The sequence below is a fragment of the Panicum virgatum genome, chromosome 9N (genome assembly GCF_016808335.1).
Source record: "Panicum virgatum strain AP13 chromosome 9N, P.virgatum_v5, whole genome shotgun sequence".
Taxonomy (NCBI): Eukaryota; Viridiplantae; Streptophyta; class Magnoliopsida; order Poales; family Poaceae; genus Panicum; species Panicum virgatum.
Genome location: NC_053153.1, coordinates 14,887,257 through 14,946,648, shown reverse-complemented (window position 1 = coordinate 14,946,648; position 59,392 = coordinate 14,887,257). Strand labels below are relative to the sequence as shown.

Below are 59,392 nucleotides of genomic sequence, written 5' to 3'. Positions count from 1 at the left end.
CGGTGCAGAGGGGTCGACGGCGATGTCCGGCGGTGAGGGCGGTGCGGTGTTCGTGGACGGGGCTGCAGGAGTACACCTCCGGGCTCCTGGACTCCACGGGTCAACGCACGAGGCTCCTGCGAAGCTGAGGGGGGGTCAGCGTGGCCGGAGTGGCACCGGCGGCAACAATGCGAGGGTGCGCGGCGGCGATCGATTGGAGGAGGCGATGAGCTGTGGAGAATTGGGAGGAAGAAGCAGAGGAGACGGATTTATACCCCAGGCCAAAGGTATCAGGTAAAAAACACAACCGGTACCTATGTAATCCTTAGGTACCGGTTGTTGACCCACCCGGTACCCTTGGCAAGCCTAAGGTACCGGTTCTTGGCACACCCGGTGCCTTAGGCCCCAACGGGCGGGAAATGAAAATCACCTATGGTACCGGGTGGACTTCTGGAACCGGTACCTTAGGCCTTTTGAAGTTAATTTTTTTGTCTACTTTGACTGGATTTTAATGGAATTCTTCAGTATCTCAATGGTAACGCGATGTAATTTGGGCTCCGCGGCCACAGTTCGACTCCCGCGCGACGCCCTACTTTTTTTTACCCAAATAGGCCGCTAAGGTACCAGTTGGATTTTCCAACCGGTACCACTGGTTCTCTTTTCTTTTCGTCTTTTTTTTTCTTTTATAATTGACTAACAAATTATTTAGGTGCATAACTAATTATTTTAATTGCATAATAGATCATAATAAATCAAATAATTGCATAATAAATCATTTAAATGCACAATAATTTTAATTACTACATAATAAATCATTTAGGTGCATAACTAATTATTTTAATTGTATAATAAATCAAATAATTGCATAATAAATCATTTAAATGCACAATAATTCTAATTACTACATGATAAATCATTTAGGTGCATAACTAATCATTTTAATTGCATAATAAATCATAATAAATCAAATAATTGCATAATAAATCATTTAATTGACCAATAAATCAATTCATTGCATAAGAAATCTGATAATGTTTACAGAAAATATTACAAGACATAATCATTCAACTAAGGGAATATTAACGATGGTTCGCTTTACAATCGTCCCTTCATTATGATCATGACGTGCGTACGGAGCCTCCTCTTCGGCTAAAAGAATACTTGTGTCAACCTCCACTGCGAACGGAGTCATATCTTCAACCTTATTGTATTCTTCTTCATCTGTGACATCGTCGACTCCCACAATTTTCCTTTTTCTTGCCAGAACAATATGACGCTTTGGCTCATCTCCGGCACCTACAAAACTTGATTTATTCCTGGACTTGTCCTTTCTCGGTTTGCTAGACATGTCCTGCACATAGAAAACTTGAGTGACATATTTAGCTAGGACGAATGGTTCGTCTCGATAGCCAAGCTCTTTGAGGTCTACCGTTGTCATTCCGTACTCGTCGATATCGACACCTTTTCCTTTGAGTTTAACCCATTGACAACGAAATAGAGGTATCTTCAACGGCCCATAGTCGAGTTCCCAGATCTCTTCAATGTAACCAAAATATGAGTTCGTTTGGCCACTAGAGTCGGTGACATCTATACGGACACCACTATTTTGATTGGTGCTCTTGTTATCTTGGGCTCTTGTATAAAACTAGGTGGACCGCGCGCTACGCCGCGCTGGCCAGGATTGAGGATGAAGAGCTCCGCCCCGCGAGACCGAGGAGAGCAGGGGCGCCTCTGCCCCGCAGGCCTGCCCCACGTTCGCCGCGCCTTCACCCCGCGTCCACTGTGCCTCCACCCCGTCGGCCCGCCGCGCATTCACCGCGACCAGCTCCGCGCGTCCGTCTCCACCCCGCCGCGCAGCCGTGGCGGGAGGTGGCGGCCGTGGGCGGAGGCGCTGTGAGGAGGACGGAAGAGGGAGGAGGGAGGTAGGGGAAGCTCACTGTCACTGTCGAGCCGCCGCGGAGCTAGAGCTCCCGATCCGCCGCCGGAGAGGGATAGCCAGCACGAACGCCAAGCCGCGCCGCCGCCGCGTGCTCAGCCGCCACCATGGCCGCCTCCCCGCCGGAGAGAGGAGGGGCTCACGCCGGGGTCCTCCGCCACGCCATGGCCGCCAACCCGCCGGAGAAGCCAAGGTCGAGATCGCCGGAGTGGAGGAGGAGGAGGGAGCCGGGGGCGCCACGCGGGGGCTCCTCCGCCGCGCCGGATCCGGCCGGCGGGGCAGACCATCCGGCGGTAGCCCCGCCACGCACGGATCTCACAACGGCCGCCGAAACGCGCAGGGACAGCCCCCACCGGCGCCCCCACTGGCCGCCACGCCGCCTGCCGCCGTGCACGCGACGGTTGAAGACTCCTGCACCGACCCTCTCCTGCTGCGGCGACGAGATCCCGTCGCCCCCAAACCCTAGGCCACCGCAAAGAGGAAAAGGAAAGCGCAAAAGGGGGAGAGGGGGAACGGAGACAGAGGCAGTGGACGCGAGTCGGAGGCGGCGCGGCACCAAGCAGGCCCACACGCAGACCGACGACCCGCGGCAGTGGAGGCGGTGCGACAGCAGAGTCTGCGTGGCAGCAGGACCGAATGATGATTCCACAGCCCGCGTCGCGCGGCCTCTCCCAGGCACGTGTCGCACAGGGAATAGACGACCGCTCTCGTCGCCCTCCCTCCACGGTGCATAGTAATAAAAGTATGTGTAACCATTAATTTCATATCCTTGGTACATCAGGATTGAATTTGCCGGACCCCTGGCCAGCCAAGCTAGCTGCTCATAAATTTGATCGTTGGCCATGACTTCCTTCTGCAACCAGGTGGCGAATATATCGTTATGATGTTTTGTAATCCATGTCTCAGACTTCAAAGGGTATATGCTTCGCACAATTTGCATGTGCTCCTCCATGTATGCAGCCACCAAGGCTGATTGTTGCAGAACTGTGAGATGTGCTTTGCTCAACGTGGCATGATCTGTGGCATTTACTGATTTTCTTCCAAGTGTGCCCTTTCCAATCAGTCGCCCCTCATGACGTGATACTGGAATCCCAATTGGGCAGAGTTCTTCCACATAGTCAACACAAAACTCAATGACCTCCTCTGTGACGTAACCCTTCGCAATGCTTCCGTCTAGATGAGCCCGATTACGAACGTATTTCTTTAGGACTGCAAAATATTGTTCAAAAGAGAACATATTATGAAGGAAAACAGGACCGAGAATACCAATCTCTTTGACCAGGTGAACTATAAGTGCGTCATAATATTGAAGAATGATGGAGGAAATATCATTTCAAGACTGACTAAACTTTGGACAACATCCTCTTGTAGCCTGCTTAAACTCGATGGATCGATTGCCTTCTGAGAAATTATGTTGAAAAAGACGCATAGCTTTATAATTGTTGCTCGAACATTAGCTGGTAGAATACCTCTAAGTGCAACTGGAATCAATTGTGTCATCAATACGTGACAGTCATGGGACTTTACGTGTGCGAATTTCTTCTCTTTCAAGTTCAGTAGCCTCTTTATATTCGAAGAGTAGCCTGATGGGACCTTGATACTATTCAAACAGTCGAGCATACTTTGCTTCTCTTCCTTACTAAGAGTGTAGCACGCAGGACCTAGATAATGACGTCCTTTATCCCTTTTTTCTGGATGTAGGGCGGCCCGTTGTTTCATACGTTGAAGATCTTGCCGCGCTTCCAATGTATCCTTTGGCTTACCGTAGACACCAAGGAAGCCTAGAAGGTTCACACAAAGATTTTTTGTTAGGTGCACCACATCAATTGCGTGGCGGACGTCTAAGACTTCCCAATAAGGTAACTCCCAAAAAATACTCTTCTTCTTCCACATAGGTGCACGTCCGTTATCACTCTGCACTGATCTGCTGCCGGGTCCTTTTCCAAATACTACTTTTATATCTTTGACCATTTCAAACACTATTTTCCCACAACGGTGCCTAGGCTTGGTACGATGATCTGCCTTTCCATCGTAGTGAGCATGACTCCTCCTTAATGGGTGCTTGATCGGAAGAAATCGACGATGACCCATATACACGATCTTCCTATAGTGCTTGAGGTACGTGGTGTCGGTTTCTTCTAAACAATGGGTGCATGCCCTATAACCCTTATTGGATTGTCCGGAGAGGTTACTTAGTGCTGGCCAATCGTTGGTGGTTACGAAAAGCAATGCACGAAGGTTAAAATGATCCTCTGCGTGCGCATCCCACATATGAACACCCTCCTCTTTCCACAACAATAGAAGATCCTCAATCAGTGATTTCAGATACACATCTATATCGTTATCGGGTTGCTTCGGGCCGGGGATAAGCACCAGCATCATAATGAATTTCCGCTTCATACACAACCAGGGAGGAAGGTTGTATATACAGAGTGTCACAGGCCAGGTACTATGGCCATTGCTCTGCTCTAGACCTGGGCATGGGCTGCCCGACCCGACTGACCCGACCCGACCCGCCCGAAAATAGCCCGACCCGACCCGACCCGAAGAGTTTGATGGGCGGGCTCGGGTCAAAATTTTTGACCCGGTATGACTGACGGGCCGGGCACGGGCTAAAAATTTTGACCCGAAACCCAAAAAACCCGAAGGAACCCGACATTTTACATAGGCCCGGCCCGACCCGACCCGAACCCGACCCGACCCGACTGGCTGTCGGGTCGGGTGCGGGCTCAATTTTACGGCCCGGCCACCGGGTCGGGTCGGGCACGGGCCGCTAGAAAAAACACCGGGCTTTTTTTGGCCCGACCCGAACCCGACCCGGCCCGGAGGATGCCCAAGTCTACTCTGCTCACCGAAAGGATTCATGTCATCCGTACTTAAGCCGAACCTTATATTCCTCGCATCATTTGCAAATGTTGGGAATGTTCTGTCCACTTTTCTCCACTGCGACCCATCAGCGGGGTGTCTCAATATATTGTCTTACTTACGTTCTTCTTTGTGCCATCGCATCAATTTCGCATTCGTTTTGTTCATGAACAAACGTTTCAGACGTGGTATTAGAGGGAAATACCACATCACCTTGGCAGGCACCTTCTTCTTTACACGCATCCCCTCAACATTGCCTGGATCATATCTAGAGATCTTATTCCGGCATGCGTTGCATACAGGGCATGAATCCAAATTTTCATACTCACCTCGATATAGGATGTAGTCATTAGAACAAGCATGTATCTTCTGTGCCTCTAATCCTAAAGGACAAATAACTTTTTTGCCTCGTATGTTGTCGCCAGCAAGGTGTTACCCTCAGGGAGTAAGTTTTTTATAAGTTTCAGCAACTCCTCGAATCCCTTGTCAGACAAACCATTTGATGTCTTCCATTGCAATAATTCAAATGTCGTACCCAACTTCTTTTGGTCTTGTTTGCAATCAAGGTACAACAATGTTCTGTAGTCCTCCAACATACGCTTCAGATCTCTCGATTCCTTTTCTGTTTCACAACCTTCCTCAGTTTCGCGCAGCATCTGACCAAGATCATCTTCTACAACGTATCCTTCAGTATCTTCTTCAGGCTCACTCATTGCAGTGTCATTGAAAAAGGCATTATAATTGGCTGCAAAGTCAGGAATCCTGTCCTCTTCTTCTACATTATTATCCAGCATAATTTCTCTTTCACCATGCTTGGTCCAAACATAGTAGTTCGGCATGAAACCACTATTGAACAAGTGATTGTGGATGGTTCTTGATGATGAGTAATCCTTCTCATTTTTACAGAATTTGCATGGACAACGAACGAAACCGCCATACTTGTGTTTCTCGGCCACTTCTATGAATTCATGCACGCCATCAATGAACTCCTTTGAACGCCGGTCGGCCATGTACATCCATTGCCGACTCATCTAGGTCCACAATACATTTATATACATCATTGTAGTGTACAAATAGTTCATTCATACTAGCAATTTATAACTAATATTGAATACGCTATTAATAAAACTAAACTACAAAATTATAACGATGCATATGGCCTTCTGACTGCATGACTATGTAAAAACTTTGTTTTCTATATGGAACTTTATATTTTTGTACAAGAAACGACGCATGTGGCCTTCTGGCCTAGCTGAGCTGCGGGTCTCGAATTGGCGCAGCATGCATCTCGAATGTGGAATCTTGTAAAGTTTTGGAATTTTGAAGGGAACTAAATAAAGCACCCTTGCATATGTAATTGATAATATTTCTATACAAAATTTGAATTCAAATATATAATTGATAATGCATATAACTATAATAAATAGATACTATTCACTTATCAAATAAATTGATAAAACATATAAATACAATAATTTGATAGTATTCACATATCAAATAAATTGATAACACATATAACTACAATAAAATGCTACAACTAAAAATAATTATCACATGTATAAACTAAATTAAGTAATAACTGCTTCTAAAAACCAATTGCTAAGTTATGGAGAAAAATAACTAACCTTTTTTGAAAAAAAAACAAAAATTTGTCTCCCCTCCCCTCACTCAGCTGCCATGAACAGTGAGTTCACGGCAGCTTGGAGGGGGGAGGGGTGGGGTATTTATAGGCGTGGCTCAAAGGCACCGGTTGGTGCTCAACAACCGGTGCCAAACAATAGGCATAGGCACCGGTTGAAGTTACCAACTAGTGCTTTTGTTGTGGGCACGTGGCGGCACCGGGTCATGGCAAAATCCGGTGCCATTGTCCGCTCTTTAGGCATCGGTTGGTGCCACCAACCGGTACCTATTCCCCTATTCCTCCTTGTTCTTTTGGTACCGGTTGGTGGCACTAACCGGTGCCTATACTGGGGTTTTGGTACCGGGTAATGCTTTAACCCGGTACCAAACCCCATATTTTTGATCGCCGCTGGCCAAAGGTACCGTGTCATCAGTACCGGTTGCAAAAACAGCTGGTACCTTTGGTCAGGACCTTTGGCGTGTTTTCTATTAGTGTAGGGTGGATTATTGTGTCGACCCGTGATCCTCCCTATCTAGTTTCGACCCGGCAATACCGCACAGCCTACGGACTGTATATGATCTTTATTTGCACCCATGATGCTCACTCATAACACCGACTCTGCATATGCAAGCGTATAGCACTGTGTAGAGCATCAGATTTTGGGCAGGGTACAGGAAGAAGAAGGCAGGAGGACGCCCATATAGCCTTAGCCAAGCATCAAATCTCCGAGCCATGTGCTCGCCCACGTACGCACACCGCTTTTGCTGGATCGGTCACAGATCGTGGAGCTACACTTGCGACATGTAATGGCCACTACACTCCGGATCGAGCGTCCAGCTCCTACAGGGCGTGGCCGCATTCACCAGGGATGAGGCATTCGGGCAAGCTTTTCAGCAGACGGGTTGGAGGCATTCCAGATACGGAAGATTCTGAAAGCATGCAGCAGCTTCAGTGCCAGCGGCATCTGCATGTTCAGTTCAGGTATAGCTGCAGTATAGCTAGGGCTTGCATAGAAAATAGCATGAGCAGATCATATTCTCCACTCCAACAAGCGCGGCATGTATTAATGACGTTAGTTATTCAATTATTAGTTATACTAGCATGGTGCTCATGCGTTTCTAGGGATAATATAATAAATCTGCATAATTTTATCAATAAAATAATATCACCAACTTTGTACTTGTTCTCCGTGTACGGATCATATTGTGATCATGCGAGATATTGATTGTTCGGGATCCGATTGGGATTCCGATTGATTTATCCGGGGTCCGATTATGATTATGATTGATTTGTCTAGATTCTAATTAGGATTCCGATTGACGAAAGGCTAGTTCGCCTTGCATATGGGATGGACTAAGGTCCACATGTCAATGACACAAGGACCAAACCAGCTGGAAACCATACTCGCTTTAGTAATAGGAATAGATATAGATTAGATTTTTGCAGTACCGGTTTATATATTAAAAACTTTATATATGTTACAACTAATACACATTTTTTTTAAAAAAAATATGCTCGTAATAAGAGTAATTAAGTCCACTTATTATATATCAACTAGGTAATTATGCCCGCGTGTTGCTATGGATAAAATTGGTATAATAATCAGATACGTGTAATTATGCCCGTGCGTTGCTACGGATAAAGTCGGTATAAGAATCGGATATGTATAGTTGCTCGTGCATTATAATTTGTAGTGATTTTATATGATCGAGTTGTGGACGAAGGGCTGGTCCGACTCGCATACAGGATGAACTAAGTGTCAACGGCACAAGACGAATCAAACCAAAAATTTTGGTGGAAATCTTACTCGCTTTAGATATAGGTATATATTAGAGTATGCTTCCACCATTCCTTTCACCTGCTTAAAGGGTGTACTATTCCACTATATTTCCACTATATGAATATATATATATATATATATATATATATATATATATATATATATATATATATATATATATATATATATCCTAACGAGACGGCATGGACGACATCATGATTGCACTGCTAAGATCTAGCACGTGTACATGTACGCAGCTCTTGTATGCGTACCATGATGCAAACAGGCCGGGATTGATGGATGACCGTCGTAACAATACGTACATGTGTATTAAAGCCCGCGCCGGCCAGGTGACAGCAGCTGATGATAGATCGATCAGAGGATGGAGGAAATTAAAGGGTTAATTGACAAGACTAGTGCCCTAGCTAGCTAGCATGCTTATATATATGCAGCTGGCCGGATGCCTCTGCCGCTGCCTGCCTGGTTTGGATGATCGAGCTGATCTCGATCGACGCTCCGATCCTCTTCCCCGTCGCGTCGCCGGCCGGTTCCCGCCGCCACCGCGCTTCCTCCGGCGACAGGCGGTGTACCCCCTAGAATTGATTGCGAGCTGCGTCCCGTCCGCTCGATCGTATCGTGGTCTGAAGGAGATAGATAGATGCGCGCAAGTCCTAGAGCTACCTACAGTGCGGCGCCCCTGTGCGCCTGTCCGGATCGATCGGACCAAAGGTGTATGATCTGTCGGTAGGGTGCAGTGAAAATAATGGGCAGCAATGGCGGGGGCATTATCTTTGTAAAAGTACATCCACGCGCATGATTTTATTGTGCGTGAAAACAGTCATTGACTCCTCATATCGTTTGCACCAAATTAAATAATAGTAATAATAATCCAAAGCAGAACACACGCGACAAACATTTCCGTCACCTCTGCCGCTGCCATTAGTTCATTTGATATATATATGATTTCCTTAATAATTCACATAATACCATCTATTCTCGTCTAATACATGAATGGTATATTATGAAATGAATATGATCTTGGAAGTGGCCTCTGTTTTAAATAGGGAAAATTCGATTCGTGTCACCACAACTCCGTGAAATTGGGTGTCACGTTCAAAATCATGCCACTCAATGGCATGGATTTCAACATGAAATCCAACTTCAAGAAATTGTAGTGGCATGGATCAAAATGACCCTTTTAAATACTACTACTACATATGCGCTATATACGTCTATATGCATGCCCTCCCTCGATCTGGAACAAAATCTTTATACAAAATAAAATATTTTGTATTGCAATACACACATTATTGTTTAATATTGCGTATTGTACTATTATTACACATGGTAGAGAGATATCTCCAACAACGCTAAATAGACTGATTCAATCAACACTGGCAAGCTCTGGCAATAAGCAAATTATGGGCTATAATGTCCAAACCAAAGGGAGAGATATAATTGCTTAAAACCATGGAACATCTGCATTATGGAAGAAGTTCATAGTGAATCTAGTAACATCTACTCTCAAGATGACCAAATAAACTTTTTGGCCTTATGTGCAAACACGAGTTAAATTTATACATGTACTAGTGCCACCATTTTTTTATAGAAATAAAATCTAGTGTACTGCACATTAGTTTGTTTTCTCATTGAGAGGAAGACAAAATAGGAGCTACAAAGCTTCATTAGCAAGCATAGTTTTGCCCAAGCACCAAGTCACAGATTATTACATAAGACCTATTTTACCATAACCAATTTGCGACCAAACAACAAACAACCACACAATCACTGGCGGAGCGTATTTATGGCCATAGAGCCCCCCCTATGCAAAATTTCCATTAGTTAAACAATAATTTTGATACTATTCATTGCTTTAGCAACTCAATTAACAAAGGCTGGCTCTCGTCATTCTTTGGTCAGGCTTCGCCACTGACACGATGACTACTCACTGATGAAAATCAACCCAACACCATTGGAGCTCATGAACTCTTGGACAGTCATATATACAAGCATGCTTAAGGACTTCCCTCATGCTGGGAAGGATCAACTATGACTGGACAATCCAACCGTCTCAAACCCATGCCATCAAAGTTGGAGGTAGAGCTAGTGTTATGGGAAGAACCTTCTCGGCAATGGTAGAGGCATGGTTAATTACCAGCGACCAAATTAAGGTTATATGAAGCACGTCCAATCCTACAAGAACTCGATGAGACCGAGCTCATCGAGTGAAAGAGACCTATGATCCTAACTATGTGCTTCATCATTCCTTCCAATTCTTATTGCTAGGGTAAGGAGGCCTAACTAAGTGAAAGTTAACGATGAAATTGGCCATTACTTCCAATCTATTCTAAGAAAGACTTACAGCAAGGAGATCCTCTTTTGCCATTCCTTCTTGCAATTCTTATTGCTAGCGCAAAAGAAGATGGACAATTTCATGGAGTTGTACCTCACTTAGTAGATGGGTGTCTTTCGATCCTTCAATATGTGGATGACACTCCATTTTATGGAACATGATTTAGAGGAGGCAAAGGACTTGAAGTTAGTACTATGTGATTTTGAACAGTTATCAGGCCTCAAAATCAATTTCCACAAAAGCGAATTGTTCCTATATGGTGAGGCACAATCTTTATACAAGAGTATGTTGAGATTTTCAGGTGTAAAGAGGGGTCACTGCCTTCTAGATATTGGGGGATTCCTATGCATCACTGTAAGATCTTGAATAAGGATTGGTTTTCTGTTGAGGACAGGTTTCAAAAGAAGCTTGCTAGTTGGAAAGGAAAACTTTTGTCTATGGTAGGTAGGCTGGTTTTAATTAACTCTATCCTCTCTAGCCTACCTATGTTTATGTTTTCTTTCTTCGAAGCTCCTAAAAGCTTTCCTAAGAAGTTAGATTACTAGATCTAGTTTTTTGGCAATGTGATGAGCATAGGAAAAGGTACATATTAGCTAGATGGAGTATTCTTAATAGACCCAAAAAAATAGGAGGGTTGGGTATTTTTAATTTGGAGATTCAAAATAAGTGTTTTTTAAGCAAATGGCTTCTCAAGTTCACTACTACAAAACAGACCTTTGTTCCAGGCCATTTGTCCCAGCAGCCTTTGGGCCCGGGACAATAGGTGCTTTTGTCCCGGGTCCAACGGCTAGCCGGGCCAGCGGGGGAGGGGGGGACAGGGGCCTTTTGTCCCGGTTGGAGACACCAACTGGGACAAAATGGGGGCCTTTTGTCCCGGTTGGTGGTTCCAACCGGGACTAAAGGCCCGCGTAGCCTTTTGTCCCGGTTGGAACCACCAACCGGGACAAAACTCCCCCCTTTTGTCCCGGTTGGTGCCTCCAACCGGGACAAAAGGCCTTGGGCCCCTTATCCCCTTCCCTCTCCCCCCGCCCGAGCCATAGCTCACTTGTTTTCTTGCTGTTCTTGGCTCGGGATAGAGGAGTTCTTGCTCATTTCTTCACCACATTTGTAAAGATCTTTGATTCCCCGTCCATCCATCGGCGCTAAAGGTTTGGGGCTTGTTTTTCTCTTCTTCCTTAGCTTGTATAGCTCATTTCATGCTTTAGAAATAGAGAAAACGTGTAGCTAGCTCATTTCTTGGACATTTAGCTAGCTAGATTGCATATGTAGGTGTGATTTTATTTTAGATTTAGATGAGTATGTGGATAGTAGAAATTTTTAGAATGAGTGTAGACACTTCATGTGATGTACTTGTATATATGACCATATTGTGGATAGTTGATTTTTTTATTCATGAATGAATTAATGAAATGAGTATATTATAGAATTTTTTGTATTATGAATGGATTATTTTGACACTCTAGTGATGTATTTAATCTGGCTCACATTGAAACCATCTAGAAGCTAAAAAAATCTTTATTTCGAAACAAGTATACGTCGTTAATCTCCATCCAACGGTGATGGCACTACCTTTCAGGGATACACGATGCGCTATAAGGACGTCGCAAATCAGTTGGTCGCATCACCAGCACTTCCGATTGATAAGAAGACAGCATTTGACGCAGTCAGCATGCCCGTTGTTGTACTGAGAGTATATCAACGAGCATGCTGCCTGTGCCAAATGTTGTGCCTATTAATCGTAAATGTTGGTGCTGCGACTGGCCGATTGGTGACATCCTTGTACCGCACCGTGTCCCCCCGAAAGGCAGTGTCATCACCGCAGGGTTGAGGTTACTGACATATACATTTTCAGAAATAAAGGTTTATTTTTCTTCTAGAGGGTTTCTGGATATTGAAAAGAGTATACTCCTGGAACTGAAGGGTGTCAAAGTAATTAGAAGTTATAGAGATTTCTTTCAATTAATTAGAGATTTCTTGAGGATTAATGATACATTTCGTCTTTTTATATGATTTCATTGTTATTTGCAAGAGTTATTAATCTGATCATTGTAATTGTAATATTAAATAATTTTTGCATTGTAATGGTAAGAATTTATAATTTTGTGGAAAATAAAGGTATTTTTCAGTAAAATATGGCTTCAGCAGCTGGAGGGAGTGGCGCCGGTGGGGGTGATCGTTGTCCTTCTGGAGAGAAGGGCACAACTCGAGTAGGTCGTCGGTCCAAAAAAACCTAGTGCTTTTCATAGGGCAGCGCCCCGTTATTTGGAAAAAGAATATAGAGAATGCATGGCAAGGGGCGAGGAACCTCCGTTTGATCTTGAGGATTTATTGCGGCGTTACGGTTCATCACCACCAAACTCGGAGGTTTCAGCTCCGCCATCTTCTTCTGCGCCAGTAAGAAATCCGTCAGAGCATTCTGCGTTCCAACGCAAGGACGGTTGAAAACCTATGTGTTGTTGACCGAATTTTTAAGTTTCATGTATAGTACTCCTTTGTTAAGTTCTGTAATGGATTAAGTACTCCTTTTAATTAATCAAGATGTATGATGGATATTGCATATCTTTTAATTATTCATGTTATGTTACATTTAGTTTAATTTAGGATTGTTATATTTTATTTATTCAATACGTGTAAAGAATTCAAATCGATTTATTTAAAATGCAGATGGACCGGCAATGGATGTACAATGCTGACCGACGTTCGAAAGAATTCATTGATGGCCTGCATTATTTTTTGTCTGTGGCTGAGGCAAACAAGCAGAATGGTTTTATGTGCTGCCCGTGTGTTCATTGCAACAATAACAAGGATTACTCATCTTCAAGAATCCTACACAGCCACATTTTCGCAAATGGTTTCATGGAGAAGTATGTTTGTTGGACGAAGCACGGAGAACAGGGGGTTACCATGGAAGACAATGAAGAAGAAGATTTTGACGACCACTTTCCCGGGAATGCTGGAATCGGTGCATTCGAGGACGATATTCCCATGGAAGAGCCCGAAGTAGATGTAGCAGAAAATGATCCCAGCGACGATCTGGGGCAGGCATTGCACAATGTGCAGGCAAACTGTGAGAGTAAAACGGAGAGGTTGAAGTTCCAGAAGTTGTTAGAGGACCACCATAAGTTGTTGTACCCAGATTGTCAAAATGGATTGAAGAAACTTGACACCACCTTGGAGTTGCTGCAATGGAAGGCGACAAATGGTGTATCCGACAAGGGATTTGGTGAATTACTCAAACTTGTTAAAAAATGCTTCCTAAGGACAACGAATTGCCTGCCACAACGTATGAAGCCAAAAAACTTGTTTGCCCTTTAGGACTGGAAGTGCAAAAGATAAATGCATGCCCCAACGACTGCATCCTCTACCGAGGCGAGTACGAGAATTTGGATGCATGTCCCGTATGCAGTGCATTGCGTTACAAGATTAGAAAAGATGATCCTGGAGATGTCGAGAGGGAGCCTCCCTGGAAGAGAGTTCCTGCGAAGGTCATGTGGTATTCGCCTATAATACCACGTTTGAAGCGTCTGTTTAGAAATAAAGATAATGCTAAGTTGATGCGATGGCACAAAGAGGAACGCAAGAAAGACTCGATGTTGAGACACCCCGCCGATGGGTCGCAGTGGATAAAAATAGATAGAACGTACCCTGAATTTGATTTGGATGCGAGAAACATAAGGTTCGGTTTGAGTATGGATGGCATGAATTCTTTTGGTGAGATGAGCAGTGGTCATAGCACTTGGCCTGTGACTCTTTGTCTGTACAATCTTCCACCATGGCTCTGCATGAAACGAAAGTTCATCATGATGCCAGTGCTTATCCAGGGTCCAAAACAGCCCGGAAATGACATTGATGTGTACCTAAGACCATCGGTCGAAGAACTCTTATTGCTCTGGGGCGATGAAGGTGTACGAATGTGGGATGAATACAAACAGGAAAACTTCAACCTACGAGCATTGCTGTTCGTAACGATCAATGACTGGCCTGCTCTTAGTAACTTGTCAGGACATTCGAACAAGGGTACAAAGCATGCACACACTGTTTAGATGATACCGATAATATATTGTTGACTCACTATAAGAAAGTTGTATACATGGGTCATCGTCGGTTTCTTCCCATCAGGCATGCGGTACGAAAGAAGGGCAAGCATTTCAAAGGCCAAGCAGACCACCGAACAAAACCGATGCACCGTAGTGGTAAAGACGTCTTCAACATGGTAAAAGATCTAGAAGTTATTTTTGGAAAGGGATCTGGTAGCCAACCTATTCCAAACGAAAACGGAATGGCGCCCATGTGGAAGAAGAAATCTATATTTTGGGAGCTACCATATTGGGAAGTCTTAGATGTTCGTCATGCAATTGATGTGATGCACCTCACGAAGAATTTTTGCGTCAACCTGATAGCATTCTTGGGAGTGTACGGAAAGACAAAAGATACAGTAGAAGCACGTCAAGAATTGCAACGTATGGAAGAACGAGATGCCTTACATCCACAACAGCGAGATAATGGACGACAATACTTAAGTCCTGCTAGCTATACTCTTAGCAAGGAAGAGAAAGAAACCATGTTTGACTGCTTGAGCAGTATAAAGGTTCCATCTGGATACTCATCCAATATAAAAGGAATCTTAAATTTGGCAGAGAAGAAATTTACAAATCTCAAGTCCCATGACTGCCATGTGCTTATGACCGAACTTCTTCCGGTTGTGCTGCAGGGGATTCTGCCTCATAATGTCCGGTTAACCATCGTGAAGATATGTGCCTTCCTCAACGCAGTTTCTCAGAAGATAATTGACCCGGAGAATTTGATAAAGCTGCAAAACGATGTGGTGCAATGTCTTGTTGGCTTTGAGCTGATATTTCCACCATCTTTCTTCAACATCATGACACATCTTCTAGTGCACCTTGTCAAAGAGATTGATATCCTCGGACCAGTATTTCTACACAACATGTTCCCATTCGAAAGGTTCATGGGGGGTACTCAAGAAATGTGTTCGTAATAGAGCTCGTCCAGAAGGAAGCATCGCCAGTGCCTACGGAACTGAGGAGGTCATTGACTTTTGTGTTGACTTTATTGATGACCTTAAACCGATTGGAGTCCCTGAATCGCGATATGAGGGGAGACTAACTGGAAAGGGTATATTAGGAAAGAAATCTTATGTCTGCACAGATGATTTCTCATTCAAGAAAGCACATTATACGGTTCTTCAACAATCATCCTTGGTTGACCCATATATCGTGGAACACAAGAAAATTCTGCTCTCCAATTTCCCGGAAAAGTCTGAGGCATGGATTACACGTGAGCACATGAACACTTTCTGCAGCTGGTTGAGGAAGCATCTAATGCATAACATGGATATAAGTGAACAACTGTTCTTATTGGCTAGGGGACCATCTTGGAATATCTTAACATACCAAGGGTACGAGATAAATGGAAACACATTTCATACGATAACCCAAGATAACAAGAGTACCAACCAAAACAGCGGTGTTCGTATGGATGCCACGGAAAATAATGGAAAAAAAGACACATATTACGGCTACATTGAAGAGATATGAGAGCTGGATTACGGTCCCAATTTCAAGGTGCCTCTATTTCGTTGCCAATGGGTTAAGCTATCTGGAGGAGGGGTAACAAAAGATGAGTATGGGATGACAATAGTTGATCTCAACAATCTTGGGTATAGAGACGAGCCATTTGTCTTGGCCCAGGATGTCGCTCAGGTTTTCTACATTAAGGACATGTCCAGCAAGCCAAAGAAGGGGATAAACAAGCAAAAGGATGAGCCTAAGCGACACATAGTTCTATCAGGAAAGAGAAACATCGTTGGAGTGGAGGGCAAGACAGACTTGTCAGAAGAATATAATAATTTTGTTGCCATTCCACCTTTCGAAGTAAATGCTGATCCATGCATCCTGCTAGCCAATGATGATGCTCCATACTTGCGCCGTGATCATAATCAAGGGACATTTGTGAAGAGAAAGTCTGTTACCGCTAATCCTTCATGTACTTGAATCATTTTATATTATTGTATAAAAACATAATCGTAATTCGAATACTTTTATTATATATGTACTGTACAATTATACTTTATGTGTTATATATATTATTTTATATATTTTTCACTTAATTACCAGACTCAATTATAATTTTCATTCAATAATGGATTAATCAACTAATTTTATTTATTTCATGAAATTACATTCACATTAACACACTATACTCTCTCACTAACACACACAATCTCACTAACACAAACTATCTCTCAAACTCACACTACTCATTAATATCATGAAATTGCTTAATTTTATCTAAAATTCACTTTTTAAACATTAATATCGTGATAGAATCCACTTTCTGTCGAAAATAACAGTTTGAAAAAATTTGTTCACCTAATATATTTTTGCATGGTCAAAATAACAAATATGATTTCAAAAAAGTTAGATATTTCATTGACCCAATCACTTGAATGAAAATTAATTATTTTTGTTGCGTGTATCAAGTTTATATAGAGATAAGAAATTTTGTTCCATAATTTTTTGAATCATAATTTTATTAACTGAATTAACAAATGAAAGCCAATTTTGAAAGAGAAGTAAAAAGAAACAAAAACAAACATAAGATTAGGCGGGAAACGAGGGAAAACGGGCCCCTTTTGTCCCGGGTGGTAGATCCACCCGGGACTAAAGGTGGGCCGCGGGCTGGGAATTTTCCCGGCCCGCCCAAAAACCCCTTTTGTCCAGGGTGAAGCCACGACCCGGGACAAAAGGGCCTTTTATCCCGGGTGGTGGCTTCACCCGGGACAAAAGGGGGGCCTCCTATATATTCGCTCAACCTCCGCCTTCCTCCAACACGCATTTTCCTGATCTGCGCCGCGCCGCCGTCGTCTCGCCCATCGCGCCTCCTGCTCCGCCACCGTCCCCGAGCGCCGCTCGAGCTCCGCCGGCTCCATGCCCCGGCTGCCTTGGACGACGACCCCGCCAGGCCACTCACCGGTAAGCCGCCGCCGGCCGAGCTGTTCGCCGCCGCCGCACGCTGCGTGTCCTGCTCACGCCGCCCCCCGCCATGCTAGCGCGAGCACCGGAGCCGCACGCCCGTACTGGTGCTCGCACCGCTTCGCGCCGCCGCCGCCTGGCCCCACTGCCGTCGGGACAGCCGCGCCGCGCCTCCCCTGCTTTGCGCCGCCGCTAGGGCACGCCGTCGCCGTCCACCCCGCCGCCTCGGGCTAGGAAATAAATTTTGTTAGATTTGTTAGAGTAAGATCTATGGAGGAAAAATATCCATGATGGCGAAATGACCTCTTTACCCCTGTAAAAATTTAGATTGTGTTTAGTCTTGATTAATTAGTTTCTATAGATCTGTTAATCTAAAATTTTTGAAATTTTTGCAGTAGCTTACTTTAAGTATGAGTGGTTCACTGTAAAATTTTCATGATCATAATACATAGTTTAGTACATGTTTATAAAATGTACCTAGGTAGTATATTGCATAGGGGTAAATAATATCTTTATATATAAGATTCTTTAGAAATCATGAGAAGTAATTTAATAAATGTCTTTGCAAGTCATGTTCTGTTGATATTAAGTGGTACTCTAGTTTGATACTTAGGTAGATTAGTTGTTTCTAGCACTAGGGTTTCAATCATAATTTCTGTGCTAGGAAAAATTCCTTATTTTTACCGGAGCCTATAAACAACTAGTTATGATTGCTAGAAAAATGTGAACACTTGAAGTGCAGTATAACTGTTTTTAAAAATCAGTTATGCTTTATGCCTTAATAACTTGTGTTATTTTTCATACCCTGTAAAGTTATCCATTAAATCTGAAAAATTTGCAGAGAACTCCTAACGTCCGCCATCCCGGCCCGGACCCCGCCGCGCGAGCCCAACGTCCCCGAGCGCCGCCGACCTCACGCCGCCGCCCAGAGCCCCGCATCCTCCGGCTCGCCCCGCCTTCGCCTGTGCGAGCCCAATTATTTGTTTAAATTTGTTTAGAAATTAGTTTAAATATGGATTATTTGTTTAAATTTGAAAATATGGATTATTTGTTTAGAAATTATGTTGTAAAATATATATTATTTGTTAATTTGTTTAATTTTGATGACAAATAGGGTGTTAATTACTTTTGAAATTATATTATTTAGAGTTCATGTTATTTAGAGTGAAATCATAATTTGTTGTTTAGAGTGAAATCATAATTTGTTGTGTAAATAAAGGTATATTTACAAATTCTCGAAATGTATGAATGTATGTATGTATGTATGTATGTATGTATGTATGTATGTATGTATGTATGTATGTATGTATGTATGTATGTATGTATGTATGTATTGTATGTATGTATGTATGTATGTATGTATGTATGTATGTATGTATGTATGTATGTATGTATGTATGTATGTATGTATGTATGTATGTATGTATGTATGTATGTATGTATGTATGTATGTATGTATGTATGTATGTATGTATGTATGTATGTATGTATGTATGTATGTATGTATGTATGTATGTGTAAAGTGAGTTTAAATTTCTTTTAAATATTTCATGTATATTTCTTGAATTACTTAGAGAATATTTCTTGACTTCATCCATCGATCGTTACTTAGTGAAAAAACCGTCTAGAATATTTCATATATAGATGATTTCAAGTTTATTTCTTGAATTGCTTAGAGAATATTACTTGACCTCGTCCATCGATCGGTACTTAGTGAAAAAACCATCTAGAATATTTCACAGTCGATACTTAGTGAAATTATAGATAGAATATTTCGTGTATATTTTTTGAATTACTTAGAGAATATTTCTCGACCTCATCCATCGATCGGTACTTAGTGAAATTATCGATAGAATATTTCAAGTTTATTTCTTGAATTACTTAGAGAATATTACTCGACCTCATCCATCGATCGGTACTTAGTCAAATGCTCGCAAATATGTGGATTATTTAGAGAATTTTTTAAGGGTTTTATTTGTATTCATATTTTAGTTACGATGGACCCGCGACACACAGACGCGGAAGACGAACAGTTCCTGTTGAATATGATTGGCGAAGGTCAAGGAGATGTCCCTAAACAACCTGATGATGGCAGCAATACCGACATATATTTGAATATGTCCGGTGATGGAATTGAGGCACCATCTATTCAGGATGACGCTGCTGCTGAACAAAGTGCTAATTTACATATCACAACTATACTTATTTGTAGTGATAATCATATTTTCATCTGAATCTATATGAATACTATGAATGTTTTTGTATAGCCGTCTGGATCATCGTCGCAACAGAAAAAGACGAAGCGAGGCCCAACAAAAAAACTGGAAGGGCGGTTCATTATAACGGAAGTTGGTCCAGATGGCGAACCGATCGCTCCAGAAGCTGCCGCCAAAAAATTCATAAGACAATCCGGATGTATTGTCAGGGACCACATCCCGATCAGCTTCAGACTCTGGAAAGCTTACAATACAAGCGAGGAACGGGATGCGGTACCCGAAAGAGAAAAAGAATGGTGCTGGCGGGAGCTTATGAAAAACTTCACGGTTCCAGCTGAATCCGAAGAGATATGCAAGCGCTGGACCCTGAGTAAGATGGCCGAACAGCTGCAATCATTCAAGAAAATTTTGACGAAGAAATATATCAAGACCGGGACCACACCCGTATTTACCGGCAAGCTCGAAAAGCTCAGGGGTCACTCGGATGCATTTATGGAATACAAGTCTTCAGAGCTTGGGCTTAAGAAGGTGCAGAAGGCCAAAGACAACGCCTCGAAGAAAGTGTACCATCACACTCTAGGCCAAGGAGGCTACAAGCTTGGAATACCCAAATAGGAGAAGATGGAGCAGGATTTGCTTGACAGAGGCATCTAACCTGCGACCTTGAACTGGCCTGAAAGGTCAAGGACCTGGTTTTATGGTCACGGGGTAAGCTTGGACCCATTGACTGGTGACTGCATATATGGGCCAAACATCCAGCGAGCAGCCCAGAGACTACAGGAGGCCATGCAAGCAGCGGCCGAGGGAACATTCCAGCCGGATAGAGAGAGGGACGAGCTGACTTACGCCCTTGGGAATCCAGAGCATCCGGGCCGCACAAGAGGCAAAGGCGTGGTTCCGTGGAAGTATGGGTTCAGGGATTACATTGAATCATATAGAAGCCGGCAAAGAAGAAAGAATGATGAGCGGGAGCACATGCGAAGGCTAGAGGAACGGCTCATGTCACACGATCAAAGACTGGAGGAAGAGGTTCAACGCCAAGTGGCCATAGCAATGAGCCAGCAACAACAAGCGCAAACGGTGCCTCCAGAGCCTAATGTCGCAGCCGATCACCTGTCTCAGCGGAAAAGCAGCTGCGCTTCCACAGACGTCGCCGTCGCCGAGCCAACGGGGATCCAGGCCGCAGTTGAAGCGTCGGCCCCGCAGCGATTTCCAGTGGATGAGATCACCCAGCGGACACCTTGTGACCTGCAGACTACCGTTAAGAACTTAATGTTCACTGTTGCGTACGGTACCGCCATGCCAACCCAACCAGGCGACGTGTACCACGGCAGCAAATTCCGCCTAGATACACACGAGTTGGCGTGGAGCAGGTGTGCCAGGGTTGGGAGACGCTCGAGCTTGATATTCCTGGAGGCGATGGGGAGAGGACACTGGCAGAAGCCATTCATGGCTACATCCTATGGGATAAGCGCTACATTGTCCTAAAGTCGGATGATCAAACACCAAGACCGGCATCTCAGCATGCCTCTCCAAGGCCGGCATCTCCGCAAAACTCCATAAGGGCAGCACTGTCTCGGCAAGGATCACCGGCACATTCTCCATCACCATCATCTCATGCGCCGATGAACACTCAAGCGTCACCGTCGCCTCCATGGTCACCCCCTCTGCCGCCGGCAAAGAAGCAGAAACGGCCACCGGCAAAGAAGGTAGCTGCACCGGCTAAGGAGCCTCCAAAGAAGAAGGAAAAGGAGAAGAAAAACAAGGAGGCTCCTATTAAACCCTGGGACATGAGCCTCGAAGAATGCGATCGGATAACTCAAGAAAGAGTTAAAGAGCACTTCAAGCCAAAGCCGAAGCCGGAGCCCGAGAAAGTCATAAATCCGATAGATTTGAAATTTTTTAAGGGAATGTGCGAAGCAAATAAGAGAAAATTCATTCCGAGAGACCCCCCTTCAGACTACGAACGCACAATTATCAAAACTACTGAGAAAAAGAAAAGACAATCAAAGTCGTCGTCGTCCGACGTTCCACAGCTCGGAGCCCAAAAGAAACAATCAATAGAGCCTCTCGTAGTGGGACAGACGACGCAAGAACAAGACTTTGTTACATTTTTGAAAGAATCAAACCTGACGGCGGCACAGATTGCAGGGGGAGAAGATATTCCAAAGGCCGATGTGTCGTCAAATGGACGTTTGAGATCAGCAAAACTCTTGTACCCCCCGAAGTAGTGTCTGTGCTTCCAACGCAAATGTATAAGCTGCACCAGCACTACATGCGTGCGATGGCCGATTGCATCTTCATGCAGGGCGCAAAGATTAAAGATGACGATTTCTTACGGGGGGAGGCCATTATATGGATAAACTGGGAAGAAATTTACCAACTATTCCATCAGGAGGCCCTCGACATCTCTATGGTCGGCTTGTGGGTTCTGTAAGTATTTTACTCTCCTTACGTATTGTTTTGCATGATCTCAACATACTAATCTCTTGATTTATTCGGTATCATGTAGAATGGAGATACATACTTGCAGAAGAAAGGGATACTCTCACCTCGGCTTCATCGACCCAATTACTTGTAATTGGAGGCTTCTACGTGACAATTCCGATGAGATATTCCAAAACTTGTTCAAGTACATAAGCGTTCATCACAACAAGCAAATGATATTGTTTCCTTACAACTTTGCGTGAGTGATTCCTTCCGTCTAACTCTTTCTATTCTGTAATTGAATTGTCTAAACCTTAACTACCAAGAACTGCCTCCATATAATCTTGCAGTGAACACTGGGTCCTAATTGTCATAATTCCCGAGAAGAGCCTACTCGTGGTTATGGACTCATTGAGGAGACCTCCAGAACAATACGAAAATCTTCTTAACATTATGAAAAAGTAATTCTACCACTACTCAGTCGATGACCGATAATTTGAATCACTTTGTTACTTGACTATAATTGTTCTAATCATGCACAGGATTTGGAAAGAATTCGCTAAAAATCATCCAGGCAAATTTGACAAGGAATTGAAGATCAAGACAGATTTTCCGGTACGCACTTGGATGATTTGTTGCACGATTCATTAGTTTTATTATATATTCATGTAAATACCTGATAATTTCTTCTCTCTTAAAGTGTATGAGGCAGAAACAAGGCACTGTATTGTGCGTATACTATGTATGCGAGAACATCCATGGTCTGGTAGGTCCTCCAAAGGGCTGGACAGATTGGGAGGAGGAAGTAAGTAAAAAACTTGTTAATATTTGAACTCATATTTTAATTAGTCGAAATTAATTATCCCCTTTTTCCATAGGTCAGGGAGATGCGCGATAAACTAATACCGGAGGAAAAGATTATGGCGATTCAAGAACAATTCTCCGGATTTATTGTTGAGCAAGTCCTCGATTCAAAAGGTGAATTCTACTATGATGGAATATCTAATATTGACAATCACAGCAAATATGACAATATATGCGTATATATGTAATTAAGAACGAATATACCTATGTAAATATATATATGTGTGTCTATGTATTAAATTTCTATTTATGAGTATGTATGTATTAAATTTCCAAAAGGCGAATTCTACTATGTAATTAAGAACGAATATACCTATGTAATTAAGAACGAATATACCTATGCAAATATGATGGAGTATGTATGTATTATATATATAAGCACTCCAATAATATATATGTGTATATATATATATATTTATATAATATTGGTCCTAGACATTTTCATATGTAAAGGAATTCACATGTATAGATATGTGTATACATATATATATAAGTGAATTAATTTATATATGAAAACTATCTAGGACAAATATTATATAAGTAACTATATATATGTATATATTAGTGGAGATCATACACACTGAATTCCTATACATAAGTTTAATTGAAATGCAAAACTATAATTGAAATAGAAAAAGAATTGAGAAAAGGAAAACATGAAAAAAAGGGACCTTTTGTCCCGGTTGGTAACACCAACCGGGACAAAAGGGTGCGCCAGCCACGTGGGACAAAAGTGCACCCCCTTTTGTCCCGGACTGGCGTTCCCGGTTGGGAAACCGGGACAACAGGGGTTTCCCAACCGGGACAAATCAACGTTTTTGTAGTAGTGGTTTGGACTTCAACCACCTTCTAGTGTATCTAATATGTTTGGTTATTGGCTCAACAGTTTTCCTTCTAAGCTTAGAATCCAAATTTTAGTAGATGCAGTAGCTCTTTGTTGAGCAATTTGGTTGAGAAGAAATGATGTGGTGTTCAATAGAACTACTACTAATTCTTTCATGCAGGTTATTTTCAGGGGGATCTATTGGATAAGGAGTTGGTCGCTGCTATTTAAAGAAAGTGGATACTACCGTCATGAATCTCTTTAATCGTTTTGGTTGGAAGCTTAGTAACAGGATCAGAGCTTAGCTATCCCCCCTTTTGTTATGTGTCTTCAACATACCCACCATATGTTGTCCGATGACCTAATAAGTGCCTTATGTTCTGTATTGTTTGGCTATATACACTCACGTGTGAGTGCATAGGTTGGAACATTTTACTCCTTTATCTAAAAAATTAGATATGCTTCGTCAGAGAACGACCACACACCTTGGTGAGATTGCCGTTTGGGGCAACACCACTTTTGGGAGGGCATAGTACAGTTCTGGGAGATGGAAAGGCGTGCAAGCAAGGAGGACGAGCTGAGGGTCGTGGCAGACGGACTGACGGAGCTAGATGTGGCGGCTAAGGGCCTGTTTGGCACTGCGTCTACGACGCGTTTCAGTGAAACAATCAGAAAAAACCCGCCAAACGCTCTGCGGCGGACGCGCGTTCGGCAGCCGCGCTCAACGTGATAAGCGAGCAAATGAACTACGAGCGGCCAAAACACGAGAAGCGAGGAGTGGGCGGCGTTTCTCTTATTTGCAACCCGCTTCTACATACCACGGTCCCAAACAGGCCCTAAGCTAGGCCAATGGTGACAGAGTTGAAGGTGCGTGGCCGCGTGGATCTTGGAGGGCAAAGTCGAGGGGAGATCAGGACGACAGCGCAGGGAAACCTGCTGTACGCCCCACTCATCTCAGAGTCCACTTCCGCTTTCCCTCCTCTACCATCTTTGCAATTGTTGGAGGGGCCCTCATCACGCTAGCTTTATTACTCAAACCAAAATATATTCGTACCAATCTGAAACGTCCAAATTAATTAATTAATGGCAATATATATGCAACCACACGCATGCAAATATGAAATGCAAAGACGTGGGAGCTGGACCCCTCTGCGTCCTGCGATGCATGCATGCAGCGTGCATGGCAGTTGTACAGTCACCATGTATGCTGCAGTGATATGATTTTGCAGGACCGACTGCGCCGTCGGATTCAAAGCGAATGACCAGGATTCGCTCGCTGCACTGTAGATAGTGGTACTGCATGCAGCATGCATGCGCCGCTGCATCGACGAATTCTGATCGTTGGATCTGGAACTGGCACTACTGGAAAATAGAGTTATTGTACCGGTTGTTGAGGCTTTGGGTACCAGTACTCCGTAGCCGAGACCAAAAGTCTGGCCCTTAGGCATCGGGTAAAACAGCCGGTGCCTAAGGCTCTCGTCAAACAAAAATATTAACACGGTGTAGCTAGGATTCAAACCAGCGATCTCTTGCCTCGTACGTACCTCTCTTACCATCTCATCTACACAACACATGTGATAGAAAGAGAGATATTTTCCTTTTGAAATAGCATGTGAAGAACCCTAAGGTACCGGTTGGTAACACCCGGTACCTAAGGCTCATCCATAGGCACCGGTTGGTGGTACCACCCGGTACTAATGGAAAAGTTATCACCCGATACCTATGGAGAGTCTTACCGACCGGTACCTAAGGCTCATCTATAGGTTCCATCGATTCCAAAACTAGCATAAGTACCGGTTCATTTTCATTCCGGTATTTTTGGGTGGACCTTTGACGTGTTTTTAGTAGTGTGGCGGTAGTGCGTGGCCGCGCGCGATTAATCCAAATTACTGTTGCTTCCCTGCATCATTTACTGCCCTTTTTTGAACGCAGATCAACCTACTACAGTGTCTCGGGAGACGCGCGCACGCAGAGCAGTAGGCGGCCACGCTACTAGTACTAGCTCGCATCTCCATCATGCATTACGATGGATATAGAGTGGGCGAGCGACACGGCACATGGCGCGCGCCGCGGCCGGCCGGCAGGACGCCCCCACCGCCGGCCCCGCGCTTCATCCACCACCCATCCATTTTGGCGACTTGCAATTGCATGCGGCCACCAGCGGCTCATGCAGCATGCCAATCTGCCATCAAATTCAAAATATAATGTGTGTATGCAATTAATGTGCGTGCTCTGCGCTAGCTGCACCAAGATTCACAGGGGAGAGAGAGAGGATCAAAAGTGTCCTGTCGAAATGACAGAACATGGGTCTTCTCTTGTAGTACGTACACCGCGCCCGGCCGGCCGGAGGACCCTGACCCTGCTCTGCTGCAAATGCTTGGACTGTCGACTGCCCAGGGTGTGGGCCTATGGGACCTACCACCATGCACGCCTCTCTGTCTTTATCCCTCTCTCTTTTTTTTTCTCATGTGTTGAAACATCTAGTATCAAATTATTGACATGCCTGTGCGGCTGTGCCAAGGGATAAGTGATGAAAAGCTATTCACATACTTTGGTCCGGTTCGAAGGCAAACGTCTCATCACCATCTGTTTTAACTAAATTGGTGGTGATAGTAAGCATCACTGTTGGCGATATAGATTGGACGAGCATCACCGCCAGCTTATAACACGAGCAGATGGTGATGTTGTTACAAGCCACAGTGCCACACCGCACCAAATATTTTTCCCTTATCGGTACTTATCTCATATTCATTCATTTCCTTTTCTTATCCTCTCACATCTCTCCCCCATCCTCCTCACCTCCCGGTCCTCTCCTCCCCTGGCGTCTCTTTCCCTTCGTCCTAACAGGATGTCCCTCCTCTCCTTGCCGCCCCCACCGCGCGGCAGCTCGGCGTGAGGAGGCATGGCTTCTCGCGGGGCGTGGCAGCGGCCGGAGGAGGCGAGCAGCAGGGTAGAGGCTGAGCTGAGGGCCGGTAGCGTGAGGATGCTGGAGGCGGTGGTAGGAGGAGGTGAAGATAGAGCTGGTCAATAGCTAGAGAAGGCAAGAAGCATCAGGGCAACGGGCGAGCTGAGGGGGCGGCTGCGTTATGAGGCGGGGAGCGGGGTGGCAGCTGTAATCTTTTTTTTACATTTTGAGAAGGGTACTACCGCCGGGTGATAAGCTGTTGGTGATAAGCCGGGTCGACTTAAATCAAACCGTACTCAAAATCAGCGGTGATGTACTTTTAGAATCGGCAGTATAGGGGTAGATGTAGTAGTGCATCTTAATTATTTCCATCGTGTAAGTAGTCTGGTGTGAAGAATCACCTTGGTTAGAATGAATGGTTCGAAATGATTTTGGTGGGATAAACTTATATTCGTATTATCAAGAGAAATGAAACGGGTTGATCCATCACCGTCTCATCTCTTGGAGTTACATAGTTTGCTTGTGAGGGACAAGGTGTTGTGTGTCGTGGAGATCGTTGGAATTGACTTCAATAGTAGCTGAAAAGGCAAAGTTGGTTCGAGTGAACAGGACATTTCCCTAACTTCTTCGTACCCGCACGAATGTAGTGTCATCGTCGCTCATTTCAGTAGAGCCAAATCAAAGGTAAAGTCCAAATAATTGGGCTTTCCATTGGCCATTAACTCTTGAGATTGAATTGTCTACATCAGGATCTAGAAGGGGCAGCGACACACAAATTTCATCACAGACAAAGAAAGGAACTTTTCAGCAATAAAACGAGGCTTATGGCAACAGTGTATTGGATGATTTAACAAAGTGGAAAGAGACCAATCATCTACTTAAATCTGTACGGGCTTTAAGAAAAATGCAAACCGCACATAATTTTCTATCCTGCTAAACGCATATCTTAATATTACTAATTGGAGGATACTTTTAAAGCCTCCATGTGAAGCCACATAGACCTTGGTGAACACCCTAGAAAAAGAAAAAAATATGTAAAAAAACAAAATATTTGTACATCAATAAATGTATGGTTATCATCATTGATAATAATAGTCGTTGGATTATTTCTAAAAATTTATTCATCTATGCCATTATGAAGAATTAGCCTAAAATAACCCCTATATATATATCTTAACTACCTGTCATTAGAGAATAATAGGTCCAATCTAATTTGGATCTTATATCTATATCTTAATCAACCACATCTACCATCATAGAAAAGAATTGATCCAGCCTATCTTTTGAAAATTTAAGTCTATAAAATAGTATTGGTCACATCTACCTTAACTATCCTTCTTAATCTCCTCTCCTTATTTAAATCAGAGATTCTATCTTAAAGAGCTAATCAGATATACATCTACATCTATCTATGTATATTGAGAGCTGTCATCCTTTCTATAAAATAAAATCCAATGCTTTTGTGATCAGCTGCATGACGTGGTGTTGACTTAGATGACTGGCACTAAGATATCGATAGAACTAGGGTTACCAGCGCAATAGTCATGATTGTGATATGTACAAGTTAAAGTATATTTGCTCATAAAAGAGTTAAATTATATTCAAATTCTATGTATTATATATGGTGTATAAACAAAAACTCTATTTGCCTAATCCCTTCATTCCAAACTTTAATTCATTTTAGCTTTATTCTAAGTTAAACCTTTCTATATTTGATTAAGTTATATACATCTATAAATATTTACAGTATTAAACTAGGTTCACTAGATAGACTAAAATATGTCTCGGTCTATTTTTTCCATAAACTTAGTCAAAATTAGACGAATTTTATTTAGAATAAAGATAAAACAATCTATGATTTATAATAGAGGGAGTGTTAACTAGGGACATATGACTATAGTTTACTTGACCGTGCAGTTACACATGTTATAGGCTAATATATATATAATCGAAATACCCAAAATAATGCTTGTATGAAACATAATTATTTTCTAAGAGAACTTTTTTGGGAAGAATATGTTTACATGCATGGAGCTACGTAGAAATTATTTTCGAACCATAGATGAAATTATCCATCCGTTATCGCACATATGGCTGCTGAGTAATCAGACACAGAGAATCCTTCTAGACTCTACGAGGCCCCAACTATTCATTATAGCATTTTGCACCCACACCAGCCACCACAGAAAAGGCCACTGCACTACTCTCTCTCTCTCTCTCTCTCTCTCTCTCTCTCTCTCTCTCTCTCTCTCTCTAACAAGAAATCAGTAGCTCAATCCTTCCTCTCACCTTTACACCTCTGTGTTTACCAAAAGTCGCTGCCGTAGCTACTAGCTAGCGAACTACTACTATATATCTTCTAATCCTATCTGACCTTTGGTCCTTGATTAGTCCTTGCTTGCTGCTGCTTCTATATATCCTCGTCCAGCTTGCTTCAACTCTCATCCTCCTCCTCCTATCAGCTCCTTCTTCGATTCATTGTTGGGATAACGCAAGGTGATCGTGAGGAATGTCGGCCCAGATCGCGCCGCCGCCGGAGCATGTGTGCTACGTGCACTGCAACTTCTGCAACACAATTCTCGCGGTAACCCCATCTGATCTCTCTCTCTCTTTTCTATCTGCCTTTGTCTTCTCCCAGTTCTTCGCTTGCGGCCTCTGAAGCGCATGCAGATCTACAAGGAGAGATGCGTGAAATGATTTGTTGTGACATTTGCGTCATGATATCGCTAATAATTTCGTTTTTCTCTCTATATTGTGTGCTGTGAAAGTTGACAGAAATTTCTGTATTCCCGGCCCCCCGGCCCCTTCGTTTCATTCATGTCCTTCTTCGATCTTTTCTTTTCCCTGGGTTCACTGGATTTTTCCTTTCCTTTTCAACTCTTCAGTGGTTTGAATTTTTTTAAAAGGGAGCAGCTGGTCTCTTGTACCTTTCAATTGAGTACTTCTTCACCACATGGACATGAGAGAAGGTCGAGGTCAGCAAACATTGAAAATTGAGCTGCTTATCTTGCACCTTTTTTCTGTTCACTTGGGAAGAACATGCATGATTAAATAGCAGCATCGTAGAAGAAAGTAGTAAGAGCAAGGGTGCTAGCTCCACTACATACATATATACTTGTGCTGCTAGCTTCCGTATGGCTTGGCAATTCCATATATGCTCGCAACTTTTCAAAAATTATCGCCTTGCGTGTACTTCTTCTGGGAAATTATTATGGTTAACTGGCCTAGCCTGGTACGGCGTTGGTGGTCTATTGGATCTCGAATATAGAGATTTGGTAGATTTTTTTGCCTGGTGTGTAGTATGTGTTGTAGTCGCGTGCCAAAGTGCTTTGGGCATCTGCACGAAGAAGAAGGTGCAGATGCGTGTACACAGTTTCTCTTGCATATATACCAATCTGGCGATTTGGTTTGAACAAATAATATAGGGAGCAGATTATTTATGCCTTTCCTCATTTGAACTGCAACAAAGAGCATGCAATAACAACCATAAGTGGACAAGTTTAGTGCATAACCAGAGTAACTGGGCATGATTTTTTTAATATGTTCTAATTAAACCAACTTAAGGGACGTTATGCATAATATGCTAAAAGGTGGTAACTAATATATTCTATATTATAAAACTATGGAAGTTGGGTTATTCGACTACTAATTAGCATATATGTTGGCCAAATATTTGTCTGCTGTTGCATTGCTACTTCAAATTTTATTTTGGAACAAAATAAGTTCGAAAGTTTAACTTCAAAGAGTTCTCTAAAGATCAGAGCTATTAATTTGATTAGAGGGGAAGAACGCTAGAGCAGTATCGTATGATGGTAGGATATCGTACTGCAGGTGAGTTTGTCACCAATCTAGAAGATCCAAAGTACCACTTCCTCTGTTTTTACTTATTATTTTTCCATGGGTTTTGTCTGAATCTCTTCTGGTTAGTTCATATATGTTATTTTTCCACAAAACCTCAATGACACTGAATAAAGGAAAGTTACGTACTCCGCTCTTCTAAAAACAATCATACAGAAAAAGAAGTGCACTAGCTAATTGTACAGAATTTAATATATATGCTAGGTTTAATTTTGCTTCAATTTCTTCTTTTTTCTACTCTTGATCTCCGTCCGGTGAAGTATAGTTCAGTACTGTACATAGTTATTTTCTCTCAGCCTTTCTTCATGCATTTTTTTTAGATAATGGAATTTTCATACATGGATGGTGATCACCATTTCTGTATAGACATTAACTAAAGAGTTTATAAGAAAAGGTTGCATCTAGAGAGACGACACAAAGAGATCTCTCATGACTCATCAGCCATATTAAGTTCTTCTTTCTGACTTATTCATTCAAACTTCTCTGTATCTTTTACTACAGGCAAATTATTTAGATCACTGATCGACGGTATATATACCTTGTCTAGCATTTATATAGTCAAGTAAGATCGAATTGGAAATGTTGAGCTTTGTTGAAATGCCTAAGGCGATTTACGATGTTTAACATTATATGTTCCGTTCTCTACACTTCACAGCAACTTCAGTGCCGTTTTGCTTTCTCCAACGTACCAAAGATCGATATATAAAAGAAGATCATGCACTGACCACTTGCGTAATATCAATCACCGATGTGTACGCATACGTGTGCAGTGTCGTTATGTGCTAGCTACAAGATCTTTCGCTAGAAATCTTGCCTTCTCTGAAGTCTGAACTTGCAGTACACATTTCTGCAACTCCAATGCCGTTTCCCTCTGTCCTAGCCAAAGATAAAAAGGAGGTCGATCTATCTTGTTGCCACACATCTGCATGACCCACTTTTGCATGCATCCATTTCAGCATGCCCGTGCCAAAGTGGTTTCTGCATTGAATTGTCACTGTCTGTTGCATCTTTCCCTCCAAACTCTGCCCAAGTATTCTTTTGGTATTTTGTGTATATGTCAGAGGATAGAGCATGCATGGAGCAGGGAAAAGATTATATAGCAGCGTACTAATGGATGAGTTCTCTAAAAATCACACATATATAACAACATATATAGCTGCATGATGCTTTCAGCTAGGAGTACTTTTGTGATTTTGTTTTTGTGTGTGGGCAAAATATGAACTGTGATAGATTATTTGAGTTTACTCCCCTCATGGGAGCACACACAATCATTTGTAGGGCAACACTCACTTGTTTATTATAGCTTACTCTGACCTCGTGGGAGCACACACAATCATTTGTAGGGCAACACTCACTTGTTTATTATAGCTTACTCTGACCTCGTGGGAATTTGTGCACAACACGCAACCAAACGGGGCCCAAACAAAGCAGGCTGTTGTTTCTTCAGCTTGGGTGGCAGTGATGCCAGGGGGAAATTGAAAATAAAATGAAAAGGAAAAGGGAACCAGTGCACAGACATTGGAAAAGGGTGCCCATGCCAGTTGTGGTCTGATCGGCAGGCCCCTGATAAAAGTCATGAAGCAACAGTTTCGCAGTCAGGCAGCTGGGTAGTGGTAACAGAAAAAAGAAAAGAGAGAGAGAAACGAGAAGCCCAAGGGGGGTGTTTAGTTCCCAAAAAAATTTTACAGTACCCATCACATCGAATTTTCGGACACGTGCATGAAACATTAAATGCACTTGAAAAAAAATAACTAATTACACAGTTTAACTTATTAGAACAAGATGAATCTTTTAAGGCTAATTAATCCATAATTGGACATTAATTATCATATAACAACGAAATGTGCTACAGTACCCAAACTCAAACTTTTTCACCAACTAAACACCCCCCGAATAGCAAAGCTATATATAGCTTTGCGCATCATATATGCATCTGGAGAATGCTTTTGGTCATGCCTAGCTCACACTCCTCGTTCTTGTAAATCTGTAAATTTCTGCATTGAAATTTAATTAGCAGGTTTTTACTTCCACAATGATGTTTTTCTGTTCTGAAAATACTTCCTTCATTCTCCTTGTTTTCTTGTTCTGCGCATCTTTTTCGTTTATAGTCAACTGTAGACCAATGTTACTAAATTTATTTAATAAAACCTAATGCTAGTCTTTCGTTATGATCAACCTGCAGGTCAGTGTCCCGAGCAATAGCATGCTGAACATTGTGACAGTCCGTTGTGGGCATTGCACTAGCCTGCTGTCAGTGAACTTGAGAGGACTGATCCCATCACTTCCTGTCCAGAATCACTCACAGGTTGACATGAACAGACACATTAATTTGTTCAAGATCAGTGTGCATGCAATATGAAGACAACCCAACACACTTCTAATAGAGCAGCTATAATTAAACCCTTTTGTGACATCAAAGTTGTAAATCATGCATGCCAACATATCTGCAAAAGTTTACAGGCCAGGATGCCATATTTCTAATGTCTTAGTAATCCTAATCTGTACTGTTGACTGGTGTCTCATCATTCTGCACTATTTTTACTAGCTACCAAAAAGAGCCTAGATATATCTTAGACGGTAAGTTCTTGAAAGACAGCATTGTACGTGTAGAGATGCCAAACATCATCTAGGTTGCCCTACCTACGTGTATAGGCAGCTGGTAGCAGATAAAAGCCAAAATGTGCATGCATGGGTCATGTCATTTGCAATACTTTACACAGTAGAGACAAACTAAAGTGTTCGGTACTGCATGTTTTCTTACAGGAAAGAGTTTTAAAGCTTACACGCATGCTTCGAACCAGATACGTGTCAGTTTAATTTCCTATACCCAGTGAATTTGGATCGACTATTAAAGTGTGTTTATAACACAGCATCACTAGCTGTTTTGTAATGTATGTTGCTACATATATATTAGAGATCGAAGTACACTATATATATGCAGTCTTCGCTTGAAAAGGAGTTCTCACGTACATTAACATGATTGTTTCAGTTGGTGCAGGAGAATTTCAAGGTTCACAATATCAGCTTTACTGAAAACTACTCTGAGTATGCACCTACGTCTTCAAAATACCGGATGCCAATGATGTTCTCAACAAAAGGAGATCAGGATCATATGCTGCATGTGCGCGGTAAGATTGATGATATGCATGCTTTTTGGATAACTTAAATATGGAATCCAATTGTTTATCGATATGTGGCCATAATAAACTGTTTTGGAGATTGCTTCCCTCAACAAATATTTGTTCGAAAATCGGTTGAATTCTATGCACGCTACACTTGAGTGAATGCATGTTTTAGGGGAATCTTCCCTTTCATTTACGACAAAACATGAAATGTACAAAAATAAATGAGTCTGTGTTGAGTACTGTAGAACCAATAAAATTCAAGCTTATACCCATGTGATTTTTGGGGACATGGTACAGCTAATTATTAGTAAGTAATTTTCAAATAGTACATTCCACTTCAGTATAATTATGCCTTGTTATTTCAAACAAAAATGGAACTAAACTTGAAATTCAAAGTGATGATTCATAAAGTAATTATTATTGTGGAAATTGGAAAAGAATTAATTTGGCCAATAATAAAGTACCAAACAACTTGGAACCTAAAATGATCATTCCTAAAATAAATGTTGATTTGGAAATTTGGAAATAAAAAGTCCAAGTTAGTTAATGATCAAACATCTCATAGAGAAATACTTATTATGTGGTCAATAAAAATGACCTATTTGAATCGCACAAAAACACGCATTACGTGTGCGATGTTTAGTTAACAAAAGAATGAACATGTATGCATATTTTTTCTGAGATTGTATGAATGTATATCTTAATTTTGACACAATGAAAAATAAATGGTCATATCAGCAGCTTGATGCTCATCTTGTTCTACGAAGTGGCCATACTTATTAATTTTCTGCTCTGTTACTATTCTCACAACTTCACTAGGCGAACATTATTGTTGCAAGTAAAAGTACCTTTCAGTTACATCTAGTTCAGTAACCATGATGAAGTGTGATTACAACTAGTGTATGTATGTAAATGATAGTGCTATTAGGAAAACCACCAGGCTTCCTGTGATAAATAATGGAACAAACAGTATGTGTACCAATAATTTTCTTAGAAAAGAAAAGCTGGTTGATAAATATCCAAAATGCAGATGCTCTTCTATTTCTTGAATGTCAATATAATGTCAAATAAAGGTTGTACTGGGTTTAAACTTGAGGTCATCCTTGCTTGGTGTGAGATATTCATGCAAGGATTTCAAGTGTTATTTAAACTCTCATGAGCTAGGAGTGTTTTTTTTTAGCTCAACCATGTCCTTGCAGATTGTGGTTATATTGTGTCCCTGATGTAGAGATTTTGTGAAGATAATTTCAACTTAATACCCATTTCAATTGGAAAGGATATGATTGGCACAAAAGGAATAAATGACATATGTGGTACATCTGACTTCAAATCGTTGCCTTTTCGCACATCAAAAGTTTTTATATTCTTGCACATATTTTTATTTTGTAAAATCATGTATATATATATATATATATATATATATATATATATATATATATATTTCTATAAAAGTTATAATATAATTAACTTCATATCTATGTCCTTTCGGTGTAAACAATAGCTCCAGAGAAGAGGCAACGTGTTCCATCAGCATACAATAGATTTATTAAGTGAGTATAATCAACCTAATTTTAAGTTTCTTATTCTGTTGCAACAACGTGGCTTATCCTTTTAGGATCAAACAATAAACTTTCATAAACATGTATGATATGGTACATGAATTTATTTAGGGAAGAGATACGGAGGATTAAAGCAAGCAACCCCGCCATAAGTCACAGAGAAGCATTCAGCACTGCAGCAAAGAATGTAAGTACATGATTTGCAGAAAGCACAATTGTATGTATATCATATAATTTATTCATATTCGATGTATGTATAATAATTAACCTATAAAAATATACTAGAGAGAAAACGTGTTGAATGAAAATAAGGTATTGGATTTTATTATGATCATCTCCAAAACAGAAGACCAAGTCCGAGGGCAAACATGTTACTTTTCTCCAGTCAATCTCATTTGTTTTGAAAACGTTTCAAATATTTTGTGAATAATGATTTTGCCTTGATAATAAGAAGTATGGATGTCATAATATATACTATGTGTATAATGTACTTTTGAAATAATGATTTGGTGAATAATATATATTTTTGTGTCTATAACTCCTTGATACTTGCATACGTTATTTTCATTAACTAAAGTTATATGGTATAACATATTTACATAATTTTATTTTTTAATCCAACCTTTTATCCTAAATAAGGCATGGCTGGACATGGTACAGTCAATACTATGATAATTTATGTTTTCATAAATAATTTTTTCATTAAATGAGGCAAATTGTTGGTCAAAGACTAAAAGTATTGAACCCTAAAATATGTAGGTGCCTTGTCTATTTGTAATGAAGATAGTATTAATTAAGGTAAAGAAGTAAATATATGAATTTGATTAAAACAACATATATATGGATGGCTCCAGCTAATTATACATATGCCTATATTGTTATTTTTTTCATTTCAGTGGGCACATTTTCCAAACATACATTTTGGCCTAGGGACCCATGAGAGCAGCAAGAAGCTCGATGAGGCCATTGGTGCGGCAGGTGGTCCCCAGAAAGTCCAAGATCTATACTAGAGACCTGCAGCCCCCATCTTGATTCCATTTGTAAGTAATTTTAGAAAAGAAAACTATCATAATTCCAAATACGTTTGTGAGTGGCATACATATATAGGTAAGTGTATCATTGAGAAGTAAGAAATTAAGACATATATATATGTACGAGAACATAATGCTACCGGCTCTATCACGAGCACTGAATAAGTACCTCATCATGTTGTTATTTAATACTGGATTGAAAAGTGTTGTGCGAATGAAAATGTTATATTTGCTCCGATTAGGAGTCATAATCCCCATAAGGAGTCTTGGCTTTGTTGTTTCATTATTTAATTTGATATCTTCTGCTTCCTTTTTGTTGTTCTGACATAACATTGGTGTATTTCATGCCATTAGGATAACATTTGACCAATTATTTTTGAAATATTTAGTATTATATTTTAATACTTTTATTGTTATTTTGAAATAATTTAATTAATGTTTAGTATATACTTATTGTTGGTGTATTTAGTTTGACAAAACGAGCACTTGTGTGACTGAGTATTATAAAAATAAGATTTGTATTTCATATGGAAGAGTAGCGAACTTGAGTTGGGTGGTGATGCGTGATTATTTTTGTAACTCAGACACTTACAATGCACGCACACTCACCTTTATAAACACACATACACAAACCTTTTCATGTGAGGAATATTAGTACTACCCTCTTTATTTACTGTGTGTGTTGTCCATCATGCATACTAACAAAAAGAAGTATGGGTTCTACCTTGTAAGTCAAAATCCAAGATCTTATTCCTCTTGCGCCGGGGGGGGGGGGGGGGGGGGCGGCGGCTTTACATTTTTGGTGTTGGACTCTGCAGAATTTAAATGTGGTACTTATTTGTCAGGTGGCATCGTTCAATGTTGGACATGCTCGTTCCTCTCTTGTAGTACCACCGAAGGAACTAGCTAAAATATTTAGTTTTTGCATGGGAGAGAGAAAGAGGATGAAAACTCAATTCTGCCGTACCAGCCTACCAGGTGGGGGTTACGTACGAGAGGGAGCATAGGGAACATGGTACAGTACCTCTCGCGGGTGCATTGAACTCTCGCGACCGACCAGGGCCCTGGTGTCGGACACCTGCAACTACCACCCCCGGCCCGCCCCCTGCCCTGGTGCGGTCCGTGCCGGGCCGGGTAATTCCCTCCCTCGATCAACTAATAGAATATTTGATCACATTATGAAAGAATATGTGATAAAAAAAATAGTGTATTTATATGATTTTACATTAATAGATTAAATATTAAAAGTATTGCATATAGTAGATATGACATGGACATTTTTTGTACTCCCTCCGTCCCAAAAAACAAATCATTTTAGGATTCAAATGTTGTCCCTAAAAACATCTCATCTTACTCTATTTAGTTTGTACATGCGCATGTAAGAATCATTTAATGCCAAACATGGCGCAAGTAAGGTTATTTTACCACTTTTTTAATCTATACTCAAATTTCTAAAATGATTTATTTTTTGGGACAGAGGGAGTAGTTAATAAGAGAACATGAATAAATTGCATGGAATGAGAATTGCAAGTTAGTGGGATATTTACTTGGGAATAAGAGGTTGGTTTGCACCTAATATGTTCCCATGATGTGGACACCTTGCATGAAGAGAGAAATACATAGTGGGTTCCATCTATTTTTTTCTCGAATACGCAGGAGAGCTGCGTATTTTTGTATTAATAGGTAGGAAAAGGTGTGCTGTTACAACGCGCAATGTCAAGACACGCACAGCAATAGTTGTGTAGCCACAATTACAGAAATAGCTAGTTGCAAAATTCAAAATATTATAGGATATATAGATTCCATTGGGGGATCAAGTATTATAAAAAGATCTATAAGATTTACAAACAGATCCCTAGTGTTACAACTAAGTTCCTAGACATTATGAACAAACTCTTAAACCCTTGTTTCTGATCTCTTTTGGATCCTTCGCCTTAGCAAACCTAAGGCGCACCCCAACTTCATCCAGACTGCCACCACGTACTGTCTCAGTCCAGTCCCAGGCCAGTAGACGTCCGGTCTTAGTTTCTCGTCAAGTAACCTGCTCGGAGAAGAGGAGCCCAAATGCACTTTCTGGGCATCAATTTTTAGCAAAGGCCCATGAATTCCCTGCGCGGACGACATCAGGCCCGAAGGCCCAAGCGGAAATACTCGACGAATACAACGCAGGTCGACATGAGCATTTTTAGCAAGTCCAAGAACTTAACGCCTCTTCTCTTGCATTTTTTTCTCAATCGCGTCGTTTTCGATGTATACACTTTAATTAATTACACACGGTGGCATCGTAGAAGGGAATTATTTTCCCTTCCAAAGAACCAAACAAAAAAAAAATGGAGAAACGAAGAACGTAGCGTCGTCCAAGTTCCAACAGACGATTCAAGTTTCCTCTACTTTTTCCTCGGTCTTCTCTTCTTCCCGCGGAAAACGGAGGAAACCCGACCAAGCACGCGCGGGCAGGAGCGCGCGCCTACGCGTCGCCTGCTTCTCCGATCAACTGTCCTCTTCGCCGAGGCTCGACGGGCTCCTCCAGAAGCCGGTGCCGTAGAACCTTGCCCACACCTCCTTCTCCAGCTCCCCCGTCTCCTCCAGCGCGGGCTTCACGGGCAGCGCCACCGCCTCGGCGGCGCTGGCGTCTACCTCGATGATGCCGCCGTCGTCCACGAGGAGCTCGTAGATCTCCGTCGCCTGCCCCGCGGAGGCCGAGCGCCGCCGGCCCTTGCGCACGCGGGCGGCCCTGCGGCACAGCGCCGCGGGCGCGCGCACCGTGGCGAGCACCACGACCTCCACCATGACGCAGGGGAAGCAGCAGCACACGGCGGCGCACCCCGCCGCGGTGCCGCCCGCCACCTCGCTGCAGCTGCGGTGCTCCCGGATGTTGAGGTCGCTGTCGCAGCGCTTGGGCGGGCGCCGCACCTGGCGGCGCGGTGGGAACGCCGCGGACCGCCGCAGCTGCTGCTGCCCGCCGTCCTGCCGCTCCCGGACCTGCACCGGCCCCCGCGGGCGGTGGCACGGGGCATCCTGGGCCCTCGCCGCCGCCACGGCCAGGGAGGTCGTCGGGGACGACGCATCGGCGCGGCGGTGGTGGTGGGGCCTGGTGGACTTGACGGCCGCCATGGCGAGCTCTGCTGGGCCCCAACCCCGCGCGGCGCCCGCCCAAGATGGATGGGAGGCCGCAGGAGGAAGCGCGTGGGAGGAACAGAGTGGGCGGCTTAAATTGGCTGAGGGGGCTCGGCGCTCTCCGCGGCGGCGAAACCGGCAGGCCGCTCCCCATTTTTAGCCGGCGATTAACGATGGAAACGCCCGGCCACCGTGCGTGCGCAGCATCATCCGTAGCAAGATGATGCTAGTGCTATTAATAATCTATCCCAAACAGGTCCGACCCCCAGTTGCCTAGTAAACAGCAGGCAGGAATATAGACTGACTACTAAACAGCAGACTGCTGTTTGGACTCATCAGGCAGTGTTGTTGGTATTTTTTTTCATCTTCTTGGTATTTTTTTCATCAGAAGATGAAGCAGTTTGGTACTGAGCTGTCAACGCATGATGTCAACGCAACTCGCTGTCTGCACAGCGCTGGTGATTCCAGAGTCAATTCATTTGGTATGATCCCATGCATCTAAAAGATTGTTCCGCAACTTGATGCATAATAAAAACTGCAGAAACGCCAGAAATCTGTAGAACATATATTCACTTTTCGTGTAAAGCTCAATAATTTTTTTTTGTTTTTTTACCAAGTATCGATGTTCATGAGTGTTCCAAGCCAATTTAAGAAGAATGGCTAAACTGAAGCTATGTCTTGCAAATTGCTGCCTAAGAGCATCTTCAAGAGTTTCTTATATTTTTCTCCCCAAACTTGTTGTTTGCCAACTCCCTAAATAGTTATAGAAATGAAAAAAGTGTCCATCTCCAACAATTCTTTTATTTTTTTCTTCCCAATAATTAAAAATTGTGAACCCTCATTACCTCTGCTCACCACGACCGCTTATTCCCAGCGCCAGCGTTGCCGGCGAGGAAGCACATGCCCTGCTAGTTCTCGACGCCTGTGGCTGCTCCCACGCAAGCCATGCCGCCGCCTCTCCGCGCAGGCCGCGCCGCCGTCGCTCCCTGCGAGGCCGTGCCGCGGCCGCTTCCCACGCTTGCCGCCCCGCCGGCTGCCACTGCTCCCGTGCAGGCCGCACCACTGCTCCTCGTGCCAGCTACCCTGAGCACCCCGCTGCCGCAGCAGCTGCCTTGCCCGCTGGCCCGCCCCTACTGGTCTGCGCGGCGCTGGTCTGCGTGCCACCGCCGGCTCCACCATCCTCGATCTGTCATCCTCTCCCGCCCATAGAGAGAGCAAGACTCCAACCACGGCTTGGTCTGCTGCCAAATCAGCAACCTACGCTATCGCTTGGACTGAGCCAGAGCCGAGGCACCTCGAGCAGGCGGACCCAGGAAGCTGCTGGCCATGGCGACACGCGGCCGGCGCGCAGCGACCCTCACCTTCCGCCGGAGGAGGCGGCGCGCGTGGAGGCCGGCCAAGACGCCGCGCAGCGACCCGTCAGAGGACGGCGGCGCGGAGGCCGGCGCCGGGGACCACGACCTGCCGGAGCTCCGCAAGCTGCGCAACCTCGAGGACAGAGAGAACACCCGTGCGGAGTTTCAGATTGGGAGGTCGGGAGCGTGGGTATATGCGCACAAAGCAGATCAATTTGCCATTTGCTAGTTGATGGGGAAGTTGGATAGAAAATTATCGGAGAGTGTTTTTATTTTTTTAAAAAAAATTTAAAGATGGGGAAGAGAAATAAGAAATTCTTGGAGATGCTCTAAGTTACAGGGGCGTTTAATATTATTACTGACCTTTTTGTGTAACACATGCAACTGAAATTCTTCGAGCAAATTCAGTAACTTCTTACATTTTCTTTTCTTGAAAGTAAACAACTTCTTGCATTTGAACATCACAGGGAGGTTCAGAAATCTGTAGAGCACAATTTGAGTTCAGGGTGTACATGTTTAGGCCTCGTTTGGTTTTTTCAGTTTAAGTCATAAGTCCCGTCGCATCACATGTTTAAACACCAATTAGAATTACTAAATATAGAATTATTACAAAATTAATTTCATAAGTCACGACTTAATCACAAAACGAATCTATTAAGCCTAATTAGTCCATTTGATCACTAATTACTACACTAATAATCATACATTAATTATATTTAATAGATCCATCTAGAATTCTAGCTAATTGAAACTTATGCAATTAGTTTTATATTTAATACATCCGCACATTTGATGTGACAGCTACTTACAAATCAAACAAGGCCTAAACCAAAAGCATCTATATTCAGGTGTCTGAATCCAATGTTCATATTGCCAGATTAGCTTGGTAGCAATCTGGTAGTACTAGATGCACAAGAGATCAGCATGTACATGTTTCGTCGATTCGACTGTACCAAAATTCTTGCCAAAAACGGATTCAGCAATGCAGTCTCGAGTAGTCAAATTACGGACACTCAAGTCTCGAGTAGTCAAGTCACAAGCAAGGAACTGCAGAAACCTTGAGCAACTCCGTCTTGGGCAATGTCGATGACACCTCTTCTCTCCTCCCCAGTTCCAGCGCGTCGACCTTGGCAAACCATGGATGATCGAGCGCAGCAGCCGCCGTGAGGCGCTTGTCAGGGTTGCAGGTGAGAAGGCCGTTCAGGACCTCGAATCCTTTCTGGGATAGCACTGCCTCGGGGAACAGCTCGCGCAAGTGGTTGCGATGATGCACGTCCAGTAACGGCAGCCACTCGATGGCGAACGGCGTGGACGAGAACCACGGCCACGTCCTCTCGTCCGGGTAGCCCAGCACATCGAAGATCTCGCGGAGCTGTCCTTCCTCGTCCCGGCCGTCCCCGAACAGCACGTTCCCGTTGATGAGATGCGCCATGACGCAGCCGAGGGACCAGGTGTCGACGCGCTCGTCGTAGTCGGGCTTCTCCAGCAGCAGCTCGGGCGCCATGTACCACAGCGAGCCGGCGTCCGGCTCGTACGGCGGCTCCTCGGACAAGGACATGGCCAGCCCGAAGTCGCAGATCTTCACGACCTTCCCATCCTCGCTGACGAGGATGTTCTCGGGCTTCATGTCCCGGTGGACGATGCACTGATCATGCATCTTCCTGGCGCCCTTCAGCACCTGCCACATGACGGCGCGCACCGTGGCCTCCGGGAGCGGCAGGCGGCCGCGCCGCCGCTGGTCGCGCACGAACCTGTCGATGCTTGGCCCGCCGACGCACTCCATGACGAGGCGGAGCTCCGCGGTGGCTGGGTCGCGGACGACGCCGAGGAAGTCGACGATGAACGGGTGGGCGGCGCAGGCCTCGTGGAAGCGCGCCTCCTGCAGCAGCTCCTCGCTGCTGTCGCCGCGGCCGTCGGGGTCGATGAGGCGCTTGATGGCGACGGTCTCGCCGGTGACGCGGTGGCGCGCCTTGACGACGGCGCCGAAGCCGCCCTCGCCGAGGCTGCCGGTCTCCTCGTACTCCTCGGTGCTGCCGAAGGCCTCGACGCGACTCCTCTTGCGGGTCGCCGCCCCTGCGGCGGTGGCGCCGCCCGGACCACGCGTTCCCGCGGCTGGCGCGGCGCAGCGGGCTGGAGAACTGGCAGATCCCGCGGTCTCCGTGGCCGGTGAAGGGCGCGGGAGCGGGGGCGCGTCGGGGTCGTGGAAGGCGGAGCCCGCAGCCGCAGGGCGCTGGCGCTCCATCCCCATTGCTTGTAGATTGGATCGGCGGAAGGGGGATTGCGGGATGTCTTGGGCGGCCAAGGACGGAGGGGTGGAGATTTTATTGCTTGGCGGCAACGAAATCTCGAGAAACGCGGTTGAACCGTAACGAACCGGCTCCAATTTCTCTCCTGCTCTGCTTGATCAGTTCGCGTGAGGCGCACGAACTTGACACTAGGCCTGGGCCTTGTTTGGATCCAGGGGCTAAAAATTAGCACCCCTCCTTTTAGTCCATTTTAGCTCTTAAGGATCCAATATTTGGAGCTAAAGTAAATTAGCATACCCAAAAAGATTAGCACCTTCAAGTGGTGTTTATTGGACTAATTCACCCACCCAATACACCTAATGGTTGGAATATATGTAGTCCTCAAATTAGCACATCAATCTAAACAGTTCTAGGAGCTAAATTTTAGAGGGCTAATTCATGGACTAAATTTTAGTCCTCCAATTAGTTCAAAAGCTAAAGATCCAAACAAGGCCCTAGTCCTATTACAAGGAGGTAACCTATCAATAATAGTTTGGATACGCTTCAAAAGGAAATTTTAGTTGTCGGGTACCACGATTAGGAACACCCTAATCGGGGTACTAAGATCGCTTCAAAAACGCAAACACATGATAAGGCAACTGGGCCCACCGAGGCCCACGGCCTCCTTCCAATCCGGAAGAAAGGAAAGGACTCAAAGAAGCCCAACACACGGCCCACTGACATGGAGTGGCCCATCCACGCTCCCCTCGAACCCGCGGGACGATCTCCGCCTCGCTCGAGGGTCCCCGTCGAGACCTCTCGACTGCGCCCCGCATCTCCGCCTCGCTCGAGGGTAGCGAACCTACCCTCGAGCAGGTAACTCATCTCCGCTTTGCTCGAGGCCACCCCTCGGCGTAAGGGACAAACAGCCCTGCAGCTCACCCGCCCGTCGTACGGAGGCCTTAAGTGCCAACCACTCCTCCACAGTGCTCAGGACAGACGGTGTCAGACCGCCATTTCCCACGGTGGCTGTGACCGGAGTCCCATCCGCCAACTCCGGTCACTGCTCCGCCATCCCGGGCGCTGTGGCAGCACTGCAGGACCTGTGACGCGGGGCGAGGCACGCTCGGCACAGTTTCGTATTATTCTGCCAACTCCGGCCGTCCGGACTCTACATCACCACACGTATGGCCCCGGGCCCACCTCCTGCTCGGGAGGAGGTCCGGTGTCGCCACGAACCCCTCGGAGAGGGACACCCATCACTCGCAACCAGGAGCTCGGACCTCCCCCCTCGAGGGGTCCGAGACCTCCACATGTTTTCCGGACCTCCTGGTGTGCACATCAGCACCCCGTCCAGGGGGTCCGGGACCGCCGCGTACCCTGCCGCCGCTGGAGTACGCAAGACCCTAACCCGCAGGGCCCACGGAACGCCACATCTGAAGAACTGTACGCCCTACAGCGACGACCACTCCACCTGCAGGGGTTGGCGGGACGCCGGCACAATCTCCGCGAGACCTAGGACGATGGCCAGGACGATCGTCACGCCCAACGCCATGCCCCATAGTGTACTTTCTACAGTGTTTGACCACTGCACCCCCGCGATTCTGGGGAAGACGGCGACTTCCGTGTTCTCCTACGCATGTACCCCGTCCCTCCTTGTGTCTATAAAAGGAGGAGGCGGGCACCCCTTAAAAAGGGTCGGTCAACTCTCTAGACACCTACCTCTCAGGACACACGCACTTACTCCTAGCTCCGACATCGTCATTTGCCACGCTCAAACCCCTCTTCTAGCAGAGACCGGGGAGCTTCCCTCCCTCTCTCGCCTCGCTTGTATCCCCTACTACAAGCACTCCGGGTGCAAGATAACAGTGCTCTCGCACACCTCTTTGCTGGACGTACGGCCCCGTGGCCGGAACCAGGATAAACCCGTGCGTTACTGTGTTGCCTCTTGCATCATCATCTGGGACGAGGAAACACGCGGCATTTACTAGTTGGGATCCGGACCCCCGGGTCGGGACACCGACATTAGTGAACAGAGATCTAACTATTACCAACATGTCATTTTCAGCCAAATGGCATTGAACATGGATGTTGGGACAAGTGCTCTCAAGTCACCTGAGTTTTTTCTACACTTGCATGTAGCACCCTCTCATCAGTATACTAGTATAGGAACATGTCAAAAATTTTGAACTCTATCCTCGTTCTACTCAGGCCATAGTGTTTGCAAATACTCATACTTCTAGAGTTCTAGTGCTTTTTTAACATAATGATCATTAGTTGAAATCTATCATCATGTTGTGCATTATGACACACGTTGCCATCATACATGTGCACGAGGTCTTTTGGTCCTAGAATAGAATCTAGCTGGTCCGCGAGACCAACATTTATGTGTTAGAGCCTATTTGGATACATTAGTATGGTGACCGAAACGTTTCGCTAGACTCAGTCACACCCCTTTTAGATAGAGGGACTAAAGGGAAACAAAAGAAGAGAGAGAGGAGATAGAGAGATGAGAAAGATAGAGCCAGGGACGTGGTTTAAGGGAGAGAGATCACTTTGGTCATTATTAGCAGCCTCCACCTGACTAAGGCCTTCTCCAATGACCAGCCACTTCGTCGACTTAATCAATATTTTAATCGGTAAATAGTATCTAACAGTTTTTGCCAGTGCTGCATGTATATCGTCTAGCGCAAAGTATTTTCTCCTCACAGGCACGCGCCCCCGAGCACTTGCTGTTACTGTGCCGGCACCCTCTCTCCTCCACGTTGCTGGCGACGTCGCCCCTCCCGCTGGAGGAGGTCTAATGGACTAAAGAATTTTTAGTCCCTTTTAGTCAACCGTGTTTGGAAAATAGGTGACTATAAGTAACTAAAAGAGGGGTGAATAGTTTTAGTCACCCACATCCAACATAGAGTTTTACTTGATTGTAGCTTTTCAAAATCCAGAGATGTTTTGCGGCTGCCCATGTTGATAATACTCGTATGCTTGCAGAAAATCAGAGGAGTAACAATAAAAAAAATGAAAGCCCAAGCGAAATTTATGCACGGCAGACGGCTTCTATGCATAATGCAATTCGTATCACAAAGTAGTCCGGACCGTGTGCCGTTCAGTTTCGCCCTTCGTCAGTTTAGGTCCAACGCTTGGTTTCGGTCTATGTTTGACATCAAGACGACACGAGTGGCGGCCGGTCGTGCACAGACAGCACGGCGAAATGTTCGTGTGCTCCCAGCCCATCGGGTGCTCGATCCCGTGCACCCGAGCAAGATAATACGTATTACTTGTAGTTGTAGTCTCCAGACAACACGATCGCTGGAGTCGAGTCTAACGGCATCATACAATCTCTCGCCGCACGGCCTGTCTGTGCACCTGACTACTCCTAGTCTTATACTGCTATACACATACCGTACGTGCGTGCGAGCGAGCTAGAGCCAACGAGGCCCGGCTCGGTTGGAAAGGTTGCAAATGCAAGGCGGGAGGCCACGCCGCCGCCGCCCGGCGAAGTGGCAAGAGGCAGCCCGGCCGGCCGGCGGCACCGCGAGATCCTCCTGGCGTCCTGCAGATCATCCGAGGGCGGCGCCATCAGAGTCTCGCCCGGAACCGCGAGAATCTAGCTAGCGGGGCGGGAGCGCCACGCCAGTCTGGTGTCTGGTCTGGGGACCACGCCGCGTAACAGACCGAACCGAACCCCACCTGCCTGCGCGCGTGAGCGTCCCTGCCAGCTCGGCTCCGCCCGTGCGGCCGTGCCCGGCCGAGTCCCCCCGCGCGGCGTACGTGCTGATCAAGCCGCGGGACGAAACAAAAGTACAAGTAAGAAATCAAGCGGAGTACTATTGACTGATTTTTACAGTGAAATTGATTCGAGGTCAAAACGAGCAAGACTCTGGTGGGCTGGTGGCTAACCATGGTTGGGGCGTGTAAAAAATGGGAGCGAGCGTAGATTAAAGTCCTCTTCGGATCCCTAGCTCAGTGGGCTAAACTTTAGTCTGAAGTTTAGACTTATCCTAACCAAAGTTCAGTCTGTTAGTTCATAGAACCTATTAATTGGGACGACTAAAGTTTGTTTTCATCCAATTGTGTGTTTCAAATAGTTTCCCATCCAAAACTTAGTCTATTAGTTTACTCACCTAATAATTATCTTTAGTCCTAGATTATCCAAATAGGACCACCTAAGCAACATAGCGGTAACTACCACGCTGTGATTGCGGTAAAAAAAAATGGTGGTGATACCCCCAGGCGCGCGGCCGGGCCGGCCAGCAACTTGTTTCACCGGAAAGAGGCATGCTGCGTGCCGCGTGCCGCGTGCCGCGTGCGGCCGAGATGCGAGCATGTCAACGCAGCAGTGCCAGTGCTGGCGTGCTGCTACCACATTTATGTCTCTCTTCGCCTCATCATCACGCTCGGCCCACCTCCCTCCCTCCCTCCCTCCGCGCGTGTGGCGCCCGGCGCGCCATCGCCAGATGTTACGTTCCGCGGCGGCCCTTCGCGCGCTCCCGGCTCTCGCCGACAGCGCGGGCCCACGAGCCCCCGCCCGCGCGCCCTCCCTCTCCCGTCGCACGCAGCGCCGTCACGGCGGCCGCGACGCTGCCCCGCATCCGCTTGACAGGCGCACAGCACCAGGCGTCGCGCGATCGACCCGGCCTCACTGCCAGACGGGTGGGTCCTCGAGCTGCCGCGGCCCACGTGTCATCCACTTTCAAAGCTTGCGGCAGAGCCGGCCCTGCCGTTCCGCCAGGCTTGCCTGCTGCGGCAGAGCCCGGCAACTGTCCTAGATTTTCCCCTCTGCGGCTGCAACGGCGTCACACGCGCTGCCGGGCCTGCTTCACGGCCACACCACCCTCCCGGCCTCGCCCACTCCCCTCTCTCTCTCTCTCTAGAAAGGATTCTCCTCCACGCCACTATTTAACCCAGGGACGAGGCGTGGTGACCGGCGAGGTGAGACCGGGGGGAGGAAGCCGAGCGCCGATCCACCACTACTAAACCCTAGCCCCACCTCCCGATCTCTACCACGCCTCAATCCCAAAGCCCCAGCCACGAACTAGCTCGCCTCCCCAAAGCTCCCACCTTTTGGGATCGATCCCCTCGCCGATCGATCCGAATAAGCACTAGTTTCCGAAGATTTCAGCACCCAATTTGATTTAATTCCTCTCCTCGTATCTAATCCCTCGCCACATTTCGGCCTAATTTGCTTAGTTCGGATCCCGTAGTACTAATAGGCAGCAGCGAGCGCAAGGGGTTGGTTAATTAAGCATCACCACCTGCAGAAACAGCAAGGAAAATACTGCAGGTGAGTGGCCTCATCACGCACGCATGCATGCATGTGTTCCGCCTTCTGCGATCTCTTTTAGCGGCGCGTTTCTGTGCTGTGTGTCTGCGTGTTGATCTGATCTCAGCGATCTTCGTTTTGGTCTGGGCCATCTTCTCCATCTTTTTCGTTTCCATCTCGGGGCGCGCGAGTTGGTTGCGCTGGTTGATGCGAACCCATGGGGATTCCTTTTGCCGTTTTTCTGCTACCTGATCGTCTCTTGGGTGGTGGTTGTGTTCGGTTTGGTTTTTGCCCGACAGAGGCTGCAGGCAGGAGGCGGCCGCGCAGGCGGACCACTTCGTACCGCGCTGTGCGATTGCCTAGCACTGCCAAAAAGCTTGGTGGTTTCGATCGCAAGCAGCGAGTTTTTCCTTTCCGATCTCTTCCCTGTCGCTGCTTTCTGAGGCCGCCGCGCTTGCTTTTGATCCGTGCGGGTGCGGGTGCGGCTAGCAGCAGCAGAAGCGGATGCAGCCTGCAGGTTCGGACTAGCCAGCCAGCATCACACGCGATGCTGCTACACGAGTCTCTCTCTCTCTCTCTCCGAACTCAGTTTGGCAACTCGTTGATTCTGCCTGCCTTTTTTTGTGCTGTCGCAAACCTAGCGTCTTCGAATTATTTTTCGAATTTATCTCTAGATCCCACCAGTTTGATAGGAAAAAGGTAGAATGCAGTGCTTGAGTGTTAGTTCATTTAATTTTCTGTGCGAGTTACTGCGTTTAATTTTGTTCGGTTTCGCAAAATTCTTCTGATCAGTTCGTTCAAAACAAATTCTTCTGATCACGATCAAATACAAGGTTTCAGGTCCGCCATGATCAGCTAGTTCTGGGATACTTGCTTCTCTTACTTACTGGTGCTTCTAAATTTTAACTATCGTGTGTGCTGATTTGATCGATGGGTTGGTTTGGCTTTTGCTTTTGCAGGAGACGGAGCTCTGACGGCCGGGGATGCAGAAGGACGCTGAGACGGTGCAGGCGGCTCCTGGGCTCGCGGCCCATCTGCAGAACTCTCCTGTACGTCCGGCCTGTACGGTCGCTTTTGTCAGTCCGATTGCTTTTGGCCTTTTGCCAGTCCGATTGCTTTTTGCCTGCCTTCTGTTGATCTGTTTTGTCTTTCCACTGATCTACTGATAGGATGTTGTGCGTTTCTGTGTGCTGCTTTAGCTTGTTTTTTGGGTGATTTGGCCGGATGTCTAATTGAGATGCGGTTGATATACGTTTTGATGCACTTGCAAGGTACGCGGTAGATAGTACGGTGTTAACGTGTCATCGTCAGTTGTAGCTTTCTGAATCCTCAACTGCAGAGTTGCTGGTTAACCAGTTTGGTAGGGTGATCTTGTTCATTTAAGAGAGGTGCATGCATGCTCCAGGTTGCCAAAATAAGTGCTCAACCAGCAAGATTCTCCATGAGCCTTTTTTAAATCTTCTGAGCTTATTTATTGAAACAGGTTTAATGTATGATGTATTACTTCGTAGGACTGCGTGGTATTTTTGTGAGGGAGTTAAAAATTCTGTTGATTTATACTATGGAACACCTACTAGTTTGTTTAGTTGTGCCCGTGCACTTTGTAGCTGATGAGGAAACATGGTTACTAAAACTAAAAGAAAATCGTGCAGTTAAAGTACGTTACAAAGTGCCAAAGGAAACACCAGGGATGTGTTGGGCTTATATATTAGTATTACCCCTCGTTCCAAATTGTAAGTTGTTTCGAAAATTACAATGCATATTCTCTGATCTTGTCAGTAGTTACTTTCATGGTTATCTTAACGGATTAGAGTTATATATACTGGTTGGCTTGATTCCAGTCATGCAATTAGCACGATTTTATAATAATCATTTACCTGAATAAACTACCAGATAGTTGCACAATTTGCCACTGTGTCAGTAATTCACTTGTCAGCACATAAACATTTCAAGTTTAGTTTGATAATTCTCTAGATACGTACATTCTTTTTTTTTGGTGTGTGTATATAGATATATAACTGGACCAACAAACCTTTGCATGTCAAAAAGTAGACTCAATTTGTCAGGTTGACATATGGAAAGAGGGGGGAAAGTTCCTTTCTGTGTCTACTTTTTATTTCTGGTGGTCTGCTGTAGTGTTAAAGATGTTGATTATTGCTGTCACTCCCAAAGCCTATTTCGGTTTTCCATTTTTTTATGAAAAGTTTTTCCATTTTCTCCCCCAAGAATCATACACGTCTCACATGTTGTATATATGACCATGCATTGCACATCACAAGAAGCCACAGGTCAGCAAGTACTACTTCAAGAAGAAGACCAGTAGCCACAGTAGCAGAAATGGCAAGGATGGTGCCAACCACGACTCCAGGATCCAACCCGGGTCGCCCTTGAGCAGACAGAGCCTGACCTTCTACGATACCCCCACCTACCACGCTGGTGAGCACGGCCGGGGACATATGGTGCATGTGCCACTGCACACTCAGCTCACCCATTGTTTTTCAGGGTACACTCACCTGACACTTTTGTGAATTGATCTGGTTTGATCAGGAGCCTTCTACGAGATCGACCACGACAAGTTGCCCCCTAAATCCCCAATCCATCTGAAATCCATACGGGTGGTAAAGGTGAGAATTTTTTTTCTGGGATTCAGCTGCTGCTCTCGATTTCTTGATCTGTTAGTTTGGCATGTTTGATTTGGTTTTGTTTCTGATCACCTGATGTCTGTGCGTGTAGGTGAGCGAGTGCACGAGCCTGGACGTTACGGTGGAATTCCCGTCCCTCGAGGCGCTGCGAAGCTTCTTCTCCTCCTACCCGGCGCTTGCCACTGGGCCGGAGCTCGACGAGCGCTTCGTCATGAGCAGCAACCATGCCGCGCGCATCTTGCGCCGCCGGGTGACCGAGGAGGAGCTCGAGGGCGAGCTGCACCACGATAGCTTCTGGCTCCTCAAGCCCTGCCTCTACGACTTCGCCGCGTGCCAGCAGGAGGCGCCGCTTCCACCGCCGCCCGCGCCACCGGCGGCCGACTCCTGCCTGCTCACCACCTTGAAGTGCGATGGCGCCGGGTGGGGCATGAGGCGCCGTGTCAGGTACATTGGCCGGCATCGTGATGAAGCTCCCAAGGAGGCTGGCCTTGATGGTTCCGAGTCAGAGTTCAGCATCAGAGAGGAGCAGCAGCGTCCAGCAACCGGGGAAGTTACGAGGAGCGAAAGAAACTGTAAGAGGAAACGGGAGGAAGAAGGAAGCAGCAAGGAGAAGCACAGAGATGAGGGCAAGACGAATCGCAAGGTTCACGGCGGCAGCAAAAAAAGTTCAAAGAAGGCGAAGAAGCGCACCGTGGAGTCCAAGGACGGCGACCCTCGGCACGGCAAGGACCGATGGTCAGCTGAGCGCTACGCCGCAGCAGAGAGGAGCCTGCTCGACATCATGCGCTCCCGCGGTGCTCGTTCCGGCGCGCCGGTGATGCGGCACGTGCTGAGGGAGGAAGCCCGTAAGCACATCGGCGACACCGGCCTCCTTGACCACTTGCTCAAGCACATGGCCGGCCGGGTGCCAGAAGGCAGCGCTCACAGATTCCGTCGCCGTCACAACGCCGATGGTGCCATGGAGTACTGGCTGGAGCCGGCCGAGCTTGCTGAGGTGCGGCGACAGGCCGGTGTGTCTGATCCATACTGGTTGCCGCCACCCGGATGGAAGCCAGGTGACGACGTCTCCCTCGTTGCCGGCGACCTAATTGTCAAGAGGCAGGTTGAAGAGCTCACCGAGGAGGTCAATGGCGTAAAAAGGTCTCTCCTTTTCTACTCCTTTTCTCTCTGTCTGCATTCTATATTTTTGTTGCGACACCACTGTTGTTTAAGTTCTTACAGAGCGTGGGATTTCGTCCCCGTTTTATGCCAAGTTTAACTTTGTGGTCGTGTGTGAAGGCAAATGGAGCAGCTAGTGGGCAAGGATGTGAACTTTGATGCAAAAAGAGCTTACGGTTCATTGAAGGTATGCAAAAGATCAGTTCGGGTATCCTCTCAAGTCAATCCTTACTTGTATTGTTGTCCCCTTTTTCTTTTGAAAAAAAGATGCCATTTTGCTGTTTCTTCTGATTTAGTAAGAACTGAGCAGGATACTTTAATTGCATCAATGTGCAAGTTTCTGTATATATGGATATGCATTTTCGTCCTCATCTGAAAAAGGGAACATATGCATTTACAGCTTTGCCAAGTTTCTGTATGTTTGGTTGTGCAAGCTGACTTCGCATGGATAGCATTTTCGTCTATTAATTGGAGTTTTCTTTTCTTTTTTCTTTTTTGAAATGCTAGATTGCTAGTCTTGGTTCAGATTCTGATGTTTCTATATGGTTGTTATCAACTACTTTTCCAGTCTCTGAAGCCAGGATGTACTGATATCCATGATCTGAACAGCATGAAAACTTGAAACTGCATTTTCTCTCTCTTTTTACTCCCGCACTTGTTCCATTGAGGAACTAACAAAAACTTGTTTTCGCATGCCCATTTTGAATGCACTGATGTAAGTTATTCAATTTGTTTGTCAGGAGAAGTACCAGAGTGTTGTGAGGGCTAACGAAAAGCTAGAGAAGCAGGTGTTCTCTTTGAAGGTAAGTACGTGCATGCAGCAAACTTTCTTTGCTTGAAAAAGAAATCTGGCAGTTAATTTCAAACAAATTAAACTGAGACACCATGACTGCTAATTGCCTTTAGTGATCCCCATTTTTGAACCTGTTTCGGACTTTCAATAGACGCCTGGAATACTTCATGGATGGCTGGATGCAGTGACTTTGCTAGCTTTGCTTGCTGCATTTACAGAAACGATCTTGCTTTTTATTCCAGGATATCTGCGATAATGTTGTTCAGATGAATGATGAGCTGAAGAAGGAGGTGTTATCTTTCAAGGTACATTCATGCATTCAGCCATGACATTATCTTCTTCATGTATTGCACTGTTATTTCTAATTAAGCCTGGATACTTTTTAGGTCCAGTTCTCTGCACATTCTGCTCTGTTAGCTCTGTGGCGCTCTTAAATACAGTTACTGACTCACTTTGTCTAATTTAAGGACAAGTACGAGCATATAGCTGACAAGAATGATAAGTTAGAGGCCCAGATTACCTATCTCTCCAGCTCCTTCCTTTCTTTCAAGGTACCTTCTTTGTACGGCAGTGTACTCTGTTTGTTGATTGTGCTAAGCCTGTGCAAATATAAATTTGCCATTATCCTTATCCTGTTATCCATGACTACCATGAGTGCCAACTGGATGGTGCAGGATCACTTTGTGATGGCGCTGAAGACGGAAGCTGCTCATCAGCTGGGATTGGCTCCCAGCGATGAGGATCAAGAAGCTGCTCCCCGCACAGCAGCAGTGTACCTCGCTTCCGGTGACCAGATGACCCCGCGGGCCGACGGCACCGTCATCCAAGGCGTCCCGGACAGGTCGGCGAGGAAGAGCAGCTTCCGCGTCTGCAAGCCACAGGCCACGTTCCTCTGGCCCAGCATGGCGTCCGGCACGACCATCAGCGGGGGCGTCAGCAGCAGCTGCCCGGCCGCCGCCACGCCAGGCCCGGGGATCCCTCGCGGCACCAGCTGCCCCAGTGGCGCCGGGCCGGGGCTCCCGCGGTCGTCGCGAGCCCCGGCAGTTGAGGTGGAGGCGGCGTCGGCGTGGGCGGGCCGGGACGAGCACCTGATGCTCGGCGCCCTCTTCTCCACGCCGCCCTCTGCGTCGTCCACCAACGCCGCCGCCGCAGCGGCCAAGCTGCAGCTGTCCCTGCCCAGCCCGAGGTCGCCCCTGCAGCCGCAAAAGCTGTTCGGCACTGCTGCCGCCGCCGCTGCCGGGTTTAGTCCTCAAAAGCTGCTGCATTTCTCCGGCCTGACTCGACTTCATGTGGTGAGCCCACTTGCTTGCACTGCTTCCTCTGGTTCTTACTTCTTAGTCTGCATTCTGCATTCTGCATTCTGCATTATCATTCTCTGACAGATGGTTTGTTCTTGCTGTTCGATTGTTGCCTGTAAGCACTGGTAGTTAACAGATCAAGGCACCCGCAATCTGATCCATGTTCAATTGATTATTGCCTGTGCAGGACACCTCGCCCTCGTCGCCGGGGGCCTGCGGCGCCAGCCTGCTGGAGGGGAAGAGAGCCCTGTTCAATGCAGATGCCGGCGGGATCAGTGTGGTGGGCACCGAACTGGCCCTGGCTACTCCCTCCTACTGCTGAGCTGCTCCTACCTCAACTCCATCTCCTCCCTAGTCCTCCACATCCGCAAACAGTCTTCGGCTTTTACTCGGCCTCTGTGCACAGATAACGAAGAGGCAGCACGCAACATAGATACAGAAAAAAAAAAGCAAAAAAGGAAGAAGAAGAAGAATAGGAACTCGCTTGAGGATTTTTTTGCTGCGTAGTTTGCAGTTCGTAGCCACTTGAGGTTTGGCCAGTCCCTAGTTAATTTTTGTGTCGTCGAAGGTTCTATTCTGGTGGCTTGCTAGTACTCGCATTGGATTATTCCCTTTAGCATATCAGTTGCGTATAGTCAGTCGTCTGCCCTGTCTTTGGTGCATGACACGTTTGGAGTAGAATGTGTCAATTTTACTGGCTCCATAGGGCACATGTTATAGAATTATATGTAGACTACCCGGTTACTCTTGTGTGGCATCCATGCCTCGTTGAAGAACCACATATCTGTTTGGTAATTTAGTGTTGCACACACACACACAAACACACACACACAGATATATATATATATATATATATCATGCAATAGGAACGCCACACACACAGATATATATATATATATATCTTTGTGTGTGTGTGGCGTTCCTATTGCATGATATGTGCAGTTCAGATATCGGTCACGGGCAGAAGCCTATGCAGAAGTCGTGCCTGCGCACATGCTACCCTTGCGATTTTGATTGTTCATTGTTAAAATTAAAATGCAATTAGCTACATGGATTCTGATGTTCACTTTGGGTACCGGTATCTAAGTTTGTAGCTTCTGATGTCGCCACTGATGAAAGCTGGCCATGACTCTCATAGTCCCATGTACTGACATCTTTCCTTAGCACTACTACTACTGTCTCGTCACAATTGATCAAAAAAAAATCACTAGACATATTCTACTTGAGACAACGAGCTGAGATTGGCCGGAGATCTACATGAAAAGACTTTTCGTAGGTGCCAAGTTTCTGATTTGTATTTTTTTTTGTTAAAGGACACGTGTGTGCCAAGTTTCTGCGGCGGACTTTCTTGGGTCTACCACAAACCCAGCGTGGTTTTCGCTTCGTCTATTTCGTCGGCAGGAGGTCAACTTGAGCGCAGATCCAACGGTGCAAATAGCTTTCTTGGCCGCTACGCAGCGAAACGGAGAAAAGGAAAAGGACGGTCCAAGCCGGCCCAAAACTTTCTCTAATTTTCAAAGGGACGGCCGGCCCCAAGGCCCAAGCCTTTTCCTCCAAAACTTCTCCTCCGTCCGGGACATTCGCCGTCTTCCTTCCCCACCCAAAACTCCCCAAGCTCAAACCCTAACCACCGCGGCAATGGCGGCGGCGGAGAGGTCCGACGAGGCGGCGGTGGCGGAGGACCCGCGCCGCGTCCGCAACACGTGCATCCTCGCGCACGTGGATCACGGCAAGACCACGCTGGCGGACCACCTGGTGGCGTCCTGCGGGGACGGGCTCCTCCACCCGAAGCTCGCCGGCCGGCTCCGCTTCATGGACTACCTCGACGAGGAGCAGCGCCGGGCCATCACCATGAAGTCCGCCGCCGTCGCGCTCCGCTCCCGGACCGGGCACCGCGTCAGCCTCATCGACTCCCCGGGCCACATCGACTTCTGCTCCGAGGTCTCCTCCGCCGCGCGCCTCTCCGACTCGGCGCTCATCCTCGTCGACGCCGTCGAGGGGGTGCACATCCAGACGCACGCCGCGCTGCGCCAGGCCTTCATCGAGCGCCTCCAGCCCTGCCTCGTGCTCAACAAGATCGACCGCCTCATCACCGAGCTCAGCCTCACCCCCGGCGAGGCGTATGCGCGCCTCCACCGTATCGTCTCCGACGTCAACTCCATCTACTCAGCGCTGCGCTCGCACTCCTACTTCTCACTCCTCTCCGCCCTCGAGGACAACCCCTCCACCAGCTCCTCCACTGACGATCTTCCAGAGGACTTCGAAGACGACGATGACAATGAGGATGCGTTCCAGCCCCTCAAGGGCAATGTTGTCTTCGCCTGCGCACTCGATGGCTGGGGCTTCCGCCCCCAACAGTTTGCCGAGCTCTACGCCAGAAAAGTCGGAGTCAACCCATCCGCCTTCCTGAGAGGATTGTGGGGCCCGAGATATCTTGATAAGAAGACAGGGAAGGTTGTGGGTAAGAAAGCCATCAAGAGCGCAGACCCACAGCCAATGTTCGTGGAGTTTGTGCTGAGTGCCCTGTGGAAGATGTATGAGCTGGTGCTGAAGGATGGTGGCGAGAGTAAGGGGGTGAAGAAATTGGTAGAGAACTTCCAATTGAAAATTCCAGAACGTGAGCTGAAGAACAAAGATCCGAAGGCGGTGCTACAGTCCGTGATGAGCCGGTGGCTGCCACTGGCAGATGCTGTGATGGATATGGTGGTGGAGTGCACACCCGACCCTGTTGCTGCTCAACGGGTCAGGGTTGAACAGCTTATGCCAAAGAGGGAAGTTACACCAGAAGATGCTGCTGGTTGCCCTGAGGTTGTTGCAGAGGCAGAGAGGGTGCGGAGGTGTGTCGAGGCCTGTGATGTGAGTATAGATGCGCCGATTGTAGTTTATGTGTCAAAAATGTTTACTGTGCCATATAAGATGTTGCCATTGAAGGGAGTGAATGGGGAACTGTTGAACCACCACGGTGACAGTGAATCAGAGGAGTGCTTTATGGCATTTGCGAGGGTCTTCAGTGGGATTCTTCGTGCTGGTCAGAAGGTCTTTGTGCTTTCGCCATTGTATGATCCAGTGAAAGGGGAGGCAGTGCAGAAGCATGTGCAGGAGGTGGAGCTGCAATACTTGTATGAGATGCTTGGACAGGGCCTGAAGCCAGTTGCCAGTGTGGGTGCTGGGAATGTTGTTGCAATCCAGGGCCTTGGGCAGCATATATTGAAGAGCGCCACATTGTCATCCACAAAGAATTGCTGGCCCATCTCAAGTATGATGTTCCAGGCCTCTCCGATGCTCAAGGTTGCAATTGAGCCTTCAAATCCAGCTGATCTGGGAGCTCTTGTTAAAGGGCTCAAGCTTCTTAACCGGGCAGACCCATTTGTGGAGTATACTGTTACACAGAGGGGTGAGCATGTCCTTTCTGCCGCAGGTGAGATACATTTAGAACGGTGCATAAAGGATTTGGGGGAAAGATTTGCAAAGGTTAAATTGGAGGTCTCAGACCCCCTAGTTTCCTTCAAAGAGACAATTGAAGGAGAAGGTGTTGGTTTAGTTGAGAGGTTGAAGGCCCCACAGGAATTTGCTGAGAGGACTACTCCAAATGGGAGATGTACTGTGCGAGTTCAGGTCTTGAGGCTTCCCAATGCTCTAACTAAGGTCCTTGAGGAAAGTGAACAATTGCTTGGTCAAATAATTGAGGGGAAAACAGCAAAAAGGGATGGTGTCTTGGATCCAAGGCTTTCTCAAGATGATGGTGATTCTGCTGCGATGCTTAGGCAGCGTATGATCGATGCCATAGACAGTGATTTAGACGCAATTTCTGAGAAAGTGGATAAAGAAAAACTTGACAGGTATAGAAAGACATGGCTTGGATACCTTCAAAGAATCTGGTCACTAGGTCCTTGGCAGGTTGGTCCAAATCTCCTTATCTCACCTGATGCAAAATCAAGTGATGCTGTGATAACCATCCAAGATGGAAGGCAAGGTATACTCGTGAACGGTAAATCTCATGTCTCTGAGAGATTGGGGTTTGTGAAGGAATCTGATGCCAAAGATAACAGCAATCTTGACAACTGTGAATCAGCAGATGCTCCTGAATCATTGCATCTAGAGTCTATGGCACTAAGGAACAGCATTGTCTCAGGTTTCCAGATTGCCACAAATGCTGGGCCTTTATGTGACGAACCTATGTGGGGTCTGGCGTTTATTGTTGAGCCTTACATATTTGTTGACAGCTCTGATGCTGCTAATCACTCTGTTCAATACAACATTTTCAGCGGTCAAGTAATCACTGCAGTTAAAGAAGCATGCCGAGCAGCTGTTTTTCAGAATAAGCCACGGCTTGTTGAGGCGTTGTACTTCTGTGAATTGACTGCACCAATAGAGCAAAGTCATCCAACATTTGCAGTTCTTAGTAAGAGGCGAGCAAGGATTCTGAATGATGAGATGCATGAAGGAACCTCATTGTTCACAGTGCACGCTTACTTGCCAGTTGCTGAGAGTGTTGGATTTTCAAATGAACTTAGGAGTTTAACTGCAGGTGCAGCTAGTGCTCTGCTTGTTCTTAGCCACTGGGAAACTATTGCTGAGGACCCCTTATTTGTCCCAAAGACACAGGATGAGCTTGAAGAACATGGAGATGGTTCAAGCATTGGGCCAAACTTGGCTAAAAAGCTTATGAATTCTGTTAGGCGAAGGAAAGGACTGCATGTCGAAGAGAAAGTTGTGGAGCATGGCACAAAACAGCGGACCCTTGCTAAAAAAGTATAGCTGTGTTTTTGGTGGTACAGCTATGTCGCTGTCCAAGATTTTGCCCTGTTGTACTGAAATATAATCAAAGTTCTATGTGGTCTTATAGTTTTCCTTGGCGGCATTGTTGTTTGAGAGTTGAGACACGTAGGGCATTGGTGTTTTCTTTTTAAGTATTAGCCATTACTTATTGAATGACACCTTTCTTGTCTATGAAATATTATGAAATCTGTCTCATAAAAAACTTGTTCAATCGTATTAGAAACATCACGGTGCTGTTTGCTATTTTTGTGCCTTTCCTTGAAGGAAAACAGTGACTATCTACCCAAAATATCTCCTTTTGATAAGGTACTTTTTCTAGCCCAGGTATCTTGCAATACAATGAATAGTATAGGTATAGTGCAGCCTTTTGTCTTGGGAGCAAATTGATTTATCCTTACATTAACCTTGAATACTGCGGGTATTTGGTC

At 45.6% G+C, this 59,392-nt stretch overlaps 5 protein-coding genes across 10 annotated transcripts; 3 read left to right on the top strand and 2 right to left on the bottom strand.

Moving 5' to 3' along the window:
- Nucleotides 1-28,989: 28,989 nt before the first annotated feature.
- Nucleotides 28,990-55,041, top strand: LOC120693431 (protein YABBY 2-like). Of its 3 annotated transcripts, XR_005682985.1 has the most exons (7): nt 28,993-29,345; nt 32,802-32,924; nt 33,609-33,747; nt 35,246-35,294; nt 35,415-35,490; nt 36,200-36,454; nt 55,020-55,041. XR_005682985.1 is itself a non-coding variant. In XM_039976859.1 (6 exons), the coding sequence occupies exons 1-6, from the start codon at nt 29,271-29,273 to the stop codon at nt 36,311-36,313; spliced, it is 567 nt and encodes a 188-aa protein (XP_039832793.1). In that variant the 5' UTR covers nt 28,990-29,270; the 3' UTR covers nt 36,314-36,555. The 3 variants fall into 3 exon arrangements, 2 of the variants coding, with proteins under 2 accessions (XP_039832793.1, XP_039832792.1); XM_039976859.1 differs by lacking the exon at nt 55,020-55,041 and having other exon boundaries at nt 28,990-29,345; nt 33,618-33,747; nt 36,200-36,555; XM_039976858.1 differs by lacking the exon at nt 55,020-55,041 and having other exon boundaries at nt 36,200-36,581.
- On the bottom strand, nt 38,548-39,499 carry LOC120693430. The gene has a single exon (XM_039976856.1). The coding sequence runs from the start codon at nt 39,446-39,448 to the stop codon at nt 38,825-38,827; it is 624 nt and encodes a 207-aa protein (XP_039832790.1). The 5' UTR covers nt 39,449-39,499; the 3' UTR covers nt 38,548-38,824.
- LOC120693429 (putative cyclin-dependent kinase F-2) lies at nt 41,631-43,206 on the bottom strand. The gene has a single exon (XM_039976855.1). The coding sequence runs from the start codon at nt 43,052-43,054 to the stop codon at nt 41,840-41,842; it is 1,215 nt and encodes a 404-aa protein (XP_039832789.1). The 5' UTR covers nt 43,055-43,206; the 3' UTR covers nt 41,631-41,839.
- LOC120693427 (protein AMEIOTIC 1-like) lies at nt 47,894-54,980 on the top strand. 4 transcript variants are annotated; one of them, XM_039976853.1, is made up of 11 exons: nt 47,894-48,315; nt 49,254-49,343; nt 50,583-50,730; nt 50,842-50,918; nt 51,028-52,076; nt 52,215-52,281; nt 52,835-52,897; nt 53,130-53,192; nt 53,355-53,438; nt 53,562-54,179; nt 54,373-54,980. In XM_039976853.1, the coding sequence occupies exons 2-11, from the start codon at nt 49,278-49,280 to the stop codon at nt 54,505-54,507; spliced, it is 2,370 nt and encodes a 789-aa protein (XP_039832787.1). In that variant the 5' UTR covers nt 47,894-48,315; nt 49,254-49,277; the 3' UTR covers nt 54,508-54,980. The 4 variants fall into 4 exon arrangements, with proteins under 4 accessions (XP_039832787.1, XP_039832786.1, XP_039832785.1 ...); XM_039976852.1 differs by having other exon boundaries at nt 50,577-50,730; XM_039976851.1 differs by having other exon boundaries at nt 50,574-50,730.
- A 698-nt stretch (nt 55,042-55,739) lies between the features above and the next one.
- On the top strand, nt 55,740-59,187 carry LOC120693426 (elongation factor-like GTPase 1). Its single transcript, XM_039976850.1, has one exon. It carries the CDS (start codon nt 55,824-55,826, stop codon nt 58,941-58,943), a length of 3,120 nt encoding a protein of 1,039 aa, XP_039832784.1. The 5' UTR covers nt 55,740-55,823; the 3' UTR covers nt 58,944-59,187.
- The last annotated feature ends 205 nt before the right edge of the window (nt 59,188-59,392 follow it).

What these genes read in the sequence shown, in the direction of transcription:
- LOC120693427 (XM_039976851.1), top strand. Translation starts at nt 49,278, where the DNA reads ATGCAGAAGGACGCTGAGACGGTGCAGGCGGCTCCTGGGCTCGCGGCC. An exon ending in GCTCCTTCCTTTCTTTCAAG is followed by an intron (nt 53,439 to 53,561) that starts GTACCTTCTTTG and finishes TGGATGGTGCAG; the next exon opens with GATCACTTTGTGATGGCGCT. An exon ending in GCCTGACTCGACTTCATGTG is followed by an intron (nt 54,180 to 54,372) that starts GTGAGCCCACTT and finishes TTGCCTGTGCAG; the next exon opens with GACACCTCGCCCTCGTCGCC.
- LOC120693426 (XM_039976850.1), top strand. Translation starts at nt 55,824, where the DNA reads ATGGCGGCGGCGGAGAGGTCCGACGAGGCGGCGGTGGCGGAGGACCCG.
- LOC120693429 (XM_039976855.1), bottom strand. Translation starts at nt 43,054, where the DNA reads ATGGGGATGGAGCGCCAGCGCCCTGCGGCTGCGGGCTCCGCCTTCCAC.
- LOC120693430 (XM_039976856.1), bottom strand. Translation starts at nt 39,448, where the DNA reads ATGGCGGCCGTCAAGTCCACCAGGCCCCACCACCACCGCCGCGCCGAT.
- LOC120693431 (XM_039976858.1), top strand. Translation starts at nt 29,271, where the DNA reads ATGTCGGCCCAGATCGCGCCGCCGCCGGAGCATGTGTGCTACGTGCAC. An exon ending in TCTGCAACACAATTCTCGCG is followed by an intron (nt 29,346 to 32,801) that starts GTAACCCCATCT and finishes ATCAACCTGCAG; the next exon opens with GTCAGTGTCCCGAGCAATAG. An exon ending in TCATATGCTGCATGTGCGCG is followed by an intron (nt 33,748 to 35,245) that starts GTAAGATTGATG and finishes TGTAAACAATAG; the next exon opens with CTCCAGAGAAGAGGCAACGT.